Source organism: Gobio gobio, assembly GCF_949357685.1.
Source record: "Gobio gobio genome assembly, chromosome: 19".
Taxonomy (NCBI): Eukaryota; Metazoa; Chordata; class Actinopteri; order Cypriniformes; family Gobionidae; genus Gobio; species Gobio gobio.
Genome location: NC_137112.1, coordinates 36,332,732 through 36,404,820, shown reverse-complemented (window position 1 = coordinate 36,404,820; position 72,089 = coordinate 36,332,732). Strand labels below are relative to the sequence as shown.

The window sequence follows — 72,089 nt, the reverse complement described above, 5'->3', positions numbered from 1 at the left end:
CTTGCTATAAATGGATAGGAGAAAGAATTAAAACCTTGACCTTCATTTTAGCAAGTCAGGGTATGCTATAACTCAAGTCATTTATCTTATTTTCCTTGGCAGTAAGATAACCACAGTTTGAATATAGGTCACAAGAAAGTCCTAAAGGTACAATTTTAATACAACAGCAAGTTAAAAAACTCATCTGTAAATCAGCAATTAAGTGATGGTGTCACAGTTTAAAACCACTTTTAAGCAACTCTTTTAGGGTTACCAAATCACAAATCTAAAGTTTAAAATGGGACAATGAAGCTGGCAACAGAAAAGTAAAAGGTTGAGTTTCAAAACCAAGACCAAACTTATTGCCCTACATGCATGATTGAAAAGCTAGATGAAGGAACCACACTTTCAGCTCAACCTGTGAAGGCAGAACTCCATGTAATACCAGCCAACACATAAATCAACTACAACTGGGTTCTACAACACTAATGGCAAATAAAACAGCAAGAGAGCTCAACTTCTCCACTCACATCTTGACTGATGTCTTGCAAAGTTCACACTTTATAATGTCAGGACAATCTGTCTTCCGCAATCACTTAACTTAAACCTCAAAGGCAAAGGCACTTCCTGTGAATTCTAATAAAAAAGTAATAAACATTTAATTATTATAAAATTCTATAACTTTTTTTACCTACTTTCATGCATTTGTTTCATGCATTGTTACGTGTTTCTTGTGATATTCATTATGTCACTTTGAAAAAAAGCGTCTGCTAAATGATAAAATGTGTGACTCACAGGCTTTTGCAAAATTATATGTTCATTTTTATTTCTATGAAGAGAGCAAGATTTTAAATTCACACACGTCATCCAAAAACAATTTTTCAGCAGCTGTATGGTCATGCTTTTCGAGTCCCTCACACCTCATAAAATGTTTTTTTTTTTTTTCTTCTTCAATTTCTTTAATCACAAACACAGTCCTGAGCCCCAGGGTTCAGTATTTGTCAATAAACGCCTGCTTACTTCAGAAACATGAGTTTCATTTGCAGTGTCACTATTAACTCACTTCTCTGTGTAAGCCAACTCCTCATCTCATTATCTCCCGGCCAACACCCTCCATTACTGTCCCGGGCGTGACATAATGGTACGGTCTACTTATTCAATCAAAAGACTCCTGCTGGTGCTGTCTGTGCAAAGTGCCAGATAACTGAGGCCCCCCGACTCCTGAAGCATCCAGTGACTGACTGTCTCCTCTCTGTCTTAACCCAGGGCAATATCTGTCTCCATCACCATATGGTCAAACAGACTCTCACCTGGAATCGACAACCTTTTAATATCGTGTCACAGACGGTGCTTTAATGATGTGCCTGCTGTAAGAAGCTCCTCAGGGCTCATTTGTTCTCTTTAGAGGAGAGACATTTGGTAATTTTACTGATAAATGAATAATTTTATACTAGTTCATCTGAAGGATCCAAGTCCATGCAATCCCTGCACTCTCCCAGCTGATTTAAGGCCAAAATGTCTGCACTCTTTTTTGAGATGTTTATTTAGTCATAGTCTCTTGGATAAAACAAGACATTTCAACTAACAGCCTTCTAGATTTGATCTCCTGTTATGACTTAATAAATATCTCAAAAAGGACACTTTTTTAAAGTGAAGACCTCCTTTTTTTATCTAAATAAAAAATAAAACACAAAAAATAACATAAATGGATTTAAAGGCAACTAGTAAATAAGTGTCACAACGTTATAATATACAGAATGAAACATTTACAATTTGCTAAAGACTGCCTTTAACAGTGCTATTAAATTATTAGGGCCCTATTTTAACGATCTGAAATGCAAGTGTCAAAGCGCGAAGCGCAAGTAACTTTGTGGGTGGGTCTCGGCGCTGTTGCTATTTTCCCGGCGGGATAAATGGCTCTTGCGCCCGGCGCAAATCTAAAATGGGTTGGTCTGAAGTAGCTTCATTATTCATAGGTGTGGTTTGGGCGTAACGTGAATAAACCAATCCGAGCGTCATCCAACATTCCCTTTAAAAGCAGGTGCGCAAGTTCCATTATGGATTGCTATTATTATGGCGTATTTACCAGGCGCACGCCAGGAGCGGTTCACAGCCGAGGAGACTGATGTTCTTGTAAGAGCAGTGAAAGACAGAGAAGTGAAGTTGACATGTTGTACATTATGGTAAAGGTGATTTCAGTTTTTTCAGTTTTTCAGTCGATTTTTTTTCCTGGTTCTTGACGGACAAACCAATTTGTCAGATGTCCTTATATACATATATGTCTTGCCACTATTGGGCAAACAGGTCTTATCCTTAATTATTACAATTAGCCTGAATCATTTGTAAGCTAGATTTATGCCTATTTTTTCACATCTTCGTGGCACACCACAATGATTTCCGTCATCTCATGTGTTAATATTTTTTTAGTGTAACAATTTATGATTTGCAAAAATAACTGTTGCATCTGTGTAGATTACATGAGCAAAGTGTATGCGCATTGTGCACGCTATACATTATGGTCAAGCATGCGCCCTTAAAATAGCATACATGAACAACGCGCAACGCGCCACTGACTTTAGACTAGGTTTTTTCTGGTCAGTGGCGCAATTGTTTAATGGAACAGCAAAATAGCACCAGGGATTGTTTGCGCCGGAACACGCCTCCTTTTTTGCGCTGAACCGCCCAGGGAGCGCAAGTTCATTCACTAGTTTAGCGACGTGCTTCTGTGGAGGGAAAAGCGCGCTTTGCGCGGGTGCAAAATAGGAATGACACATGCGTCGGTGTACAAAGTCAATTGCGCTGGGTGCAAGATAGGGCCCTTAGTGTTTTTAATTATTCACTTTTAACTGAGTGCTAAATGATGGATAATGTACTATGTACAATTTTTTACTAATATATGTAGTTAACAAGTTAATTAAAGTTCAGGAGCAGGACCACCCCTCAACTAATCAGCTCTCTCTCCCCGTCTGTATATATACACGGTACCCACCTTCACCACACCGTTCGTCTCAGTTTTTCGAAATGGATTCCGAGCTGCAGATCAACCCCTCTGACTCCGAAGACGATTTATTCAGAATCTCTCCTCCGTCACAGACCGTCAGGTCTTCACAACAATCCCCAGGCAGCCAAAATTCACACCGGCTGCGTTCCGTCGTAGAAATTCTCCTCAGTCCAGCGGGCATTCACGTCACAGTTCATCATCGAAGATTTCTCCAACCCCGACTCGACAGTATCACTCTCCTCTGCAAACGAGAACTACCATCAACGATCGACACAGGCACGAAAGCCGGCGCGATCGCTCTCCTCGTCAACCGCGTCATCATTCAACAAACCGTAGCAATTCTCAGCACACTCACGCCACGTCTTCCAGACCAGAGAATACCATCAAGAATTGGACCGTGGCTTGCCTTCAGCGTGCTCTTAAGGACAAAGGTATCCACTTCAGCCGATCCGACAATAAATCAAGACTTTTTCAGCTTTACACAGCATCTACACACACTTCAAATTCCGAGCCTCCAACGCTTCCGGCATTGACACGCGATCCTCTCATCGTCACTCATGACGTCACCACACTGCCTCCACAACGGCCTCAGCCAGCAGTGTCCGCGCCACCTAGTGGAGACCAAGTAATACTTCCTCCAACATCTGCACCTTCTAACTCAGACTTATCACAATTCATGACATCTTTCTTTGCTTACTTAAGCTCACAAACAGCTACAAATCCTCACGGACATTCATCCCTCCATCCCAGCATCCATTCTTCTACCCTTCCTTCTGGCATTAACAGCCACACGGCCCCTGTTATTTCTGATTCTTCCCTACAAATTCACCCAATTCAAGTCCCCCATGCAGCAAACCCAGGACTTCTACCTCTCAGTGGACCTTTTCAACCCCCTCCTCTTTCTTCCTTTTACGCATCTAATATACCTCTTTTCCCCTCCCTCCCCCACCCCTTCCCCTCCCTTTCCCAACACCCTCACATCCTGCCAATAAATACTAGCCCATATACCCTGGCCACAGCTGCACCGCCTCCTCGTCCAGCTTCATCAATCCACCGACCTTCCCCAGTCTCTTCAGCCTTACATCTTCAGATTTTATCAGGTAACTACACAGATTTAGCCCAGCCCCTCCATCCATCCCTCTTAAATATCAGCCAGCCCAGAGAGCTGCAAACCATTCAAGGCCTAATGCAGTTCAGCCATCCTTTAAACTCTCGTTCAAAGGACCTCACTCCCACCGAATTTGCTTTGGCTTTCTCGATCTACAGAGATATAATTTGCTCTGTTTATCCTGATCGGAGAACCGAGCTAGATGATTACCTATCAATCATTTTAGACATGGCTGTGCGTTTCGGAGGAACAGGCTTCTACAACTACCACGTTCTTTTCGCCGCACAAGTAGCAGGTCGGTTACAGCAGTTCAATCAGGGGACATACTGGGGCACTCTCGATGCAGAACTCTATTGTCGGATCTACGCAGCACGCACTTCTATGTCCTGTGAACTATGCGGAGCACCATCACATCCAGCCTCAGCTTGCACCATCACACCCTCTCAATCTCAACCCTCCTCACGCAAAACATCTGTATTCAATAGATTATCCACAGCAGCCCCACCTCCTCCTCTAATTCCGAAACCTCTAAACACACAGCCCACAGCCAACGTTCCACTTCCCAAAGGCATTGACAAAAGAGGACGACCGATCCTCTACCAAGGAGGAAGAATGGTATGCAACAACTTCAACCATCTTGGCTGCTCTCTTTCCAACTGTAGATTCCTACACACCTGCTCCTTCTGTGGAGGCGCCCACTCAAGAGCCTCTTGCCCCCACAACCCAACTGCTCTACCCGACTGACTATTACAGTATCTCGGCACACCAGTCAAGGTAGAAGCATTAGCTACTGCCTTACTAGACCACCCCGACAGAGAGTTTGTTGATTTTCTTATCAATGGATTTAAAAACGGCTTTCTTCCAGGCATAGAAATAATCCCAGACACTTCTCATCTTTCCCATAACCTCCAGTCTGCTCTCTCCGAACCAAACACCGTTGACACTTTAATAGCTAAAGAAGTTCAAGAGGGATTTATGATAGGCCCATTTAAAGAACCTCCTTTCACTCTTTTTCGCATCAGCCCTATTGGAATCGCCACCAGGAAGTATTCCGGGAAGAAGAGATTAATCATCGACCTGTCCTCCCCACACGGCTCACACATTCCCAGCATTAATAGCATCATTCCAGCCCCAGACTTCTCCATGAAATACGCTTCCATCGACCAAGCCATCACTCTCATCCGCAAGGCAGGCCACGGAGCATGGCTTTCAAAAGCAGACATCACCAGTGCTTTCAAAGTCTTGCCCATTCACCCAGAATTCTGGCGTTTCTTCGGAATATTTTGGAAAGGAGCTTATTATTTTTCAGTACGCCTCACTTTCGGCTGCAGAAGCAGCCCCAAGATATTTGGTTGAGAAAGTGTTTTCCGAACTAGGCGTACCCCTTTCAAAAGAAAAGACCTTAGGGCCCTGCACCTCCATCGAGTTTCTAGGCATCACCCTAGACTCCATCTCCTTCCAAGCATCTCTACCTCCTAAGAAAACGCTACGCATTTCATTGCTCCTATCAAACTATCTCCTAGCAGACAGGTGCACAAAGCAACAGCTGCTAGCCCTCCTCGGCCACCTTAACTACGCCATCAGAATAATTCCCCAGGGAAAATCTTTCCTTTCCAACCTACTATCAAAAGCAGCATCAATACCCTCTCTACACGACAAAGTCACCTTGGATGAAGCATGCAAAATGGAAATGCGGCTCTGGCAGAAATTCCTGTCTTCATGGAACGGCATATCCTTCTTTTATAATGACTATGTCACACAGCCAGAAGACATCCAGCTGTACACAGATGCAGCGCCTTCCATAAGATTCGGGGGCTACTACAGTGGCCGCTGGTTCGCTTCCGAGTGGCCACCAGAGTTCAGCCATCTAATTCAGCAGCCAGACTTTCCCTCATCCGCACTTTATGAGATGTATCCTGTCATTATAGCAGCCCTCCTTTGGGGGCACGAATGGTCCCGACATTCCATACTCATCCACTCAGACAACTCGGCAGTAGTTGAAATCATAAATAAAGGCAGATCCAGTTCCCTGACGATCATGCAATTAGTTTGCAGACTGACACTCATATCGGCGCAACGTCAGTTCATCATCCGAGCAGCACACGTTCCAGGATACCACAATAGAATAGCCGACTCATTGTCTCGTTTCTCTTTTCAGAAGTTCAGAATCTTAGCTCCAGAATCAGACATCCATCCCACGCCAGTTCCACCGTTTTCAGCCACCATCTTCAACTAAATCCACAGCTGGAAGAACTTTCACATGCTTCGCGAGAAGCTATTCTCAACGGCCTCGCCCAGAGTACCCTCTCTGCTTACTTGACCGGTTGGAACTGTTTCAAGGCTTACCACTCCTTTTACCAACTCTCATTTCCTCTAATGAACGTTTTGTCCATCTGTAACTTCATTACTCACGCCCATTCCTACCAAAATATCAGGGCATCCTCCATTCAGACTTACCTATTTACTTTATTTAAATAACTTTATCTACAAACTTGCCACCGGCGACCAATGCCAAACCATTTCTCACTCCCACGTATCTATGCTTATCAGAGGTCTACGGAAACAAGAACCAGTCCTCAACATCAAACGCTTACCCTTAACTTCTGACCTCCTGAGCCAATGCATCCACACATTACGTTCCGGCTACCTGAGCCCATCGATTGACCAAACATTAGAATGCATGTTCTTTCTCGCATTCTTCGGCTTCCTGAGATGCTCAGAATTCGCCCCGTCGACTTCAGCCTTCAACCCAGCCATTCATCCCAGCCTCTCAGATATCACCGCTCATACACCAGATTCTCTGATATATAATCTAAAGAGAAGTAAAACCGACCAATTCGGAGAGGCGTTTCCAATATACATCTTTCGCCTCCACTCCTTCCTCAGTCCTTATGAGCCACTTTCGGAATACGTTTCTTCCAGATACACCAACCATTCATCTCCTCAAGAACCACTCTTCCTCACGGAAAACAGGAAAATGGCCACGAGATTCTGGTTTAGCAAACACTTCCAAAGTATTCTCAGGACCTCCGGCATATCTCCCGAACATTACTCTATACATTCATTCCGTATCGGAGCAGCCACCACGGCCGCCAGCATGGGCATCTCGGACGAGACAATCAGAGTCTTAGGTCGATGGTCATCCGAAGCGTACCGCTTGTACATCCGCAATAATCTAAACGATCTACGTCAAGCTCAAGCCCGCATCGTCTCATCCAAACCTTTGGGGGTCTTCAAGTAACTCAGCTTACTGCCTACCGAGATGAAGCCCCCACTCTGAGTCTCCCGGGTCAGACTCCCCGATCAGCCTGACGGAGATCTGTCGTTTACGTCTTTCCCCATTCCCCTCGACCCTTATTCATTCGGAGATCTGTCGTTTACGTCTTTCCCCATTCCCCTTGACCCTTATTCATTCATAAAGCTTAGCTAATTCTGTGCAGTTGTGGTGTGGTCCTTGCTAGTGAATGACCAATAACAAATGTGATGTGATCTACGAAAACCCATCACATGGTGAAATTGTACCTTTTACAGCTTTTGATACCATATGCAAGCTGGGGTCAAGCCCTTTTCAAATATATTTTTTATTTCTTTCATGGCCTGTCTGAAACAAAAGTTATGGTTGTCTAAAGTCGGCTGATCGCTATGATTTTTAGGAACGGAATCTTGAGAAAAACAGGTTTAAATAACATCACCCCCTTTTTTCGCATAGACATGAAAATGCACAATCCAAACTTAAATGGCTTTAATTCAAGCATGCGTTGGAATATAGACCTAAGGTTGGTCTTGTTTTGATGAAGACACTTGGCAGATTATTGTAGATGTCAAATAAACTATGAAAGTGAAATAGGAAAAAGTTATACAAGTTTAAGTTTATGAAAATGTAAAAATATATATTTATAGTAATATTTTATAGCATATTTTAATAATATGTATTTTACAAAACATGTTTTACTCTAAAACTACAAGACAATCAAAGCCAGAAATATGAACAAGTTGTGTTCAAAGTTTTAGGTTGATATATCAAAAAATGAGCTTTCAGTAAGATTTTGTTTGGGCGCAGTACCAAACTTTTTCACTAGATGACATCCAAGCTCAATTTCTGACCATATAAGGGCGTTAAGAGTTATCTGATAAGAGTTATCTGAACGATATATTTTCCAAATTTTTATGAAGTAGACATCCTATTCAGAAATAGTATAGTCAGTTTAGCAGTATTTGATTTGAATTCAACCTCAAATAAACATAAAAATAATGTGCATTATAGCTCACTGCTGCATCACAAATAGCAAATCTATATATATTTTTTCCTTTATATTTAAAACATTCCCAGAACGTTTTATCTAGAAAATTTGACTGGATGTTATTGAACTCTTGGCATGAAAACAAATTGGTTGTCTTCCAATCTTTCATTTTTTTTCTGTGTTTATCGCTATTTCAAAATAAAGGTCTGAACTGAATATGAAAATTTGAAAACTTGAATATATAAGCTGCATCTCTACACAAGGGGACTAGCTAACGTTACTCTGAAGAGAACAGCAATTTAGTAAGTAGTGAAATACGTTTTCTATTGATTATCATGTGCAGTCTCTGAACTTGTGATCACCCGTTGTATGTTTAGATCGCACAGCTAGTGTACAAGAATAGCAAGCATAACTAAACGAATTCCTCTTCAATAACTTCTCCATCATCCGATCCTTCATCTCTGGATGTGAAATAATCCATTATATGATCGTTTAGGGCACTGACATCACCAGGATTAAGCAGATTGAGGCGAGCAAGATCATAAAAGCGATCAGACACCGTTGTTCTCTTGTGCTCTGAGTCCGCCATCTCACGATACGATAACGTTGTGTTAAATAAAAACGTGAATTTTGCCAAGATATTTATTTTTTAGAAAATATGTTATAGAATAATCATTTAACGAAATTTGACAAAATTTTGACAAAAAATGGACATTCAACCTATTGTTCGACGTTGCTGAAAATGTTCCGGCGCGACATCCGACGGGTTTTCCCAGATGGCATCACAAATATATTTTGCATTACTAGGTATCCCAAGAAGACAAAATGCTAATGTCATGCTGTGGAAAACACAGCCCTTGAAAATGTGAAATACTAAAACCTTCATCCAAAAGGTTGTAAATGAATTCTCAAGCTGTTTTCCCAGCGTTCTCAATTCAGAGAAGTTCTATCATAACATGTTTGCATTAGAGGGTCCTGAGGGGCTCCCTTCCAGGTCTCACGGCCTCCACGACGAGCCCCTTCCACCATGCGTCGTTCCTCCAGTCAGCCAGGGAAAGACCTGAACTTGAGATGACCCTGCTGAGCGAAGTCCTCGTTGGGTTCATCTACAGGCCACTGCACCGTTCCCTCCCGTCTTTCCCCCAGCCCCACTATCATTCCTTGAATTTCCTCTTTCCTTTGGTCTTGGAGTTGAATTCAATAGACATCTGCATAGAGAACAGCCCCCTCCGCCCCATCGCTATCACTCCAACCCCCACCCATCTAAACGCTGTCACTCAATTTGCAGCCACTCCGTCTGACAGAAGGATGAGATCTAACGTGTTTACCACACCCCCATGACACCACCGATTCTCTTCCCTGACAGCATGTCTCCTGAACTGACACATGTATGGTGTTTGTTATTGTCAGTGCAGGCATGCATGCATACATGCACTCCTGTCAGCAAAAAGCTCTGAGTCAGTGCTGTGAATGAGGGCGAGCATTTGCACCTCATTAAAAAAAGGGCAAAGGCTGCTGGAAAATCAAGAGTCAACGGAGAGGAACTTCTCTCTTTCTGCGCTCTTTACATGTGGTTCAAGTTACCAGTTTCCAAAGCATTTTTTTCGTCATCACTCTCTTTCAAAGAGAGACATCAGAGGGTTTACTAAAGAACTATAAATATTTCTCAGAAGCAAAGTAGCAGAAAAGGAATATTTGATGTTGTTTTGGGTTTAATTAAAGCTTTTTCATTGCATTTGTGTTATAATATTCAGTAATATTTCAAATCTGACCATTTAAAAATATTGTTCAAAAGGTGTTTTGTTTGTTTGCTTTTGAAAAAAGTCCCCTGTGTTCACCAAGGCTACATTTACTGTTTGGAGTTACTGTTACATGTACTGTAAAAATACCGTAACAACAGTAATATTGTGACATATTATTACATTTTTAATACAATAATAATATTTTAAAATTGTAACTTATTCCTATGCTGACAAAACTGAATTGGAGTATATCATATATAAATATATTGGTAATATATATACATATATGAATATTATTTAGGCAGTTTATTTACTGTAATTGTGGTTACAGTATTGCAGCGTTCTGGAGGGTTTACTGTAAATGTAATGAAAATGGCCAAGTTAATTACGTTTTGTGTTGATGACACTATAAAGTTAAAAGATTGGATATAACATTGCACAGAAAAGCTATCACACAATTGCTATTACACTGTAAAAAAAATATTTTCATGATTTGTTATCACAACTTTTTATCTTTTGTCAATTCAACTTAGATAATTAATGGGGTTCAGATTTAATGAGTTTCTACTTATTAAACCATTTTCCTTCATTGTTTTTAAATCTATTTTTTATTTTCAAACTCAAATTTTTAAGGCAACCAGGTAGGGCTGCGCAATATATCGAAATGATCGAAATATTGCAAATTTACATATCGCAATATGCATATCGCAAGGGAACGCAATATCTGAATTATTTTAATAGGCTACTTCAACATTGTGAAAAGTGTACGTTTTAGGTCGACACATATAGCAGAGAATAGACTGGGCACACGACTGTTACTTATGTGACTTGCTTGACGTCAAAAAGAGTTATTAAACGCAATAACTTGCGAAAAACAACTTCTTGCAGTCTCGCGCTGTCTGACACACACACACACCGAAACGTCTTGTTACACACTCGAACTGTCAAATACACACACATTTATGTCAAAATGGCTGTCTTGATGAGTATTCATGTAAACACAGTCGGTTATGCTTTAAGTGAAAGATATCAGTTGAGGAAAGAAATAGATTTGACACACTTAAAGCAATATCGTATCGCATATCGAATATCGCATTATATAACAAGGATAGCGCATATTACATTTTTCTTCAATATCGCACAGCCCTACAACCAGGTAACTTACTTTTAAGTTAAACCATCAATGTTTTTTACAGTGTATGCTTGTATAATGTTCATTTCTTGATTATACTTTTGAAACTGTAGTGATATTATGCCAAAAAAAATTTTTTTTTAAAGTGGAGGTCCTGTAAAGAAATGCTTTCCTTATTCTCTTTTAAATGCTCTGCTTAGATGAGGGTGTGGGCTGAGCGGTGATTAAAGACAGAGCAATGAGTGCCTGTCCGAGACCTGGGAATGCCATTAACGGAGAGTGCCAAGCAAACGGCCAGCATAAGGCTGCAGACTTTTTCAATTAGCTCATAAAAGACCCATCACAAAGCAAAGTCTGGTAGGAATAGTCTCAGAGAATGGACTTTCATGGCAAAGCAAGAACATGCTCCCCAAGAGTCCTTCTAAATCCAAAGCCCTCGGAGAGAAGAATATAGGCAATGAAAAAGATATTTTAGTTACCTTCTCCCAGACTAAATTGCTCCTGGAGAGAAGAGTGAATTAATACATCTTAAAATGGCCCTTATGAAAATTGGATTGCCATTAAGTACCGTAGCAAGGAATTTTAACAAGGTAAAGGGCCGATGTCTTGGCAGCCAATATATGCTTTTTCCTGCCATTAGAAAAGTCTAGTGCTCATAATAGGTGCAAATTAGAGTGTTTTCACAAAATTAACCTTATGGCTGTCGTTAATTTAAAGCAGATAAGCCATTGCTATTAAATGCCACAGTAATGGGAAACGTCTCAGTATAAGAACAGCACAAGACTCACAAAATACATTCATTACATAAGAGAGGATAAATCGATTACAAAGTATGTGATTCTTAAATGTCCACGGACAGAAAAATAGATTTGAATTAACACTTGGATTTCACATAATTTTGTCCTTTGCCATTTATTATAGCCTACTCCAATTCTCTATCAAATGTTTAAACAGGAAAAATAGACATAAACTATCTTCAACACTATCTTGAATCAGCAGATATTCCAATTTCTATTTGCAAGGAAAGTTAATTGAACTTTATTAATGAAAGATGTAGCATGGCAAACATATCTAAGACCAAAAATGAGCAAATTGTCAACATACAAACTGATCTACAAAAACGTATATAAATAGTAGATCCCAAAACAACCTGCCAGCACATGATCTGCCATGAGAAAGACGACCAAATTTCAAACAAAATATATCAAGGGTTCTGCACCAGCTAATCAAGTGAAAATTAGATGAATTTTCTCACCAATGAGCTCTAAAATCGCACTGATAACGTTCTCAGAACTTTCTCAGAGATCTCTTTTTTAAGAGTCCTTTTTTAATGTATGACAGTTCTTGCTCAGACAGGTCATGAACCGAAATCTCTCTTGTGCTTTGCTGTCACCTTGTGGCGACATTGTGTTTCGCATTCTTAGCACTCCACTCCAAACTGAATCGAAGATTCAAAGAAAAGTAATCAAAAGATGATCGCAATACATTTCTATCTGTATACGTGACAGAACCATACATTTCAGGCCGACAGCATCAGTTCAGAACCAACTTCCGGTCTGAGACTGCTAACTTCTTATGGGACATCCTAGGTCTCGTGGACTTAAAGGAACACTCCACTTTGCAGTACGCGGCCGTACTGCAGCCCTGGTACGGCCGCGAAGATCCGCGACTATTACCCAGGAATGAGAAAGTAGTTCCTAGCTATATAGGTGTAGAAAATCGCAACTTTTCATTTTCAGTTTGTCTTAGCACACGATGTAACTGTAGAAGAGTCAAGTTTTAAATAGGGAAAATATTGAAAGTGTCTTTGGTAATTTTTTGAATGAGATGCTAATGGACTGTTTAGAATCAATGATGTATGCTAAGCAATGCTAAAAGTGCTACCACCAGATACAAAGATCGGCTGAATGGATTCAAAAACGGTAAAACTCAACTATTTAACTCTAGGGGACTTGTAAAATGAGCCTATTTTCAAAAAAAGTGGAGTGTTCCTTCAACTCCAGTCATAGGCTCTCTGTGTTTTGGTTTGAACTCTTGCGTGTTAGACTTCGGAATTAGTCAGAATTAGTCATTAGCATCAATTGAGGTTTATGAGGTTTGTATGTAAATGTATTATTGCGTTTAATTTCTTCCAGAATTCTAAAAAGAGATTGTTTATTTGAGTTTAATTGTTTTAATATGACCCAGTAAACCAAGTGATATGCTCTGCAGGTTCACACTAACAGCCTACAACCACAAGGTGTCGTCATATGGTGCAATTCATTTGGTGCATCACACCACACGGGGGCAAACCTAACATGAAAACATTTCATCCAGCTATTTTCAAGATTAAATAATGAAATAAAATGAATGCACAAATGAATGGAAGAATTTCCCTGGCTGATAACCAAAAAGTTTGGACCTCACCTTAATTCAAATCTGAGATATTTGAGATATCAAAGACGTTGTTTACTCAAAACTTAACACATGCACTCTTTTATATCTCTTGTTCCTAATTTATAAATCAAATTTCCAAATGTTCTTAAGCAGCTTTCAGTGCAGACTTTCATCCACACTCATTCTTCTCAGAACCTAAATCTGTAGTCCCTGAATACATTTCCTCAGCACAAGGCCGGTGTGCTGATTTCCAATTGCTACTTACACGGCTGTCTGTAGAAGTGAATGTGATTTTTACCAAGGTTAAGATTGCTGTGGGTTTATAAGACCTCGGGCCCCTATAATGGTGCGTTCTTGCAGATGTGATTAAGCTCTCTGACATACTGTAAGCATAAGTCTGTCTTTCTCTTTCTCTTACACGTACACAATCTCATTTACACTTACATACGCAGTGTTTGGGTATGGATTACACTTGTTTATTTGATCTCTGTATATGCATGCTAAGCATTTATAGGGTAGTCGTAGGGTTTATTTCAGGGAGAAAATAATGGACAGTACGAAAATAAAACGTAAAATACTATGAAATATGAGATTAAATAATGTGAATGAGCCAATTTTTAGTGACAACTCAGTTCAGGTTGAATTAAAGGTGCATTTTAATGAGGTGCCTGTGACCTTCATTACAGTCACTGGTGGTGAAATCCAATAAAGGTGGTTATTAATGACCAAACAAGTTTTGTAAAATATTCCTTTTACGGCACTATACTGTAGTTATAAAATCAGAAGCTATGTAACAAAAAACATAAAATGTTAAAGTGTAAGTCATTCTCCCTCAGTTCTAACAGCTCTGAGGTGCAGTGATCTGTCAGTTTGATTGACAGCTGGGCTGAATCAGGGTTTTTGTCCCCGTAGTACCCATGTGGTGTGACATTCACCTAGCCTGACAACACACAATCTAAGACAAGAGCCAGTAACACGATTTCTCTAGGTTAGATTAGCCTCTAGCATCTTTCTAATTCTTTTAGTGTCAATAAATGGGGAAACAGATTCGGGCACTTTCTGAATTTCTGGGGGAAAAAAGTGATTGGCTCCATCCAAAATTGCATATTTCCCTACTATATAGTAGGCAACAACAAAAAAATGGTAACACTTTATTGTAACGTTCAGTTGTAAGTCATTTATAAGTGGTTAGTTAATGATGAACTAATCATTTACAAAACATTCGTAAATGATAATCAAGTGATTTGCTAACATTTTATTCAATTCAATTCAATTCAAATTTATTTGTATAGCGCTTTTCACAATACACATTGTTTCAAAGCAGCTTTACAGAAAGTGCATTTCATAGATGTACAGTAAAAATGTTAGAAAGACAATGTTAAAGAATAATGTTCGAAAAAGTTAATCAATCGTGTATTAATTTAGGCCATAACAACGCTGGCGTTGAGTCGTCTCTTCACAGGCGTGGAGTCGTCTCATCACAGGTGTCGGGGCATCCGAAGTCTCCATGAGAGGCTGGATACAAACTGGAGCTGATGAACTATTTACCTCAGGACTAGTGTCCCGAGATAACAACAGAAAAGCAGATGGGAAATGATTAGCGTAGCTGCTGTTCAGAATATTATATTAAAGCTTTTGATCCGATTTAACTGTAGTATAAAAAGATAATTATAATGTGAATGCTTGGCTAAAGAGATGCGTCTTTAATCTAGTTTTAAACTGGGACAGCGAGTCTGAACCTCGAACAATATCAGGAAGACTATTCCAGAGTTTAGGAGCTAAATGTGAAAAAGCCCTCCCTCCTTTAGTGGACTTAGATATCCTAGGAATGACCAGAAGCCTCGAGTTTAGTGATCTTAAAGAGCGCGATGGATTGTAGGGCGATAGAAGATCCGTTAGATACACTGGAGCTAAACCATTTAGGGCTTTATAGGTTAGTAGCAATAGTTTGTAATTGATACGGAACTTCACAGGTAACCAGTGTAGAGATGATAAAATTGGTGTTATATGATCATATTTTCTTGACCTAGTAAGAACTCTAGCAGCTGCGTTTTGGACTAACTGTAGTTTGTTTATTGAGGATGCAGGACAACCAGCTAATAAAGCATTACAGTAATCTAATCTCGAGGTCATGAATGCATGAACTAACTTTTCTGCATCAGAAATAGATAGCATGTTACGTAGCTTAGCAATGTTTCTAAGATGGAAAAATGCCGTTCTTGTAACATATGAAATATGATTTTCGAATGTCAGGTTGCGGTCTAATATAACACCCAGGTCTTTTACTGTAGTGGATAAAGTGACAGGACATCCTTCCAAGGTAAAATTGTATTGCGAGAGGTTTTGTGGGCAGTTTTTTGGACCAATAAGTAACACCTCCGTTTTATCTGAATTTAATAGCAGAAAATTACACGTCATCCAGTATTTAATATCTTCAACACACGCTGTCAGTTTAGATAATTTAGCGTTTTCATCCGGTCGTGATGAAATATATAATTGAGTGTCATCAGCATAACAGTGGAAATTAATTCCATGTTTTCTTATAATATTACCAAGTGGCAGCATATATATAGAGAATAGCAGAGGGCCTAACACGGATCCTTGCGGCACCCCATAGTCTACTGACGTCATCTTTGATTTTTCCCCATTTAAACAGACAAAATGGTAGCGGTCTGATAAGTACGATCTAAACCAGTTTAATGCCTGTCCCTGAACACCAGTATAATTTTGAAGTCGATCTAAGAGTAGTTTATGATCTATGGTATCAAACGCAGCACTAAGATCGAGTAGAACTAGTATTGAGATACAGCCTTGGTCAGAAGCTAGAAGTAAATCATTTGTGATTTTAACGAGTGCAGTTTCTGTGCTATGATGCGGCCTGAATCCTGATTGAAATTTTTCATAGATATCATTTTCTTGCAAGAAACCGCACAATTGAGCGGACACAACTTTTTCTAGTATTTTAGACATAAATGGAAGATTTGAAATTGGTCTGTAATTTGCTAGGTTATTATGATCTAATTGTGGCTTCTTAATGAGAGGTTTTATGACTGCCAACTTGAATATTCTTGGAACATGACCTAAAGATAAAGATGAGTTAATAATATTGAGAAGAGGCTCTTCCACTACAGGTAACAATTCTTTCAGTAGTTTAGTGGGTATTGGATCTAATAAACATGTTGTTGGTTTAGATGCAATGATAAGTTTATTTAGCTCTTCCTGTCCTATAGTTGTAAAGCGGTCTAGTAGTTCTTGACGGGCGATAGTTGCGGTTGAATCATAAGACATCATTAAAGATTGTACATTTACAATTTTGTTTCTGATGCTTTCTATTTTCTCAGTGAAGAAATTCATAAAATCATTACTACTAAACTGTAACGGAATATTTTGCTCAGGCGATGTTTGTTTATTTGTTAGTCTAGCCACGGTGTTAAATAAAAACCTTGGGTTATTTTGATTATTTTCTATTATTTTGCGGAGATGCTCAGCCCTGGCTGCTTTTAGGGCCTTTTTATAACGTGACATACTATCTTTCCACGCGATTCTAAAGACCTCTAAATTTGTTTGTTTCCATTTACGCTCTAAGTTACGAGTTTCTCTCTTGATAACATGTGTAGCACTGTTGTACCATGGTGCTTTAGGTTTCTCTCTAACCTTTTTTAATCTAATTGGTGCAACAATTTCTAATGTGCTAGATAAAATCGTGCTCATACTGCTAGCCATTTCCTCTAGTTCATCTGTTTGTTTGGGTTCACTGAGCAGCTGAGACAGATCAGGTAAGCTATTTGAGAATCTATCTATAGTGGTTGGAAGGATTGTTCTGCCTGGCCGATAACGTGGCGCAACATGACAGATTTCAGCAGTACGCAGTATGCAAGTTACCATGTAATGGTCAGTGACATCATCACTTTGCGGTATAATATCTATGTCGGTTGGGTTGGTTCCATGTGATATAATTAAATCTAGTGTGTGATTAAGACGATGAGTGGGACCAGTGACGTTTTGCTTAACCCCAAAGGAGTTTAATAGATCTGTAAATGCAGCCCCTAATGCATCATTTGTGTTATGTTAAAATCTCCAACAATTAATGCTTTATCGACGTTGACCAATAGATCTGAGAGAAAGTCTGCAAACTCTTTTAAGAAATCAGCATAGGGCCCTGGAGGTCTATACACAGTAGCCAAGGCTAGAGATAATACGGATTTCTTTCTTACATTTAAGAGCGTAACATTTAGCACTAGTACTTCAAACGAATTAAACCTGTGACCTGTTTTCTGAGTAACATTAAGAATATCTCTATAGATTGTTGCAACACCCCCGCCACGACCAATCAGACGGGGCTCATGCTTATAACAGTATCCTGGCGGAGTAGACTCATTTAGACCGAAATAATCATTTGGCTTAAGCCAGGTTTCAGTAAGGCAAAGTACATCAAAACTATTATCTGTGACCATTTCATTTACAATAACCGCCTTAGGTGTGAGCGATCTAATGTTTAGAAGACCTAGTTTTAGAAATTGTTTTTGTTCACTAATATTGAGATTTTCTGGTTTAATCGCAATTAGATTTTTCCTAGATCCTACAGTAGATTTAATGTTTGACCTCACTAAACGAGGAATAGACACAGTTTCTATATAATGTTCTACACAGTTATGTTCAGACACAGTTTCTATATAATGTTCTACACAGTTATGTTCAGACACAGTTTCTATATAATGTTCTACATTGGTACTTATGCCAATTAAGTTTGGACAGCATTGTTTTTGTTCACTAATATTGAGATTTTCTGGTTTAATCACAATTAGATTTTTCCTAGATCTTACAGTAGATTTAATGTTTGACCTCACTAAACGAGGAATAGACACAGTTTCTATATAATGTTCTACACAGTTATGTTCAGACACAGTTTCTATATAATGTTCTACATTGGTACTTATGTCAGTTAAGTTAGGACAGCAAATACTGTGATTTGGACTTTGACTTACTAGTCATATGGTGGTGTGCAGCGCTCTGGAGATGTTGTCCGACAGAAGAGCCGCTCCGATTCTGCTGGGGTGAAGGCCATCAGGACGGAAGAGCCTAGGTCGCTCCCAAAACAGATTCCAATTATTTACAAAGAGCAGCTTCTGTTCATTACACCATGACATTAACCATTCATTTAGAGCAAATAATCTACTGAACTTTTCATTTCCTAGTCGGTACGTGGGAAGAGGTCCAGACACGATGATCGTTGCTTCAGGCGATGTTCTGCGCACCGTCTCGATCAGGCTCCTGTAGTCCCTCTTCAGAACCTCCGTCTGCCGCAGCCTGGTGTCGTTCGTTCCCGCGTGCAGCACGACAGCTCCGATGTGCTCGTCACCGTTCAGGATCTCGGGAACCTGCGCAGCGACATCGAGAACACGAGCACCAGGAAAGCAGTGAGTGATTACCTTGCCTTTACCTGAGGTAGCGTGGACATGTCGGACGATGGAAGTACCGATGACCACAGCGTCGCGTTCCGTCTCGCGAAGAGGGGAGAAGCGGTTCCGGGTGGAGATCTCGAAGACCGGGAGGGGCGGAGAGGTCCTCGCTCTGGTCCTGGCTCGCGTCTTCCGCTGTGGAAGCACCCAGGGTCGTGTCGGCGCCGGAGTGAACGAAACCAGGGATGATGATCGCGTCCTGGGTGCTTTGGTCCTGTGCAGAGAAACACACGGAGTAGACGAGGTCGGAGTCAAGAGGTTACTAACCGCATCGGCGCGTGATGTTTCAAGCGCTGATCGTCGCTCTCTCAGCACGGCTCGTCTCTCTAGTAGATCGCTAATCTGCTTCTCCAACGACTCCAGCTCCAACTGCACCGAATGCAGCTCGAACGTGTCCTCGCCTGCACTCAAAGGTAACATTAGACACACATCCGAGTTATTCGTCATTGTAGCAGATGTGCTGCGATGACGAATTGTCGGTTTAAATAAGTTACCACGCGTGCAATGCTAGCGGGCTACCGGTGTAAATAAGTTCCACGCGTGCAATGCTAGCGGGCTACCGGTGTAAATAAGCTACCACGCGTGCAATGCTAGCGGGCTACGGTTAGTAGCGGAAGTTCGGATATAAGTAGTGATATCAAAGCAATCCGATTGTTTTTTATAGAGAATCGTATCGGATATATATTCACACGCTGTAAATAATAGAAAATAATCGTTTGTAAGCGAGTGATAAGGAGAAAATCAAGGATTATGAATCAATTCGACGGAGCTCTAACATCAACAACGCACTCACAACCCGCGCATGCGCATCCCATTTTATGTATGTTTTGTAAATTCCGTTACAAGTAATTTACAAGTGATTAGTAAATGATTAACTAATCATTTACGAAACATGACTATGCGTTCATAAATGATTAATAAGTGAAATGTTAATTATTTTATGTATGTTTTTTAGATTCAGTGATAAGTCATTTACAATTGATTAGTTAATGATGAACTAATAATTTACAAAACATGACTATGCATTTCATAAATGTTTAATAAATGATGTTACATGTTTTGTAGATTCAGTTATAAACTATTTACAAGTTATTAGATAATGATAAACGAATAATTTACAAATCATGACTATACGATCACAAATGATTATTAAGTAATATGCTAACAATTTACAAATCTGTCATAAGTTATCTTTAAAAAAATAGCATATCATAAAATAATCAAACATATCCTTTGGTTATTAAGTTACTAGTTAATATATTATTAATCACTGAAATGTCAACATACCATTATCTCAATAAACAATTGTTAATCATGAACAAATGATGATCAAATCATTAGTAAATGATGAGTATATAATTTATTGATGCATCGTTAAAGTTGTAAGCTGGTCTGTTAAAATCAACACTGTCTCACTCCTATTCGTCACATATTGACGCTTGGTCAGTTCATATTTCTCATTCAAATGATACACCTGACTCTTTAGCATGACGCAATCGGTCACAAGACACACGAGAGCCAATAGCATTTTACAATCAAAGCTGACGTAATGACGCAATTGGTCACGAGACATGCGACAGCCAATGCTGTCAAAGTTGACGCAACGTTTCTTCCGGCGGCAAATTTTAACGGTGGTTCTGCGTTCTACTCGCGTGCTACTCGTAAACAAAGAAGCTGGCGAACAGCGGTCTTTCGAATCGGCTTTGGCCGCGACTCTGGAAGACTTGGGAGTTAAGCTTTTCTTTGAGAAAAGAACAGAGAACGGCACTGAAGTCATTCTTAAGAAAGGAAGATGTGTTCGGAGTTTTGCCGACCGGATACGGCAAAAGTTTAATCCATCAACTAGCTCCGCTTCACGTTGCTCTCCTGTTGGTTGTAGCGCTATCCAATTGCTTGCAGAGGGAATTTGAAAGACAACTGTTTGTCCCGCCTCTCGGATTGAGCCCTGTCAATGGTGAGTTCCCAGACCCAACATCGTGATGTGGGTCTGGCTTGTCAGGTTACAAGCGGGTGTGAAGACCACAAGATTTTCTCAATGGGACACATTGTGTGATTGTGGTGCTTCTTTACAAAATACATATAATCTCTGCAGACTAAAGAGTCTAAAGGGAAAAATTAGATGGGAGAAAAGTTCCATTTCAATGCGTCACTCGCAAAACGCAGTTTCTTGGGAGAGAATGCAAAAGTTGTGCAAAAGCGGACGCAAAAGTATTGAAATCTTTGCATCTCTTTTTTTTCCCATCACCATGTCCCCTTAGCCGCTTTGTACTGCCCACTGTTACTGTGATGAATTTCAAAAGACCCAAACAGAAAGATGATTTCCTGCTTAATGACACTGAGGGTCCGATTTAATTATCATGGTTCAGGAAATGAGCAAAAGAGATCTGGAGTTTTTTTCCACTGTTAATTTGCTACCAAACTATGGTCCACCACCAGATCTATCAGATGAGAAAACAGTAAATAAAATCAAAACAATATAAAACATGTTTGCGCCCTTACTAACTATTCTAGTTAAAGTCTACGCCAAGTCCTACTGTAGTTTGCAGCTCAGCCTATTTCTGTCTCTTCCTACTTTTCTCACACACTCTTATAGATACACTCAGAGGGGACATGTGACTTTGCATCATGTGCTAATTAGCTCAGACAGGCCTCTGAAGAGAGCCAGAGAATGCTAAGTGAGACAGGAGCACAGCCAAAGCCAGGTCACTCGACGGAGTGTAGTTTTCACTCCCAAAATGTTACAAACCTTTTTGCAGAGCAACGTTATCAGCCTAATGCCTTTGTGGCTATTGTTTCCATTCGAATGTTTTCACATTTAAATAAATGCATCTGTTCACATATGCTGTTTGCATCAAGAATACCATGAAGCCATAATGAACCTCACTGGCTCGCTCTTTTTAGAAACAGCAGTTAGCACATTGTCATATTGTGTATTCAGAACTAAATTAGAATGAGGTGCAAATGCATTCAGAATCTTGCCCCATCAAATAGGAGAACCTTGTTCCCAGCAGCAAGCAACTAACTGAGACCCCACAGATTGCATCCACTTAAAACTTCATTAGAGAACATCAAAATAGTAACTTAGTCCTAATATATCCATTTGTACATACATATATGTATTTTGCTTCTCGCCTAAAGGGCTTCCAGGCACGGCACATTAGCTGCCATTATTTCGTTCTCAGTTAATTTGCCTTAGTTTGTTCTCCTCTCGCTTCCAAGCATGCTTGCGCGGCCCGTCCTCTGTTTTTTATTTACATTTATTTTGTATTCACCCATAATTCACTTCTCTTGCTCCGGGCCACTGTAGCAGAGTCCTAATTACATCAGATTCATGTGCACTGAGGTGGGCAAAAATAAAGTTGACCTTTTCAGGTATATGCACTTTGTAACTTATTGTAAGGCTCAGGGGAATAAAATAAAAAGGTGTAGATGATAGATCTTCAATAGAACAGCAAGTACATCATTTGAGTGTCTGTTTACACTTATTGTGTAGTTCAATCTTGGAGACCGTGACATTTATAGTGTAAAAAGATCCCTGCTGAAAAGACCAGTATTTTTTGTGCCGGTTCAGCTAGTTGACCAACACAGCCATGCTGTTCACCTTCAAAACTAGCTGGTTGACCATGGAGACCTTGCTGGTTAAGTGTTACAAGGCCTGGAAGGAGAACAGAACAGATATAACAGTGTTGTCTCTGTTCATATATACAAGGCAAGGTCTTCAAGCTTTTTCAGGCCAAGGGCCACTTGCTGGACAGAGAGATGGAACAGGGACCCACTGTAATATCATATTTGATTTATCACTACTGCTCATAAGATTGGGGTCATTTTTTAATACTTTTATTCAAGGATACATTGAATACAAATTTTTACAATATATATATATATATATATATATATATATATATATATATATATATATATATATATATATATATATATATATATATATATATATATATATGTATATATATATATATATATATATGTATATATATATATATATATATATATATATATATATATATATATATATATATATATGTATGTATGTATATATATATATATATATATATATATATGTATGTATGTATATATATATATATATATATATAGTCTAAATTGCATACTTGGTATTGAAAAATGACCAATGTCCCTGCAATAGCAGACCGCCGTGCATATATAAATTATTAATTCAAGAATGTTGTGCAAGTTTACTGCAACAATGGAGCTGCAAACGTCACATACTTTTGAAAATCCTGTGTTTAGATGATCCTGGTAAGTGCTCATTATAATAGTTGTAAACACATCAGCGTTCTTCTTCCATGAGGGAGTTTGGCGTCACGGCATTTGTTTCTAAGTGGACCATTAAAGAACGCAACACCCACATCTCGCAGGCATCCTGTAGAATTCAACCAATCAGATGAGGACTTCGAAACTCCTGAAGTGTTTCCAAATGTGCCACATGCATCAGATGTTCAGCCAATGGTCCGTGGGCATGATGTCTAAGGCTGAGACTAGCTTTTTTTATTCTTCAAAGAATCCTGAATTTTGTTTGGCAATGTTTCCACAAAAATATTAACCTGCACTGTTTTTAACATTGACATCGACACTGATAAAATGTTTCTTTAGCACCAAATCATCATATTAGAATGATTTCTGAAGGAGCATGCAACACTGAAGATTGGAGTAATGATGCAAAAATTTGATGAATTACATTTTATAATAAATTAAAATAGAAAACAGTTATTTTAAATTTAAATAATACTTCACAATATTACTGTATTTTACTGATCAAATACATGCAGCCTTGGGGAACAGAATTTTTTTTTTAATTGCACAGCACTTTTGACTTATATTCACAAGAGTTTCATTATGGCCCCCAGAATGTTATTTTATGAATATCTAAACATGCAATATGTCAAAAGAAAGAACAGAAACAGAACCCTCTGCTTTTAAACAACAACAAAAAAACGTACATTCTAGCTTCATGCATTCCTTTTTTTATCAACACTTAAAGGGTTACTTCAGCGATTTAACATTAAGCTTTGTATCGGTAGAAACCCGTTAGTATTTTAAAATTATTGTACTTTCCCCCCTCATGTCCCCCTGAGACGAGAGAATTATGCATTTTATTTCTGGAAAAAATCCTCCGATGACACAACTATTGTCATTTTGCGTCATCTGAGGATTTTTTGGCCAGAAGCTAGTTCTGCATGTTTTCAACCCGCCCATAGAGGGTGGGATCTCACTCACATTATGTTAATCCGCATGGCCGCTCAGGGGTGCGTTTCCCAAAAGCATCGTTAGCCAACTATGGTCGCAAGTTCCATCGTTATCAACATAGTTCAACCAGTCGGTGTTTCCCAAAACCGTTGTTCGAACGAACGTTCGCAAACAGCGTCGCAAACTTGCGTGGTTGGAACGACAGCTCTCGACCTGTGGTTAGAAGCCAAATTTCTTGTTTGCATGACATGTGGACTTAATAAATCCTTATCTTGAGCAAAATAAGCAAGCTGACATTCAGTACAACCTATATCTTTTATTTAGAATACATACACATGTCATTAATGTCTTTTAGTTTGTCAAGAGATTTAAAGCACCGTTTTTGAAGAGTGCGCATGTGCGGACGTGCTCTAGTACTGAATCTGGAAATAAAGCAAAATTACTGAGAAAAATTTGAATTATTCCTCAGGTGCCATGTCCATAATGTATAGCAAAAAATCTAGCATGAATTCGATCTCAAAATAATTAATTAAAAGCATTTATTACTCCACCACCTGCATGACATCATTAACCAACGTGGTTGAACGACAAATTTGGGACAATACGTTCCGGGAAACAGTCGTGACTAGCTAGTTGATTTCTTCAACGATGCATCGTACTATGGTAGTTAAGCAGTGAGTTACGTCGTTGTACGGGAAACGCACCCCAGCTCGGGTATTCATAATGGAGCGGTGCGGAGCAAAGTGAGTGTTTCAACTTTTCAATGAATTCCTATGAAAGTTAAGCTTCTATAGGCATGATCTGAAAACGTGCTAGACTGGACACTAGTCGTGAATGACTGCCGCGCTTACCTCAGCTCTGCTCAGCTCTTCGCTCTCGTGATGAATGAAATCTGACTCCTGCTGCGTTTGCGCCATGACTTTCGTTCGGCTCACTCATGGTGGGGAAGTGATAACCAGTAGCTGTGGATTTGGGAGTGGCCTCGTTGAGCAGCGAAGCAAGTGCAAAAGCAAAAACACATTCATCTTCCCAGCACTGAAGTACCCCTTTAAATATGTGTAACATTCATTAAAAAAAGAAACATTTAGAGCAAAAAGCTGAGAGAATTTGTTTTTGTCAAAGACTGAGGGCCCTATTTTAACGATCTGAAACGCAAGTGTCAAAGCACGAAGCGCAAGTAACTTTGTGGGCGGGTCTCGGCGCTGTTGCTATTTTCCCGGCGGGATAAATGGCTCTTGCGCCCGGCGCAAATCTAAAATGGGTTGGTCTGAAGTAGCTTCATTATTCATAGGTGTGGTTTGGGCGTAACGTGAATAAACCAATCCGAGCGTCATCCAACATTCCCTTTAAAAGCAGGTGCGCAAGTTCCATTATGGATTGCTATTATTATGGCGTATTTACCAGGCGCACGCCAGGAGCGGTTCACAGCCGAGGAGACTGATGTTCTTGTAAGAGCAGTGAAAGACAGAGAAGTGAAGTTGTAATGTTGTACATTATGGTAAAGGTGATTTCACAGTCTTTTTTTTTTTCAGTCTTTCAGTTTTTTCAGTTTTTCAGTCGATTTTTTTTCCTGGTTCTTGACGGACAAACCAATTTGTCAGATGTCCTTATATACATATATGTCTTGCCACTATTGGGCAAACAGGTCTTATCCTTAATTATTACAATTAGCCTGAATCATTTGTAAGCTAGATTTATGCCTATTTTTTCACATCTTCGTGGCACACCACAATGATTTCCGTCATCTCATGTGTTAATATTTTTTTAGTGTAACAATTTATGATTTGCAAAAATAACTGTTGCATCTGTGTAGATTACATGAGCAAAGTGTATGCGCGTTGTGCACGCTATACATTATGGTCAAGCATGCGCCCTTAAAATAGCATAATGAACAACGCGCAACGCGCCACTGACTTTAGACTAGGTTTTTTCTGGTCAGTGGCGCAATTGTTTAATGGAACAGCAAAATAGCACCAGGGATTGTTTGCGCCGGAACACGCCTCCTTTTTTGCGCTGAACCGCCCAGGTAGCGCAAGTTCATTCACTAGTTTAGCGACGTGCTTCTGTGGAGGGAAAAGCACGCTTTGCGCGGGTGCAAAATAGGAATGACACATGCGTCGGTGTACAAAGTCAATTGCGCTGGGTGCAAGATAGGGCCCTTAGTCCAGAAAGGATTCAGATCGATGATCAAAACACAGATGGAGTAGATTGAGTCCATCAACACCCCAAAGCTTGCTCAGTCCTATAGCTCGTCCTGGGTTGACATTTCAATTAGTAACATTAGGCAGTTTCTATTTATATGCTGTTTAATATTGATTATCTCGTTATTGTTCATATGCTTCTGCTTACATTTGATATATCACTTGTTTCTGCTTATCCCAGTGTTTTGATCAAGAGTTTCAGTACCCTAATAGCGCTCCCTACCTTATAACAGTGAAAACACGGAAAGCCGGAAATTTCCGTCTAATGGCGGGGAAAGTGTTAAAAACATTAAGATTTAAACTTCAATGGTGGCGTATTTATATGCTTTATGATGTCAAAAAAAGCATAATTCATTTTACTTTTATTGTATTCAAATGGGGGAGGAATTGTAGCTTCTTAACTTTAGCTTTGGTTGACTGAAGTTAACTTCATATTCTATTCTTGTTTAATTAGTTTACAATCAAAATTATTGCAGTACGTCCCTGGACCCCCTGCTGTACAGTTTGCGCACTGTAAATTCAACACCTGTCTTCATTATGCAGTTACTCTGCTTAATTTCAAATGACAACCTCTGTAAGTCTATATACACACATTTAAGACTTTTTAATAGCACATAATTACAGTGCTAAATGATTAAATCACAGATTGCTGAAACGCATTCAAATTTATAGTGGCGATTAGTCTCATAGCTCATTGAGTGAGGGTAAATTCTGAAAGAAAAATCATTAGACAGTATGTAAGAACAAGAGCTTCTGACCAGTTCGCAATGTTCCATTTACCTGTACTTTAATGCAGACTCAACACATCTTAACTGAGTATAAATAGGCCATATGGATCTATGCTCTATTTTCAAAAGCTTTGGGAATCAAAGCTGTTTGCTTGCACACTCCAAAGTTTGCTTCTACTAGTTAGTGAGGTGATATACTTTTCAGATATGCAAAGACAGCTATAACCAATTACATCTTGGGGCCTATTTTAACGATCTAAACGCATTGTTTTAAGCACATGGTGCAAGTGCACTTGGGGCGTGTCCGAATCCTCTTTTGCTAGTTTAACAATGGGAAAAATGGTTGGCGCGCCAGGCGCATGGTCCAAAAGGGCTGTTCCTAGTCTCTTAATGAGTCATGGGTGTGTTTTGGGCGTAACGTGCAATAAACCAATTAGTCTCATCTCTCATTCCCTTTAAAAGCCAGTGGCACTTGCACCATGGCGGATGCGTTATTTACATCTCGGAATTTGTGAGCGGAAAGACTGAACGCTTCTCCGGAGAGGAATCCTTTTATTTTTCATATTTAAACATTTTTGTTTTTTGCTGCGCGTCCCTGTGTGTTTGTAATAAGCAAAGTGTAGGCGCATATTACTAACGCGCTCTTTAAATAACAAAAAAAATATTGCCTCAAAATAGCAATGCTCCAACGAGGCACCTGAACACACCTTGTTTTCAGACCAGCACACCCATGGGTGCACAAATGGGCGCAAATGCATTTGCTATTTAAACAACATGGCGCAGGACGTGAAAATGATAACATGAGTCGGGCTGAAACAAACAAAAAACACTTGCGTAGCGCCTGGCGTCGCATTACGCCGGATGTATGATAGTGCCCTTAATTTCAACGGTTAGGGTTAGGTGTTAGGATTCTGGTTAGCAATAGGTTGACATGATACTCATAGTCAGTAGAATGTCTGTTAGGGGGCAATCAAAATAAAGTGTTAGCAGATATTAAGCAGACAGTCTACTAAAACTCTAATGAGAGTTGGTTGACATGTAGTTGCAAAGTTACTATCAGTTAGTAGAATGTCTAAAGTGCTACACAGCTATTTGTGTATTCCCTAAAAAATGTGTAAACTTTCAAAACATTTCTGTTTGTTTGAGCCCAGCCCAGCAACAGCAACATACTCAACCAATGGTGTGAGTTTGGGGCGTGACTTTCTTTTGGTTCTGACCAATAGCAGATAGTGTTCAGTTGTAGCACTTGTTTTATATGGGACATAAACAAATAGACCACATTCAGAGCAGAGCAATGACAAGTATGAAAGCGAGGGTATCAATGGCATATGCTGTAAAAAGCTCCTAGAGCGCTTTTTTTTCCACAGCTCATATGGGATTTTTTTTGTCTACTGAAAAATCCAAAAGCACTGCACTTCAGTACAACCCACTGAAGAGATGTACTGTATGTATATCCCAAAATCAAGACCTTTAAAAATCAAAGAAAGCGCTGCTTTGAATACGGTCTATAGGCAACAATCACATTTTTAAAAGTCACCCCCAGTTTATCTGAATCCACTGACCATAGCATCCTTTTATTCAATATGTTCTTTGTGATTGAGCAGAAGGCTTGTGAAAGGACATGCTTTTGATGAATGGCTAATAGATCGACCTCATTAAGAATGACAATACTGATTGTGAAATGTGGTTAGCCTCCCTCTCTCTTCCTGTCCGTCTCAATCCCTGTTTTCCTCTGTCCAATCAGTTTTGCCACGCTGAATTAATCTGAGAAAGACGAGCAGACATCAATCACATTAGAGGGATGTGGCCTTGGAGGAACATCCTATTAAAGCTCATTCACGTTGTACAAGGCCACATCCACCATTTCCAAGCCAGACAAAATAGTGTCAAAGCTTGATAGATGATTACAGCGAAAACCAGACGCGAAAATTAAAATCTGATGATTACCCGCAATCTGCCTGTTGTTGTTTGTACAGGCTTTGTTTCCTAAACCCGTGTGATGTATGCATTGATTGATTCTTTTTCTCCCTTCAAATGTCAGGTTTGTCAGGGGGTCAAAATGTCAGGTTGCTGAAAGGTATGCGCCAACTTCTACCCACACGCATGATTCAGGTCACATGCGCTTTTTGCATCATAATAACAAAGCTGTCCATAGCGCCCTCAATCTGTCAGGAGCGAACAGGAGGTCTGCTCTCTGGTGCTGCTAGACATCTGTAATCAATCTTCTCCGTGCAAATGTGAGAATATCATACAATAAATGTTATGAAAGTAGACTTTAAGTTATTATTCACAAGTCACTGTATATGCACGTCTGCTGTCGTTTAAGAAACTGTCAGTGTGTGGTATTTGTACAGATGGCGACTGTGGAGAGCATGTGCTCATGTGCAATGTATGTATTATATACACGTGTGGTGGGTGTTTTGATGGCATTAGTGTATGCTATGCTGTGTGTGATCAGGTTTAGGTCAATTAAATTTGTCCTTTTTCACTCACTTGCACATCTCTGGTGGTTTGTAGATCTAGACCCTCTGGACACACTCAACACACACTGCTCTTGAACTACCAGACCTATTGATCCACTTGTTTGTGTATAATTCTCTGTCTTATTTTTTCTCTTTTTCCCCCTACCACTGTCTTCCCAGCGGTCTCCCGCTTCTGTGCGTGTTATCTAATGAAACACCCCATCAGCCTAATGCACTGCCAAGAGTTCATGATCAATATTCATTAATTCATAGCGTTCCTCTGCAATATTTGCTTTAAAGGAGCTGTAATATCTTTTGGTACACCATTTTTGTATTTTAAAAGAATAAAGTTTGGATTGGTAAGATTTTTTGGTAACAATTTACAATAAGGTCTCCTTTATTAGATTTAGTTAATCTATTAATTAACGTGAAGTAAGAATGATAAATTGCAGGATTTATTCATCTTTTTAACATCAGTTAAAAAATACAGCTGATCGTTGTTTGTTCATGTTAGTTCACACAGTGCATTAAAGGTCCCATGGCATGAAATTTTCATTTTATGAGGTTTTTCAACATTAATATGAGTTCCCCTAGCCTGAATATTGTCCCCAAGTGGCTAGAAATTTTGATCGGTGTAAACCAAGTTCTGGTTGTTTTTCTCTGCCTTTGAGAAAATGACAGCCCAGACGAGCTGATCTTCAATTATCCTGTTATGACGTCATAACAGGAACGGTTACCTCCCTTTCCTCCGCCCAGAGAATTTGCGCATGCGAGCGCCATATTTGTTTGTCCTTGAGAGATCATGGCTTGTGAACGAGTGAATCAGAGCCACATCTTTAGAGATAAACTTCACGCACGCCGAAGCTCGGGCTGCACTGACCGGTCGGCCTTCAACATCACCGACCCCCAGTACTGCATCTGGCCCACAGCGGAGGCACCAAACGCGGCGCGAGATTAAGCAGAAGGGGGGTAAGCGTGAGGGTCTCCGGGCTAGGCTAGCCAGCTATCCCCACAATAAACTGGATTACATTCGATTACTGCTGTTGTGTCTTTGTTTGCGCTGTGTACTCAATGCGTGTCACTGACGCTTTTCATATGATGGGAAAATATCTAAAAATAATGCTACAATCAACACTCACTCGTAACTCGTTCATCTCCTGTAATGGTACATTACATGTGTTACAAAGTTAGTAATAAGGAGGAAGGCGGGCTCGGCGTGACTGGGACTCAGACTGTCTGACTGTTTATTCAGAACTCTCAGATACAAACAAACAAAAACTCGCGCTCACAGCGCTCTCACAACTCAGTAGGAACAATATAACTTTGTTAGCAATCGCTCCGTCTCTGGTCCATTGATGTCCGGTTCACGAATAAATCGTTCTTTTGAATCGGTTCTTTTTAGTGAACCGGTCGAACCAGTTCACCAAATCGGACTGAATCGTTCTAAACGTTTCGCGTCTAGAGTCAGCGCTGATCCATCATTTACTAAAGTTACTAACTTTCTGACATGAGTGACAGTCCCTCCGACTAGAAATAAACTAATAATCTGAAGTATATGCTAGTAACTACAACAGTTCACTGAACTGAGACGTGCTGAGAGAACTGATGAGAAGTGACATCCGTCTCTCTGGCAGGCCGCAGGCTTGTGCCTCGTAGACCTTGTTAAACCACGCACCCTCCGCTCATTTCAAATGCAAAGATATCAGCCAATCACAACAGTGGGCATTTTTACTGAAGTCTCACAGCAGACACACCCCTTGAAACAGGGCATTCATCCACAGGGCAAACATCAGTATAGAAAAAATGCCTTTTATTTCTAAATTATGACATTTTATTATGTAAAAATCATACTAACAATATAAGTACACTCAGAAAACATTATGAAATAAAATAAAAATCCATGGCTTGAGGGTGTAAATCATGGGCTAATTTTCATTTTTGGATGAACTAACCCTTTAAAACAGACATCTTTGTAACATTATAAATGTCTTTACTGTCACTTTTGATCTAATGTGTTCTTGCTAAATACAAGTATTCCTTTCTTGGGAACACTTTACAATAAGGTTTCATTAGTTAACAGTTAACTACATTAGTTAGCATGAACTAATAATGAACTGCACTTCTACATCATTTATTCATCTTTGTTAATGTTAATTTGAACGTTTAGCCTACGAATACATTAAAAACAAAAGTTGTATTTGTTAACATTAGTTAATGCACTGTGAAGTAACATGAACAAACAATAAACAGCTGTATTTTTATTAACAAAGATGAACAAATACAGTAACAAATGTACTGCTCATGGTTAGTTCATGTTGGTTAATATATTACAAATGAAACCTTATTGTAAAGTGTTGCCATTATCTTAAAAAAGAACTTACTGACCCCAAACTTTGTAAAGGTAGAGTAAAAAGATGACAATTGGTAAAAAGAAAAAAATGGTAACATTTTCAAGCATTCTGACCTGTAAATGAGGATGGAGGTGCAAGTTTAGGCCTCAGAGGCTGCAGTGCGGTAACTTGAGAAACCTACTTTACCTCAAGTTTAAGCTCAGACCATCAAGCTTTTGCACAAAGATCTCTCTAGAGGTGTCCGCTTCTTTCTTCAGCATTTCTCACTGTTTCTCTCTCAGAGGTTTCTAGGTCATCTTACTTCTAATTCACTTCACATTGTTTGCTGGGGGAAACATTTATAATGCACATATACACATACTGTATTTCAAATTTTATAATATAAACTAATGTAATAATATTTATAGATTAAACTATATAAACGATAGTTAGTTTCTGTTCTTACGCATTGCTCGGTTTTCTGTCTATATTGCCATGGTTCTTGTGCTACACTAAATATTGTAACTAAATAATAGTCAGTATTATTGCTAGACACCTATTGTTGCTCTACTATTTATGGACTTTTTTTCTCATTGGTGTTCTGGCAAATCCAGAAGGCATATTCATATTCATAGGTGTATTAGTTGTTATGAAAACTCACTGTGCACAGAGAGAATGGGATTTAATTTGCATCTCATGTCACTGGCTACTCGTGCACATAAAATCCTGAAGTATTAGGCCTATACATTCGAGATGGTGTGAATGGAGGTCACGCCATCTTAATCGGAAAAGACTTCTCTGTAGTGCGTTATGTGAACCACAACTAATAAGAAGAGACTGAGCTCTAAGCTGAAAGTGACCCTGAGAACATCCAACCTGCTCTTTAGCACTGAATATAGAATCAGGGGATGGGACATAATCAGACATGGATCTCCCGAAAATGGCACTTCCTCTTAGTGTGAGCAGGACAGACAAGGAAGCAAGTGACTGTTCCCGCCTCTCCCTCCTTGCTCACGCTTCGCCATCCCACCGTGCAAGCCTCTGGCCCTGTAGCCATGGTAACCAAATGAAGTAAATGCTTGCAGGAGGGCTCTCTTTTTCCACCCTTCATTGCCTAAGTGTTCTCACCATAGATTTTCTAACACCAAGTTTATGGAGAGCAGCATTACCATTTCTCTTGAAAGGGCAATCACACTCGCGTCACTGTATTACTTTATGGTGCTTTTTGGAGTCATTAAATAGTCATGTGGATAAAATCCAAACAGTGAAATCAGGGGTTGACCATCTGCTCCATTATAAAACAGCAATGTGGGCAAACACCTGTGTCACATGACCCAGATACATGCCACTTCCTCTCCACAGCTGTAATCTACATCAAAAAACATTTTGTGAATGCAAACACTGACCTGGAGATGACTAATCCATTTGTGCATATAAACTTATACATGACAAGTGGTTGTGAACTGCTCAGTTTACATACTGACTAAATGAAGGTTTCACAAGTTTTTATATCCGGTTTATATGATAGATAATTAAAGGAATAGTTCACCCACAAATTTAAATGTACTCACCTTCATGTTGTTTCAAATCTGTCTGTCTTGCCTTCTGATGCAATTGTTTTCATCATATTTGATTTGAGAGCAGCAAAAAACAATAAAAGGGATTATTTTCAGCCAGTTGTGACTTTCATTTCAGTCTGTTCAGATTCATTGGCTTAGAAGACTTGCAATACACTCAAAAAAATGAACTTTCACTGTTGTTAGTTGCACTCAAATCATCCTTGTTCACATTACTTAAAAAACTAATGTAACTAAATTTACTTAGATTTTCTGAGTTGTTTCTACTAAAAATGAGTATTGTCAGCTTTACTTAATAATTGTTTGTTCGGTCAACTTAACATTGCTGAGTGAAACGAACAAACTGGGCAGTGGATCTGTAGTTCCAAGGCATGCTTTGCAAGGGACTGCATTAGGAGAGTAAATGTAGGGATTAAAGTGTTATTTGATCATTTTCAGTAAAGGGAAAGATGTTGTTAGTTTATGTTAGTGTTATGTGCATTTATGTTGGACATTTAGAGGAGTTTCTGTAATTTTTACCATTATGCAGAATAGTGGTGCCATGTGTTTAGGCTGTGGCCACTCATACACTCATTTATTGGATGGACTTCCTGTTCTCAATTAAGTTATTTTTGAATTTTGTTTCTAAAAAATATGCTTTTTGTTATATGTAATAGTTACTTAAACTTGTAGAGCAAGTAGTTAATTTAAAAAGGTAAATTAAATCAATAAATGTGTTCACCTAACAATAAACTTTTATCAATTTAACATAACATTAATAAGTAAACTGCACATATGAATATTATGTAACAGTGACAAATTCAAATGGTTTGTATTTACTTAAAGACATTCTGTCAGCTTTACTTGACTTTCTTTTGTTCATATAACTAAATTGTTATTTGTAAAAATGACTCATTATAGTTGTGTGGAACCACTTGACGCAGCTTTTTTAAGTAAATTCAACAAATTAATAGGCATTAGTCATATAGGCTACTTTCACTGTGTATTTTTGTTATGGTTGTTTTTTTATTATTTTAGTCCTTTTTGGAGCTTGATAGACGTGGTCACTATGGACCAGAGTCCTGCACGGGTCCGATTTTAAAAACCCGCACCCGCCCGTACCCGCAGTGCTTAAACCCGCATCCGACCCGTTTTCCGACAGCAGCACTAAATAAAATCCGCACCCGACCCGACCCGCTTGAAATAGAACCGACACCCGACCCGCACCCGCAATAAAATCAGTTTAGCATATCACATTATAGACACACTTACAAAAATGTTTATTGCCAGCATACAGAAGTTATTACACGACCATTAACACAAGGACAACTTCTGCCGGGAGCTTAACGTGGCTTAATGTACTGTTATTAAGAGACCAAACTAAACATAATAATAACGTATACTATGTACAAAAAATCAGATGAGCCCAGAATATGAACGCAACGCGTTACACGTTAAACGTTTTCCTACCATAGAAAACCATTATTAAAAAACACTTAACGTGGCTTAATGTACTAAGACAGTGTTATTAAGAGACCAAACTCTGGAAACATAACACTGTTCGATAGAACTGCTTGTGCTTGGTTTGTTACCACAGTTATCTGCGTGCTTCCTCAGCGATGAAGTTCCACATTTGCGTCTTTTTTTTTAAACTTCTCATGATCCATCTCGACGAGTGCAGGCAGAGCGCCCGCCCCACAGATAAACTGATATGGATTTGAAATGTTTATCAACTTGGAATAAAGGCAAGGCATATTTTTGTATATGCATATTTTTAGGAACACATCTACAATATACATGCATATATTGTTTATATATAGGCCTATATTCGTTTGCACGTGACTGTTTAAAACCCGTGTTAAGACCCGTTTTCCCCCTTGTCCGTCCTGACCCGCACCCGTATCCGACACACTAGGATGTTTTTCACCCGTTTCAGCAATATTCCCAATAAACCCGCGGGTACCCGCACTCGTGCAGGACTCTGCTATGGACTGCTGTTATATGGAAGGGCTGCATGAAGATGATTCTGAATGAAAAATAACAGGTTTAAAAAGACATGAGGGTAAGTACAAGATGCAAATGATATACATATATATATATATATATATATATATATATATATATATATATATATATATATATATATATATATATATATATATATATATATATATATATATATATATATATATATATATATATATATTTATATTTGATTATAAACATTCTTAAAAATATCTATTTTTATGGTCTTCAAAAGAAAGAAATGCATACAGATTTGGAACGACGTGAGGGTGAGTAAATGAAGACAGACTTTTCATTTTGGGTGAACTATCTCTTTAATACACAAAGTTCTGAATCAATATTAATTTCAACACCTATTAAGTGACAGGTGACTTTTTGACAGTTTGAGAGTTTTTAACTTCACTATATATATTGCTTTCATCATTTGATTCTGCAGAACAAGCTGTTATTGATTACAGAGACCATGCAGTTACTGCGGACATGACCAGACAGTTCATTTTCACCCGTGGAATGATGACACAAGTGTTAATACTGGGCTGTGAAATTATGTTGTGGCTGAGCCCTTAGTGTTTAGTACCCAATTTGACATTCATTGTCACTAAAATGACAAAAAATCCATTAGAGCTATGGCAAATCAAACTTTATCACCCAAACACGTCTGTTTCACAGAGATACATTGCTATTTAAAGCTGCTGTCCGTAAGTTTTTTTGTGTTCAAGATTTACAAAAATTATATAATGAGATTGTACAACATGAATCCATTTTCCAAACCGTGTTTTTGTCTTACCCTGAATCATTATGGTACACTTATAATAAGTGTTTATATTGGGAGTAGGCCTACTTTAGACCGGTCTGGTAGGAACAGCACAGTCCCTGCGTGACTCGCCATCAGTGGCGGTTCTAGGGGGGTGGCCAGGGGGGCCGGTGCCCCTGTGTCAACAAGCTTGGCCCCCCTTCTGGCCCCCGTAAATTTGGAATCATATGGCACCAAACAATTTTGTGAAACTGGTTGCAATGTGCGGTTTTTGCTGTGGGGGTGTGTGATGAAAAGAGCACTTTATTGTGTCATAACCAATAACCAATGCAGAGAAGCAATGAGGAGGCTGCGCGCTGTGGGACGTATGTAGTCTGTTTATGAATGATATGTCACTCAGTCTGCATTCGCTCAAATAGTTGTAAAACACGGGCTATAATGGTTGCTATGCACTTGATTATAGATAAAATAAGCTCTCTTTATACACGTTGTGTTGTGTGTAACTTCACCCATACGCAGCAGTGATAGGCTACTGTAGATTCATTTTACTGACTTGACGACTTTGAATTCAGTGAATTTCGTCCTATCAGTCATTTCGTTCATTTAGCCTACTTGTAGGCTAGTTAAAATATATTTTTTCAATGGCTAATTTCTCTGAACACGTCCACATATGTAATCTTTGATCATATTCCGAATTAGGAAGATGCAGCCAAAGATAAATTATGACCAACGCAATGAAAGAACCATTCATGTGCGAAAATGACAGATAGGCATACAGAAAAGATACAGAAAATAATATAATTTCAGTCTTGTTCACATATAGCGAGAAATAATATTATTTTATCCAATTGTCCAGTGTTGCTTATAGAGTATTAGATGTTTGTTTTTATGTCTATGCTAACTTTGCGAAGAGTCCGCTAACAGAGCAGGAAGGCTACAAAACATGTAAAATAAATGGTTTAGTTTTACTTTTATAAATTGAGCATGCATGATCATATTACAGATACATTACTTTTCAAATAAATAAATGAACTTGAAATTATTTTACTTCACGTGTAGAGACTGCAGAGTGATACAGTATATGGCCAAATAAAAAAGACTTTCAATAATCCGGGAATAAGTTAAAGGGTTAGGTCCCCCAAAAAGAAAATAAAAACACCTAATGTAACTCACCCTCGTGTTGTTCCAAAACCTGTATTAGTTAGAATGTCGTTAACCAAACCATTTCAGTGCTTCTTAGTTAGAATGTCCATAAAATTCAAGATATGCGGCAAAAATGCCCCTGTTTGAGTTTTAGTCTCAGATCGTTTTTACACTGGGCACGTTTGTTGTGGTCCGCGTCAGAGCGCGTTCTAAACCGCGAATACACCACAGGCTCCCTCTCGCTCGTATCCAAGGTAAATCATCAACACTATCATCCCTTAGCCTACATGTGTTTTATTGAACTAAATACATCGTCATCTGATAAAATGCATGCGCAGGTTACTTTTCTTGCGCACCCGAGCTTGTTACGCATTTGTGTTGCCTCTATCCAATAAAATACATATACAATGGTTATTAGCAGATGTGTATTTTGTTTTTGATTCATTATTGCATAAAATAATATTATATTGAATCTAACTATAATTACCCAGTTGTGAATCATGACCCGTGGATTGTCCGTGGGCGGCCAGAAAACATGTCATATAAACCAGCGGCTCGGTAGCGGAGCACTGTCGGAAAAGTGGTGGCTGCCGCTGGTGGTCCGCTAGGAAAACAATGAGCAAAATGCCAGCGGGCCGCCAACTTTGCCTCCAGTGGTCCGCCACTGGCCCTCTGGTTTTATGTTAGCTGTTGCTTTCATATTCCCATGAATCGCGGCACAGCTCGAGCGCAATTTGAGCTTCAAGCTCAGAGCACCTCCTTCAGGCAGTCTCAAATTCAGTTCCCCTGAGCTCAGCTCACCCGAGTCATGATAACTTTCACATTACACATCACATTCGAACTAAACTGCCAGTGTGAAAAAGCCCTCACATTTACATCATGATAGACTAAGCAATATAACATGAGTAACGAGTGCAATATCACACAAGTTCTGTTTTTCTACCCAGAATAGCATGACTGCAAATGCGATATCCTACTGATCATATACAACAGTTTAATAAAATAAATAAGTTAATACTGTGTTCAACAAAAGAAAGTCATATTTGGAACAACATGGGGGTGAGTAAATGGTGATAGAATTTTCATTTTTAGGTGAACTACCTAATTAACTACTGATTAAGATAAATGTTAACGTGTGCCCCCTAAAAGCACAAGTGGCCCCTCCCTGGCCCCCCTAGTTACCGTGGTCTAGAACCGCCACTGCTCGCCATAGACATAAACAGAGAGAAGTAGCTCCGGCTGCAATGTTCTTCCGCAAGACGCATGCAGTTCTGTTTATTAACCGCTTGAGCGCAAAGTTACGGACTGCAGCTTTAAAGAAATGTTAAAAAAATCAATGTAAAGAAAGAAAAGATCAGTCAAAAATAGTTTACTGTTTAATATGATATTGTATTTCATCAACAGTGCACTGCCATGGAGTAAAAAACAAAGTACTGGATGATGTCGCCATTGGGTCATGCAGGAAAAACTCTCGTTTTATTTCTTCCCTCTTTCTTTGTAACTACATAGTAGTTGGTTTTCTAGGTGCATGTGGTGTTCAGTTAAGACTGAGAACAAATATACTTCACGTTATGATGCAACACACATCTTCACTACATCGCTCAGTGCGACAGTTGTGACAGGAAATGACTGATCCTTTTCAAACGACACACATACTGAATTCATAGACAGATGGTAGAGCAATGAATGAGTATGTTACTTGCAATTGTAGACAATGAAGCAAAGTATTGATTATGTAAATCTGATGCATTTTGTCATTGCAAATATGAAATGATCCATGTCAAATCAGCTGCTGTTCTGTTTGTAAAAACTTTTAAGTCATGGGTCCCTTCAGGAATTTCAAATGAATTAGCAGTTTTCAATTTATGATTTTAAAGATTTTAAATGCTAGAACTTTTCAGTTTCTATTTATTGATAAATCACAGAACAGTGTTGACAATACATTTCTGCGCTACTAAATGTTTAGGTAAAACGGCAATTAACTTGCGTGTACAATAAGCTGTTTAAAATATTCACCCGATCAATTTTGAGCATTCAGATGGTAAAAACAAAAATATCTTGTGTAGTGCTCTCGGAGTGTGCACTTTTTTTTTTTTGTGACATTTTAAAGTGATAGTGTATCCAAAAATGAAAATTCTGTCATTAACCACTCACCCTCATTTCCAAAATCGGAAGGCCTTCGTTCGTCTTCGGAACACAAATGAAGATATTTTTGATGAAATCCGAGAGCTCCCATGCCCCTCCAGACAACAATTTAATTAACATTTTGACCCCTCCATAGACAGTTATTAATAAACAGAGCTCTCGGATTTCATCAAAAATATCTTCATTTGTGTTCTGAAGATGAATGAAGGTCTTACGGGTTGGGAACGACATGAGGGTGAGTAATTAATGACAGAATTAAAATTTTGGGGTGAACTATCCCTTTAACTTTTTGGAAACGGAGCATAAAAGTGGACTTCAAAGATTTATTATCCTGTTGCACCCTCTGTAGGCCATGATCAGCCACTAGTCGACATCAAGCTTAAAGCGTCATGGCAGAATATTGGCAGTCGACTAGTCAACTAGTCTGTGCAACCTCTAGTAGTGTGTTGAAACTCACGGTTATGGTCGGTGTAACATTATCAAAACACTCACAAAGTAGTTGACCCAGAGTCCTGCACAGGTCCGATTTTGTAAACCCGCACCCGCAGTGCTTAAAACCGCATCCGACCCCTTTTCCGACAACAGCACTAATTAAAATCCGCACCCGACCCGACCCGCTTAAAATAGAACCGACACCCGACCCGCAATAAAATCAGTTTAGCATATCACATTATAGACACACTTACAAAAATGTTTATTGCCTGCATACAGAAGTTATTACACGACCATTAACACAAGGATAACTTCAGCCGAAGCTGTCAAACATGGTTATGTGTCCTTATCATCTCTACGAGGCACATTCAGTTCTGTCCCCTTTTGAAAAATACTGTTCGATAGAACTGCGTGTGCTTGGTTTGTTACCACAGTTATCTGCGTGCTTCCTCAGCGATGAAGTTCCACATTTGCGGCTATCCAATATACAATCTTTTCTTCAACTCCATCTCGACGACTGTAGTGCAGGCATATCGTGCACAAGCGGTTGTGATTCGCGGCCACAACTAAACTGATATGGATTTTAAATTATTTTATCAACTTGAAATACAGGCAAGGCATATTTTTGTAGATGTGTTCCTAAAAATATGCATATATTTTTTTCGGAACACATCTACAATATACATGCATATATTTTTATAGGCCTATTCGTTTGCACGTGACTGTTTAAAACCATAGACTGTAAAAAAATATGGACGACGCAACTTCATTGACTTCCGCTTACCAGTGTTGAAGCTTTCGTAGGCCCGCACACGGCGCAGACATCTTGGGACCGAGTCTGCGCAGTAGCAATCTCGGGACCGGAGTTGCGCAGTAGAGAACAGGAAGTAGAGGCACGATTATCAAAAGCCCACCCACACTCTCACAGATGCAGAACAATTCATTATGTTGGTGTGAAATAAACAGTTATAGAAATGTGGAAATTAAAGCTAAAACTCTCCCCAAAAAACAAAATCAAAAAACAATCTCCCAAAAATCCAGAAAAAAGTCTGTTAGTGCCTTAGTGACAACTTCACTCAGAGAAGCCGTCAATCTCAGCTGTCAATCATGACGTCACCCCCCCCCCCCCCCCCCATTTTTATAGTATCAAATAACTAACTAAAACTAAACTTATTTAAAAAACGAACACTTGAAATGAAATCATCTTGGTAAAAACTGCCTAAAATGACTGAAACCATCTTTAGTAAACAATTATTTGAAGTGTAATTTAATTGTTTAGTGTGTCTCGCGTCCATTCTAATCATGGAGAGGTGGGGTTTAGGAGCTATACTGGGACCAACCACTGGGGGGGGCGATCGAGGCGCGTGGGCTTCAGTGTCTGAGAGGAGTGCTGCAGACTTGTTTAAAACCCGTGTTTCTCCCTTACCCGACCCGCACCCGTATCCGACACAGTTAGGATGTTTTTCACCCGTTTAAGCAATATTCGCGGGTCATCCGTCGGGTACCCACCCGTGCAGGACTCTGGGTTGACCAATCACAATACACTGGTCCAACCAACCAATCGGAGCACATTACACTTTTCAGAAGGAGGGGCTTTATAGAGACCAGAACTAAACAGCGTTACTGATGGACTGAGAAGAGAGGAGCTGATTTTTTTTTTTTGTTATTTTATAATATGTTTTTTGAACATTCAAGGCGTGAAAATGACATATTCTAGCAGACCCCAAAAACAAATTCAAGACTTCTTAATCTAACAACTGATTGTCTTTATATAACAACTTCATAGCAAATTTCAGGTTTGACTGTGTATAATTTATGTTGCAGAACAAAACATGAATGTCTATGTTTTTACTCTTATTGTATTTATTTTTTTGTTTGTTTGTTTTTTATTATTATTATTTCAGATTTTATCCATAAAGCAGAACCTGCTATTCAAAAACATGTTCGAAATTCCAACAGGAAACCATGCAGAGGTCGGCCTACAAACTGCTCCATTGTCATGGCATATAAAGTGTCTATAACATTTGTTTATAAACTGAATTTTTATTGATAATACCTCATTTTACTTGCAAATACATACAGCTATAAATATTTGGGTATATATGTGAAAAAACAATCATTCAATATGACAAATATTATAGCTGCAGGTTTGATTTCTGCTGATGATACCATGCTACAGTCTTGCTTTGAAAGATTGTGCATATGGTCAACCGTGTCCTGACACTGGAACATTTACACTACATTAATATGCATTCGTGCTTCTTACATCCAACACAATATGATGGCTGGGGTTGTGTGACTGGAATAAAATTCATTTAAAATAAGACAGCTATTGAATCACAATGATTTCTTTTTCCATCCCCAACATTTTTGAAGACTAGCACACCGCCTGCCTCATTTCACAGATCCAATTAATTATTCATCCACTGCAAAAATGAAGTTGTGATACCTGTCTGGGAAAAAGCTATATATTCTCAAAATAGCACATCCAGAGCATCTGCAAATGGACAGCAAAAGTGGAACAGAGGATGGTGAAAGATATTGGGATATTAATGAATGTGATTAATTGTGCAAAAGACATTAATAAACTAATTCTTGAGACACATGAAGCCCTTTCAAATAAGGATATGAATGAAGCACGATGTAGAATTAGTAATAAATGAAAACAAAAACAATCAAATGTCTTTTTCTGACATTCGAAAATCGTTTACCCCATACGGTCTACTGACAAAATAATATTCATGGAATAGACGGTATTGATGGAATTGACACCATGAACAGAAATCTATGTCATTTAGTTATACACTGTATTATTATTATTAGTTGACAGACACTAGACAGCAATCTGAAGACACATGAATGTACAGTGGCCTCAAAACATATACGTGGACACTTACAAATTCAGCAATCAAAGGATGCTATACTTAGAACATACTTCCCTTTTCTGCACTTTTTTGCAATTGCTTTTTTGCACAAAACAGTCTCAAAGCATTTTTTAAAATTCAGAATAAATTTAATTGAATTCTCCATTAATAAACAAATACGTCATTTTTTTAATTAATCATTGTTTTTCATTCCTCATCCTTCCCTCGGGTCATTTTGACCCGAACAATTTTTTTAAAAATGTAGTGTTCATCAGAGTGGTCCAAGACCTTAGGACTTTTGTCGCACTTGAACCACAAATACGCATTTTTTTTTTTTTTTTTACTTGATTCAAGGAGTTTATGTGGTTGTAATAAAAAAAGTAACAAATCCTTCCCTCGTGGGTCAATTTGACCCCCTTAGGAATGAATTGAATGGGAGGAATGCTTCAGTATACATAGAAAAACTTAAATAATGCTCAAAATTATAACTAATCTTTATTGGAGATTATAACTAATCTCCAAAAAAAAAAGATTTTACAATTTCTACATGCGTATCTGAAAGCATACTGAAGAGATAAACTCAAGAACTGACTTTAGAACCCAGCGGAAAAGCTCATTTGTTATATTAATCTCATGTTATATTGTTATAGGTCGGCAGAGGCAGCCAAATTGACCAATGTGAGTTATTTTGAATTTAAGTTGAAATAATGTGCTATGTAAGTATAATTTTAGGGCTTTGGGTCATTTTGACCCACAAGAGAAGGATTTGTTGCAGGATTCGAAGAGAGGATGAGGGTTAAACCAAACACATCTTTTTGCGACATTTTGTGCTTTGCTTGGTTTAATCTTTTGTTATGTATTACAATGACACTATATAAGTTTTGACTTAAATGTCCAAATACTGTTTAGGCCCACTGTATTCCTTTTTCAAATATACCTTTAAGACATGAATAATACAATGACAATTGTAGTATGTACTTATCTCTATCCCATAAATATTGTCTTTAGTCACATTAAGGGTAAATATGTGATTAGTACCATAATTACGTTAAATAAATGTGATCTTGCTAAGATCACAGATTTTCTTTAAAGAAAAATAAATCTATATTTCAAAACACATTAACCTCAGTCCCTCAGTCGAAGCGTTCTTTGGCAGATCTGGGCTGAACCAGTATACCTGGTGGTTTGAGGGCAAGTATAACTTAGGTAGGACCATTTTAAAGTGCGGCATTTGACACGGCTATTCACACTAAGCTCTATTCTAAACTTTCAATATTAGGTTATCCTTTCTAAAATCTCTCTAAGCTCATGTTATATTTTCCCATCCTTTCAAAATTGAAAGAAAATGGCTTCCATCGCGTATACTTGGCTGTATAAATCTGAACCATATGACTTCTGACTCACCTCGCATTACTTTGTATAGCTATTATTCCTCATCATCATCAGTGCTTGTCTGAACCATTGCTGCCTACCTGTGCTAATTTGGCACAATCAACAAGTATAGCACAGTTGTATTTTGCTAACTTTATATTGACTACATGAAGGGAAACTCTACGGACAATAGTATTCAACAACACTGAGAACTCTACAGCGGGACAGGATCTCAAAGAATTTCCTTCAACAAGTAATTCCCTGGAAGTTTGCATACTAAGGCTTACTTTCAAACCAAATATCCTTGGATTCTGAGGTTACTGCATCCGTACTAGTCACTTTATTAGCGCTGCCACTATCAATCGGGCAATTTCTGCTCAAGTTCTACCTGGTGTCTGTTCAGTCACGCTGTTAGTTTGAACTCTGTCAACAACTGGCAGCTCTGAATCATACTGAAGGTCGTTGGGCTCCCTCCTCATTCTTCGCTCTCCTCTTCGTCTCCTTTAGCGCCCTTGCTCCAGCGCTGAAAACAGTGGACGGTGGATGCCAGGAAGAAGCTGGCCATGATGGCGGCCACCGAGACGGAGATGCCCGAGAAGATGATGATGAAGAAATCGGTGAGGGTGAGGGTGATCTGGCACTCCCGAAAACTGTCCTGGGAGAGCTGGCTGAGAGGCACACGGCGTCCATCGGTGGGCAAAGAGCACTCCATACCTTCTATACCTGTTCAAGAAGCACAAAAACATAATACAGTTCTTAGTTAGTATTGTATAGGCTCCAGATCAGTGTACATAGTTTACATAAAACAAACTTTTATGAAAAGCAGTTGCTTAAACAGATTTAGGCCTAAAAGCCCAAGTGCAGGTCTTCCTCTAACTGTACACACTCCTGCATGAGCTGTTGGGTAATAGTCTGGAGTGTAAGATTGGTAAAAGGGCACATTGAGCCTCAAAAGGGGTGCTAGTGAGCACCTTTCTGAATCATAAAATGCTAAAATGGCCTATGCGATCTAGGGTTGTGTGTTGTGAATGTCTTTTTGAATTCCTATTTAATTCATGTAAAATTGCAAATCAAATTTGAATGTAAGAAAGTAGTTCATTAAAATAATTTCTCATTCATTTGTCTAAAATTTTCGAGAAAGCAAGACAAAGTTTGAATGTGGCTTAACGGTTTCTTGAGCATGTCAGAATGATTTCTGAATGATCATGTGACACTGAAGACTGGAGTAATGACGCTGAAAATTCAGCTTTGCATCACAGAAATAAATTACATTTTAAAATATATTAAAATATATATTTTTTTTAATTGTAACAATATTGCACAGTATTACTGTTTCTACTGTATTATTTTTAAATAAATGCAGCCTTGGTGAGAATAAGAAACTTTATTCAAAGACAAAACTTTTGAACAGTCTTCAAAATGGTGCCCATGCTGACCCCTGTCCACTGCCGAAAGAGCCAACAGTGGGCATGTGAGCATCAGAACTGGACAATGGAACAATGGAAGAAGGTGGCATGGTCTGATAAATCACGTTTTCTTTTACATCACATGGGAACATGGGAAGAAGGCAAGTTGGCGGAGGCAGTGTGATAATAAAGTGCGTATCATATGCATGCGAAAAACGGCGTACCATATGCACGCCAAAACTCATTTTGGCGTATACATTGCACTAGATTGCATTTTATTTGCAATTTTATTTTATATAATATCATTGGTCCAAAATAAGAATGACCATAATAGTACAGCTCTATTAGTTTACATCCAAGGACTGAACGATTGCACTGTATAGCCATTCAGATCAGATTCATCCAACGCAAATGGAATCCCTGGACTCGTTTCAAGAACTTTTAGAATTTTACACATGGAAATGAAATGGCAGGGGGCTTGAGAAGGCCTAAAATAGCTCTCATGTTTATTTATGCCACTATTTGACCAGGACAGGAGTCAGACTGTCAGCCCTTACTCATTTAAAACAGAAGTAAAAGACGCACACATGCACACACTCTCAGTGTGACCCTGTTGATTCACTGCTGTGTGTTAATGAGACTGAATCAAGGGCATAGGAGACATCTACCGCACATAATCATAAGCTCCACAGAGAGGAATATCCGACAACAGCTTTCAGCTGCGCTGAGAAATATAATCAACTCACATTATATAAATGTAAATGATATATTTGTGTATGCGAGTAGATGTTAATAAGAGTGTGATTAGGGTTTACACAGAGGAATCTAACCGAAAAGAACGCATCTTCATCTAAATGAGCGGAAAATAAAAAGAAATAAGAAAGAAAATAAATGATATCAAGGCTGGCTTGTTTTCTTCCATGGCTGAATGCTTAAATGCAAGACATAAAACAGCAGGAGCATGTCATGAGATCCAAAGATGATAAAAGATGCTTTTTCACTCATTTCTCTCTCTCGCAGTCAGAACGTGCAGTCTCACAGAATAATGGGAGTGATGACATGTTCGCTCTCATTGCTTTTAACTGCCAGGTCATCTGATGCACTGGAGCGTGAGGCTCTGTGTGGGAGATGTAACTATATCCAGAGCGAACTCACAGTTTGTGTGGGATAGCTGCACAACGGCAGAAGACGACAGAAGTGTGAATCTCGCTTCTCTCATTTTCACTTGCTCGGAGTCTGTACTGTAAAACACTGCAAGCATTATACATGCTTCAACTTATAGTTTACAGTAAATTACTCAATTCTGCATTTTACTGTTATATACATAGAAGATTAGGGGGATACCAATAAGCTCAAAATGGTGATGAATATGTAAAAAAGAAAAGATGCATAATGTGTAACAATTAATCATGGGTAAACATATTTTTACAGTAAAATATTCTGAACACTACTACAGTGAAATCAATTCATGCATTTGAGGGAATACCCATAAATAAATTAATCAAGTGCAAGGGCTTATGGGTATTCCTCTATGTATGGGGTTTCACCATGCAACAAGATCCGGTTATTTTACGGTTTATTTACTTTGTTTAACCATATTGTGTTATTAAGGGGGGAAAACAAGCTACTATGCATTCATTTCACTGTATAGTATTTTATTGTAAAACAGCATGTTAAATTCCACATTATTAAGTATCATTCATTATTTTAAAATCATTCATGTAACAATGAATAAACAATGAAGATTTACCAGTGATATTTTACAATAAAATACTATATCCAGGCCTATACAGGAAAATCAGTGCACGGTAGGTCATTTTCACTCATTACACAACAGGATCATGTTGCATGCTGGGTTGCCAAAAATGTATAAAAGATTTGCTGTGATGAAAAAGTGATGAAAGATTTGCTAGCTGTCATGGGAGTTCAATAGTAATTTACCACAATAGTACTGAAGTTCATTCCAATTCAATGAGATACTGTTATTTTACAGTATATATAAGCATGATAAGTAGTAGCCAGTAGTATGCTGTCACATTCACAGTCAGATGTTTTACAGTGTGTATTAAACTGACGTGTAATTTCATTTAAAAGGATTTGATGTAACAATTAAAGCCTGTGAAGACATTTTAAATATGGGTTGTCACAGTCATGGCCTCAGCCTCAGTCCTGACACCAGCCAGCCGTGTGCTTCTATTATGCAACTGAAACTCATGTGGTTTCTAGCAACTCAGTGCAGAGGAGATGTTCACAAATTATCATTCGAAAAAGGAAAATCAAGGACAGTTGTGGATTGATACACTCCGCAGGCCTCGAGGTTGTCAGGATATTATATCCTGGATGATATTAGTCTGATACCATGTTCTCGTGGCTGCAAAGTTAGCTCATATATAGTCTTCAACAAAAGGGATTTGTTCGATCAAACAGAGAAAACTGCTCCAGACCTGCCTAAAAGTCTAGGGGCTCTATCATACACCCGGCGCAATGCGACGTCAAGCCTGACGCAGTTATCATTTTCACATCCAGTGCCACATTGTTTAAATAGCAAATGCACTCGCGCCCATCTGTTCCCCATTGTCGTGCTGGTCTGAAAACGAGGTGTGTCCAGGCGCATTGTTGGCACGTTGCTATTTTGACTGTGCCACTGACCAACAAAACGCAGTATTTTTGGTGTTATTTAAAGGGCGTCTTAGTAATATGCTCCTATAGGCGGGTGCACAACGTGAGTACACTCTTCTTATTACACACACAGGGACACGCAGCAGCACACAAACATTTTCAAATATTAAAAATAAAAGGATTCCTCTCTGGAAATTAACTCGCAAATTCCGCCATGTAAATAGCGAATCCGCCATGGTGCAAGCGCAACTTTGTCTGGCTATCACCAGACCAAGCTAAATCTTTTTAAGATTGAACATTAGTTTGGGGAGTCTGCTCTGTATTTTCTACTGCACAAGAGGCGTGATCAACGGGAATAGTTCAAATGACTCTGTACGCAATTGGATAGTCCTTCAACCAATCAGACCATATCAGAACCAAAACTCCAGGCAGGAAACGTGTCAACAAACGTGTCGCAGAAGCAGCAATGGCATCGAGTGATTTTTGCAGGTTGTGCAAAGAAAACATGAAAGTGAGTGGTATTTACACCCACTCAAGCGATTTGTTTGCTAAACTAAAAAAGTCATTGAGCATCGTCGAGAGGTTAAAAGGAATTGGATTGACGGTTGTGCGAGAGACGCTTCTCTTTCGTCATCGTGTTAAACCCGCCAATAGCGGATTTCATGTAATAGCCAGGTGGATAAGCCAGTTTGTGATTAGTCCCCGCAGATTTGTAATGGAAGCAGGATAGAAAAATGTACAGGTTTCCAGCCTGAGCTGCAGGGCGAAATCAAATCACCGGCAGATCGGGCTGGGTTTGCCCAGTCTAAGTGCAACTGGCTTTTAAAGGGAATGGGAGATGAGACTCTAATTGGTTTATTGCACGTTACACCCAAAACACACCCATGACTCATTAAGAGACTAGGGACAACCCTTTTGGACCATTTTTTCCGTCGTTAAACTAGCAAAAGTGGATTCGGACATGCCCTAAGTGCACCTGCGCCATGCACTTCAGACCATGCGTTAAAGGGCCCTAGTTACTTCCGCAAATGTTTATGTAATATCAAATATTAGCATAATGCCCGCACAAAGCAATACGCAAAGAAAGAAGGTGAGGTTTCAGTAAATTGTAGTGTTGTTAACATGTCGCGAATGTAGTAAGTACATTTCTGAAACGCGCTTGAGGTGTCTGGCCAATCACAACACACTGGATCTGATCAGCTGGGGCTTTTCAGATGGGCAGATTGTTTCAGACAGACTGGGAATGAGACTGAGGTGCTGCAATAATGTACAATATGTGAAAAAATAATGTTTTTTGAACATTTTGAACATTAAAGAATTAACCTCTAGCACACCCAATAAACAAAATAGCATCATATGGCCCCTTTAACAGCTTTGTCATGGCTGTTGACAGATATTTATCAAGGAACATAACATTGTTAATATTTCCACCGAAACTGGTATGTGTTTTTGTGTTAAATGACTAGCTTCCAAGATAAACACGTTCAGTGGGCTTAATTCCCTGCAGGTATCAGGCATGAAATGTTGAAATGATTAACTCACAGGTGGAAGTACCGGGGGAAGTCGAGCTCAGAGCAGGTGGGTGGATGATATGGAGCCAAATGTAATGGAAAACCTCAAACACTGGAGTGGTGCATGGTTGGAGTTTAGCTTGGGTTAAAAAAAAATCATTTTCACATAGTTTTAAGTCTCAAAATATCCTATTTTTTGGGTCAGTTAATAATCTAAAATAAATTAAAATGATTATTTGACAGCCTTGATTGTTTTTAAAATATGTTTCAAATTATATTCCATAAGTTTTTTTGGAATTAAACAAGATTATTTGTATTAATGCATTGTTATTATTATTATTTTCCACTTTTATTGATAGGGATAATTGATGGACTCAACTGCTGCTCAGACTGTTCATTGTTTCTACATGATTTGGAAACTTGCTGAATTTCAATAACTATAATATATATTTATTTATTTATTTATACAGTACATTTCAGCAAAAAAATACATCCAGTGACCTCACAGCATTTACATATGACTTTCTCTTTCATCTCTAAGTAAGAGTCTATGTATCAACACATATTGATTTTCACATCTGACTCAAGAACAAGTCTGAAGTGTGAGCTTGGACAGTCCATGTGTTTTAGTGTCAGAATAACTCACTGGAGGATGAAGGAGATAAATGGACAGCATTTATATTCACATAGTTTTCTCACGCATTCACCGCTCTGCTAATGTCAGACAGTGGCCTTTAGCACTTTAAGAGGCTATTGTCTTTGATCATGTGATCCTCACCTGTCTCTCCATGTTGATTAATGTTTTCCGAACACTTCACATATACCTGCTCAGTATCATTTTTTTTCTATTATTTTCACTCTTAGGAGATGGAGAGCATAGGCTGTGTTCGGAGAGAGATGAATTAATCAATACTCTGTGTTGACCTCAGAGCATCGTGACCTGGTTACGTTTGGTAAATGATTTATTTCCGTCACAGGTTACTGTACTTGCTTGGGGAGCCTGCTATATGGGAGCTATATTTTGCAAACATGAGGTTTCTGAAATTTCAATCATATTTATATGTCCTCGGGTGCACTCCATGTGCCACGGTTCAAGGAGATGTTTGAACACGGTGCGAGATTTATATGTTGTGTTCATGGAGGGCATTAACCAGGCAAAAACAACCTGTCCTAAAGAGCCTGTGGAAATTTCCAATATGTTTTCCGAATACAAAGTTCAAGTTTATTTAAAGGAACTGTTCTACTAAGAATGTTCTGATTGATACTAAGGTGTCAGTATGTTCCCCTACCATAAAAAAGTAAGCTGAAAAGTGGAGCAGCTAATATTATGCAGAGCCCTTAAAGGGGAGCGTTTGATTTTATTTAGAACATATAAAGGGGAAGAATGAGTCAGAACAGTTTAAAGGCAGAGGGTTTCAAATGTGGATAATGACTGTTTTTACAGAATTTTATATTTTTTTATTAATAGTATTTGTTAGTATTTTGTGATTATTAAATTGCATTTTTTTATACAATTCTCTTAACATAAATCTACTCACTTAGCTTGTTGACGCGATGTTGCATTTAAAGGAACACTCCACTTTTCTCCCCTAGAGTTAAACAGTTAAGTTTTCTAATCCATTTAGCTGATCTCTGGGTCTGGCGGTAGCACTTTTAGCATAGCTTAGCATAGATCATTGAATCTGATTAGACTGTTAGCATCTCGCTCAAAAATGACCAAAGACTTTGATATTTTTCCTATTTAAAACTTAACTCTTCTGTAGTTACATCTTGTACTAAGACCAACGGAAAATGAAAAGTTGCAATTTTCTAGACCGATATGGCTAGGAACTATACTCTGTAATTCCTACGTAATAATCTAGGAACTTTGCTGCGGTACCATGGGTACAGCGGCACAATGATATTACGCAGCGCCTGAAAATAGTCTCCAGCACGCTCCCTGTGCAAGCAGGTTGACACGTTGGTTATGTTGACGGAAGTTAGCCTATTTTCAGGCGCTGTGTAATATCATTGCGCCTTCTGCACCCATGGTACGGCACAAAGTTCCTTGATTATTACGCAGAAATGAGAAAATCGCAACTTTTAATTTTCCATTGGTCTTAGTACACAATGTAACTACAGAAGAGTCAAGTTTTAAATAGGAAAAATATAGAAAGTCTTAGGTCATTTTTGAGCGAAATGCTAACGGTCTAATCAGATTCAGTGATCTATGCTAAGCTAACTAAAAGTTCCGGAGATCGGCTGAATGGATTCAAAAACGGTAAAACTCAACTGTTTAATCTAGGGGAGTTAGAAAATGAGTGTTCCTTTAATAATTTTGTATGTTAGCCTTCAAAAGTATGGGGTTGGTAAGATTTTTTAAAGTTATTGAAAGATTTATCTTATGTTTAACAAGACTGCATTTATTTGAACAAAAATACAGAAACAAGTAATATTTTGACATATTATTACAATTTAAAAGAACTCTTTTCAATTTAAAAATATTTTAAAATGTAATTTTTTCTGTGATGGAAAAGCTGAATTTTCAGCAAAATTTCTATAGCCTTCAGTGTCACATGATCCTTCAGAAATCTATATTATGCTGTTTCGGTGTTTAAGAAATGTATCAACTGTAATATTTTTGTGGAAACCGTGATAATGTTTTTCAGGATTTTTTTCCAGGATTCTTTGAGGAATAGTAAGCTCAAAAGAACAAACTTTTGTAACATTGTCTTACTGTCACCTTTGATACTGCCACCTTGCTAAATAAAAGTACTATTCTTTAATAAAAAATATAAATATATCTTTTTATTTTTAGAAAATCTTATAAAAATCTAACTGACCTCAAACTTTTGAACAGTAGCTTACATAATTATGACACCAGAGGGGAAGCGTTTCATATTTTAAAATATAAAATATTCATATTAAAATACATTAAAGCTGCACTATGTAACTTTTTCCGTCCACTAGAGGTCGCCTATTCAAAACAAAGGCGTAGTTTGATGACGCCAAGTTCGAGCGCAGAATCTTGGGACACGTGGTTTTCACCTCACAGCCGGTGGAAAAGAATCGGGATAGGACTCGTGCAGAAATCATGTTCATGGATGTGATTATTAACGCTACTGTAGTCTGAAGCAGAAGCAGGAGCGATTGTTAATAAGAAGAGCGCAACACAAGCCTCGCGAGCAGTGGGACCTTTATTATGGCATAGTCGCCGGCAGGACTTTTATTATGCCACAGTAGCTGGCGCCATTTCCGCTTTTCCGGCCATGAGTATGAGGTAACGCAGCTCTGTTTATCATATTAGATACATCTGAGTGTGTTGAAAATGCTGTTATGACGTTACTCTGTGCGTTCGCTCGGCGGCTGCTATGACACTTGTTGCACACTGCAGTGAGAGTAAAGCGTTTCTACAAAATAAAACCGGAAACCGAGGGGAATGCAGATATGACACTATTGACAGGCGACTTCCTCACACGTCCCGGTTCCTTGGTTGAAATAGCAATTGTCTCACGATTTACAAATAGTTGGAAACGTTTGGGATATTGTAAGTATTCAACTGAACAACATATATAACACTGGCCTAGTGGTTTTTGGATATTTTACTGAAAAAAATGTTACATAGTGCACCTTTAATATTCAAATAAATATGTCCCATAAAACTTGCTAAATTTAATTTTTACTTTGTTCATCCTACCACAAAGTCTTGTTAGAGGATCTACAAAAATAAATGAATCAGTGTATATTTAGGCTGAATGACTTTTGCATTTTACTTCAGGTGCATGTTAACACTGTAACTGCTGTAAAAGAGACTAGGCCTTTTCACACCCTCGGCTGTAAAGGCAGAGCTGTGAACACTCAAAGTGGTCAGATTCCAGGATAGCGCTAAGAGGCCCAGAGGAAAACTATCACACTAGCTTGCTTCTAATGAGAAGTTCTGAGACAAGCTGTGCCTAGACAGTGTCAGGCTCCTTCTCTCTCATGAGTGTCAAAAGATAGTCTTCTGTCAAACATGCGCTCAGGATGGCTAAGATTAATCACGCCGATTTTCTCTGACCTTTCAACCTATATAAGTTTTGCTACAGGGAGTCAGTCTGATTCTGTCAGAAAGAAATCAGTTTTAACATTTAATCTGACCCTGTTATATTCCTGCGTTTCCTGAGAGAAGGGTCTGTCTGCGTCCGGCAGAACTACAAACCACTAGTGATGACGTCAGCGATTTCAGAGGGAGGGGCTCTGACTATCATTGTAGGGGGCGTAATTAGTAGGGGCATGGTTTTGATGTACTGCGGGACACAGTCGGACACACTTGTTTCCTGGAAACAGGAAAGCCAAATATAGTTAGCCAAATATAGCTGAAACAGTATATACACACATTTGAATCTATGTATTTTAACATGTCAACAATCAGCACCGTTTTTAAACAGTGTGCATGTCTGTAAAATGCGCAAGGGAACTCCGGATATGGCGTATGACGGAGGTAAACCGTGATGAATCAAACATAAAATTAAGCAAAGTGAATTGAAACAAAAACAGTGAAGTAATCATTAGTTGCCATGTTCATTACAGCAGGTCAGAGATCTCGAATCGATATATTAGCAAATTTTTTACTATTCCACCTGCTCATGACGTCATTAACGTCAATCCTATATTTTTGATCCAACGTGGTTCAAACAACAGAGGTGCGACCATAGCTGCGTCCCAATTCAGAGGCTGTATCCTTCGAAGGACGCTGACCTCAAAGGCCACACATTTGATGAGTGGCTGTAACGTTTGTATAATGGACTTTTTTGAAAGTCTAAATATGTTGACCATGGTCCATTTCTATATGTAATAAAGAATATAAACTATATTTCACGATTTCACACTTACGAATGATCAGATAAAACGTATGCGTATTTGGCGTACTGTCTAAAGGGAGGGCTCTGAGCTCGAAATTTTGGCCTGGAATTTGAGTACTCCCTTGTATCTCTGGTTAGGATAATTAACCAGGCAAGTGTGAGGAGACGGGTGGTGAGATGCAGGACACTGTCATGGAACATAGGTGAGTCAGTAAATAAATATATATATATATATATATATATATATATATATATATATATATATATATATATATATATATATATATATATATATATATATATATATATATATATATATATATATATATATATATATATATATATATATATATATATAAATATATATAGGCCTCCTCTCGTTCTGATTGGATAGGTAATTTGAACGTGTTCCTCCCGAACTTTGTTTATAAAACATCATATAATCTTAGTAAGCTATAAGTCAACATTTGAACCTTTTTGAACATTTATGTTTATGTTTTTATTTATCATGTTACACAAGATTTCAGTTTTAAATAAATGCTGTTCTTTTGAATTTTCAGGTCATCAAAGAATTGTGAAATAATGTATCACGGTTTCAGCACACTGATAAGAAGAAATGTTTCTTAAAAGGGTAGTTCAGACTGAATTTTTTTAATCACCCTCATGTCGATCCAAACCCGTAAGACTTTCATTCATCTTCGAAACACATATGAAGATATTTTAAATTATGTTTTATTAACAAAGTTCAGGAGAAACTATTTCAAGTGATCTATCCAATCAAACGAGAGGAGGCCTAAACGTAGTTGATTCTCTTATGTCCCTCGACAGTTTTCTGCATCCCTCCACCACCCCAACTCCTCACTCTTGGCTAGTTTCCTATCCCAGACAGGGATGGGGGGAGGGGGGGGTACTCTGGGTTCAGGCCAAAATACAGAGCTCGGAGCCATCTCCTTGGACAGCGTGCCAAATATGTATACTCTTTACTGTCCCTCCATTCAAAGTTCACACAACTACCACTTTGTCACTTCAAAAAGTTCATAAAGAGATCGTAAAACGAGTTTGTATGAATTGAGTGGTTAAGTCAATTATCTGAAGAGAAAATATGATGAACAGATAAACAATGGTTAACACTCTAGTGCATAGCGTTGTCTGAAGCCCTATTTCCAATACATGTTTCTTTAAATAAAGCAAACAAAACAAAAAGGTCAAATAATTATTATGGAGCAGTCCAGTAAGGTGGGAGTCACTATCAAGCATCATTTGAAGGCCTTTTCAAAACTCACATGGTGTGAAAAGAAGGTAAAATTTTTTGCTTTAGTAATCTCATTTAACATGACATTAACTGTAAATAAAGAACTGTAAGCATTTTGTCAGGTTTTATTAACTTTTTTTATTTAGCGTGTCCAGAAATTAAGTTTTTCTTTTTGTTGCCTCAGGGCAATGTTGTGCGATAAGGGGTCTTTTCAAGGAGATCTTCGCTGACAATGTGTTTGGATGTTATCACATACAGTATCATTACATGTATTTGCGCACAATATAATAATACATTAAATTTTTTTACTTTTACAGGCTATTTTCAGCACAATATCATGCTAATGATAGACGTGACTTTCTTGAAGGCCAAAATCAGTTATTATTTTATTTTGCTTTGTTTCCTTCACTGATGTTTACAGGAAAATGGGCGCGGGGACAATTTATGGTAGAAAGAACAGAAATTAACTATTTGTCAGAGTAACGGAGTTCGTTTGTATGGGAAGAAGGTGGCAAACGTTCAACAACTTTAATCCAAAATAAACACAAACTGAAAGTAAAAGCGTCAGCCCCTCACAGACGACTGCCGCGCACACACATAACTAAACGTAAACAAAACACAACGTAAAGTCCAGGCCTGGTCCTCTCTCGTCTTGCACTGTCATCGCTCCTCCTTTTATGCTCCTGTCAATCTGCCGTGAGACTGGGTGCTGGAGGAGGGGGTGGGGGGGGAGTAGAGCGCAGTCTCGAAGGACCGGTTGAAGGACCGCGATCACGGCGGCCGTGGTACCTGGGGGTAAGGACAGAGAAGCGAGAGAAACGGAGCCAGGAGCATGAGGAGGCCCAGAACGAGAGAGGGGAGAGAGGAGAAAAGAAAGGGAGAAAAAAAAAATTTGGTCCAGTTTCCGGACACACTGCCGCTCGGTCCTCAACCAGCTGAGAGGCTCTTCCTCACGGTGCCATGTGATGGCACTGGATGCTTGGTGGACGGCTCGAACCTCCTCCGCCCCCTGGCGGCCGGCAGTGGCTCCTCCTAGTGAGGGAGCCGGCAGCAAGTCCCGCGTTCCCTGCTCCTCCCCTACATGGTGGACGGCAGCAGGCTCCGGCTCACGGGAAGTGCCGGCGACTCCTCCGCTCCCTCTCGGACAGCAGCCACCCCACCTCGACCCAGGGGCATGGCAGCGAGCTCTCCGTCCCACTGGGTCTTCACTTGCTTCAGCACCACCACCTCGGGCAGCCCCTCGCGGTCTTCATCCATCCGCGCTGCCCGACCTCCTCAGCACCGCGATCTCCCTCAGCAGCAAGGGCTCTTCGACAGCATGTCCCTCCTTCCTCCCGGGCTTCGGCACCAATGTAACTCCTCCGGTTCGAACCGCCCACTCCAAGCGGGACTCAAACCCGGGTATGTCGGCATGACAGTCTGATGCTCTAACAAGGAGGCTAAAAGCTGCAACCTCTAGCGTCAGTCACTTGAGCGTCTCTTGAGATCAGAGTGCTGCACCTCGCTGCTTGCCACAGTCAGAATCATAATCAACAATTGATTTTGTAGTAAGGACAGTGAGCTTGAGGGAAGTGACACTGATGAAGAATGGACCAGAGAAAGAGGTTTGAGAGGCAGAAATCTTATATGCAAGTAAATTATGTAAATTATAGTAAATTATGAATAAAAGGCATTTTTAAATCGTATACAGTAATTCCTGAAGAAAATAGGATTTCAGTAAGTGATGATGCTGGAGGAAAGGAGGGCAATTCTATCAATGTCACAATTTCAATAGCTACATACCTCCACACTTTGTGTGGCCGTCAGATTAGCTCAAGAACAGTGCGTAGAGAGCTTCATGGAATGGGTTTCCATGGTCGAGCAGCTGCATCCAAGCCTTACATCACCAAGAGCAATGCAAAGCGTCAGATGCAGTGATGTAAAGCACGCCACCACTGGACTCTAGAGCAGTGGAGACGTGTTCTCTGGAGTGACGAATCATGCTTCTCTGTCTGGCAATCCGATGGACGAGTCTGGGTTTGGCGGTTGCCAGGAGAAGTGTAAAGTTTGGTGGAGGGGGATTATGGTGTGTGTGTGTGGGGGGGGGGGGGGTTGTTTTTCAGGGTTTGGCCTTGATCCCTTAGTTCCAGTGAAAGGAACTCTTAATGCGTCAGCATACCAAGACATTTTGGACAATTTCATGCTCCCAAATTTTTGGGAAAAGTTTGGGGATGGCCCCTTCCTGTTCAACATGACTGTGCACCAGTGCACAAAGCAAGGTCCATAAAGACATGGAGGAGCGAGTTTGATGCGGAGGAACTTGACTGGCCTGCACAGAGTCCTGACCTCAACCTGATACAAGACCTTTGGGATGAATTAGAGCGGAGACTGAGGCAGGCCTTCTTGTCCAACATCAGTGCCTGACCTCACAAATGCGCTAGAAGTATGGTAAAAAATACCCATAAACACACAAAACCTTGTGGAAAGCCTTCCCAGAAGACTTAAGCTGTTATAACTGCAAAGGGTGGGCCAACTCCATAGTAAAGATTATGCGTATTTGGTGTTCTGTCCAGGGGAGGGCTCCAGGCTCAGAATTTTGCCCCGAACCCAGAGTATCCCCCCGTGATAGAGATACTAGATCTAAACTGTATTGTATTATGGATTGTGTTGACGTCTAATAAGAGTTTATTAAATCAAAGGGAGGAGATGGGGTGGTGGAGGGATGCTAAAATAAAAACTCAACAAAAGGAGGTAAATCTGCTGTATATATACACCTCTTATCGTTGATTAAATTGATTAGTTTAATATGTTCCACTTGTGTTTAATTAGGTTTAATTATCTGAACGTGCTTCACTTGTGTTTAATGAGGTTTACTTATCTAATAATAAAACATCTCGTAAAGGCAGGCGTCCCAAAACTTTTGGCACTATAGTGTATTTGAAGTGACCAAATGCCATTATGAAATACTTGAAAAACATTTTCCACTGAAAGGAGTACCAGTTCCCTCTTGATTTTCCTATTAAATGTTAAGACAATATTAGATTTTTCTCTGGGATTTCCTACCAATACTGCATATCATATGCATTGATGAATGTTTATATGTGAATAAAAGCCTAAATTAAATCTGTTCATCATATAAAGCACACGTGTCTCTCAGATTTCATTAAAAATATCTTAATTTGTGTTTTGAAGATGAAAAAAAGTCTTACGGGTTTGTAACGGAACATGAGGGTGAGTAAATGGTTAAAGATTTTTCATTTTTGGGTGAACTGTCGCTTTAAGCACCAAATCAGCATATTAGAATGATTTTTGAAGGATCATGTGACACTGAAGACTGCAGTAATGGCTACTGAAAATATTTTCATAATTTAAAATGTTTTCTATTTTAATATTTCACAATATTACTGTTTTTACTGTATTTTCAATCAATTCAGTCATTTTATTTTTATTTGCTAAAACAGGATTGGTGGCGTGGGTAGGTTTAAGGGTGGGTTAAGATGTAAGAGAATGGTGAACTGTAATTATAGATGTAGTTACAGAAATTCAGGTATTTTAATATATATATATATATATATATATATATATATATATATATATATATATATATATATATATATATATATATATATATATATATATATATATATATATATAAATACAATGTAAAACATATGTGCACTTTATAAAATGATTAATTTAAATGGTAATACACAGTTGTTAAAGACACTCAATATAAAGTGGGACCAAATTCCCTAAGTCATTGTCATTCACTTCTTCCCCATATAGTGAACCATGCGACATTAACTATACAAGGGAGTGAACGAGATAGGGATTCAAATGTCATCAAGCGAACGGCCAGGTGATTGCCGGCACTTGATGGATTACATTCAAAATTAGCGTCTGGTAAGAGGAATGAATGCTCCGGTGTAACGCACTCTCTTGCCAGTGATTGATTTACTTGCCCGACGTGAGCCTGATATTGGAGTCTGGCACCGTCCCCATCTCTAACTCCATTCAGGCCGTTGACTGTAGACGTATGAATAGGCGGGTGTGCATTTCAGCGTATTGACAACCTTGCCTGACCTCAGCTTAACTCTAGCTTTGCTCTCTACCTTGTAATACACTGCTCAAGTACTCAAGGGCTCTCTTTGGAGGTACAAGTAAGAGCTGTTTGATTGAGCTCTAAAAATTGTACTGTTTCGCATGTATTAGCATTTAAACAGAAAATCACTGGAAAAGATGAAGCTCACAGAAAGGTCAAGGGGAGGTAGAGAATTAGCAAGCGAGATATTCTAGCAAAGAAGCTTTCGGTCCTGTGTCAGCAACAGCCGTGCGTGACTCATTCTAATGAGGAGGGGTTTCCCTCAAACAAGGGACTCACATGGGATTGCTAACAGTGGTGCAGTTAGACATACTCTGCATACCATTTGCGGCACAAAGCGTACGGTGGGTTTATTTTAGCATGCAAAAATACACACTATCGCACTTACGGAAAAATGCCAGCAGCCACACAGCAGACATGACCCAGAGTTTTATTACAACCGCAGTGGGGGCAGAACATACCGCATGTATTTAAAAACAAACTATGTGCTGAGGATTTATTTGATCTCTGTTACATAATAAGGATATATGCAGAAAGTACAGCATGCCAGTCGATATGTAGCCTAGGACATGCCAGATGGTGGAAATTAATTTAATTATAATTTTTTTTTTTTTGTGCCATTTCTGTCCACCTGTTTAGTTTATTAACAGGTTATATTTTGATCATGTGATTAAAGGCTAGACAGTAGGCGGTTCAACTCCCAGGAAATATGCTAATAAAATGTTTACCATGAATAAACTGTGTTTGAAAAGACATATTTACACTTAAAGCGTGAAAATTGAAAATTACCCCATGATTTACTCACCCTCCAAGCCATCCTAGGTGTAGGGGAGAGCGGGGCACAACCTAACGCTTTTTGACTTTCTCAGTTTGTGTAAATCCACTTGGGGTTCAGAGTATTTTATTGTTTCCCACATTCATTGCACACATGTCTAGTACAATTATGTGGTTTTGTTTCATTAATACAGTGTATACTTTTTTCTTGATTTACCCCGAAAGAATGGAAGTGAAATGTGACAATGCCCCATAGGTGGGATACATTGTACCATGTGGTGGGGCACAATGTAACACGAGCAAATAACAGCTTAAAATGTAAACTGATATATTCAAAAAAATATACAAGACAAACTAAAATATTTTGTCAACAAAATACAATTATTAACTTTTTTAAATAAAATAATGGCATTTTTTAATGATTAAAAATATATCATTTTTGAGTTCGACTACAAACACATCGCTAAATACAGCATAGTTCAAAACATAATAATAATTAATAATTTCTAAACATTAACTCTCAGTCATTATTTACCTTTTCTCATGGTTTCTCAAAAGAATTCATATATCAATAAAGAGTATAGAATATAATGGCATATTTCTAATAGGGGCTCATTGTAACGCAGTGCTACAACGCACCCCACCTGCACAACTGGGATTTAAATCGTGGCTCGTGTCTTCTGCCGGTAAGATCAGCATTAAAGAACAATCTCAACTGTTAAATAATAGATATAAGATTAAAATGATATCGGATTTATCTTATTTTAAATAAACACAAAAAATAGAGATGAAAACTAAACTTAAGTAAGAAATTTACTTTTGCTATGGTTAAATACATGTTCAATAATATCTTCCAGAGATTTTTAAATTTTGGTGCTATTTTTCTCTAAATAAATGCTGTTTCACTAAACGAGGTTCGGGAGGAACATGTCAGATAATTGACACAGGTGGAGAGTACTCAGCTAATCAACAAAGAGGTATATATACGCAGCCGTCCTACCTCCATTTTGTTGACAGTTTTTCAGCATCCCTCCTCCACCCCTTCTCCACATCTTGCCCTATCTTTTAGTTCTAAACCACTTACATACGGGGGGTACTCTGGGTTCGGGCCGAAGTCCAAGCTCGAAGCCCTCCCCCCCGGACAGCACGCCAAATACGCAATTCAATTAACTCTCTACAAATTATATGTAAGTGTGAACTCGTGAATGTTGATATGGCAACTAGTAAATACACTAAGTTTCGTCATTCTGGCATGTGTGGAAAGGGTTAAAACATGCGTGTTACAACTAACCCGCGTTAGGTTGTGCCCCGCGCTCCCCTATATGAAATTCTACATTCAGAAGAATGCATTACTCTTCCAAGCTTTATAATTGCAGTGAATGGCAGCTCAAAAACCAATCAATTTGCTTCAGAAGGCCTTTATTAACCTCCTGGAGTCGTATAGATTACTTTTATAATGGATGGATGCACATTTTTGGGATTTAAATTTCGGGCTGCCATTCACTGCCATTATAAAGCTTGGATGAGCAGGACATTTTTTAATATAACTCCGATTGTATTGGTCTGAAAGAAGAATGTCATATACACCTAGGATGCTTGAGGGTGAGTAAATTATGGGGTAATTTTCATTTTTGGGTGAACTATCCCTTTAATGGTACAGCAGCGATGTTCATCTCAATCTGAGGTGGGTTTATAAGGTTTCTGTTAACATCTCTTGGGTGGAAAGAGCTGGTTGTAAATCAGTTAAAATGAGTCCATTCAGGGGGGTTTTTTCACTGGTCAGGGCAGTCTGAGGTCACAGGTGATGTTAATTATAGATGCGCTTTGTTTTGTCTCAACCATGAGCAGTGATGACAGCAGTGGATCATGTTTACACTTGTTTCCCTCGTAAAAGATTCATAGCGGAGACTGCTGGTAGACTGAGAAAGTTCCCTGAGCACATTCTCCCCTGAGGACACTTTGTGAGCAAAGAGTAAATTTTCACATGGATTTCATGTGGTAAAAGGGGTCATGGGCAACACTTCTTACCCCACTCTCCCATATACAATTCATACATTGCACTTATTAAAGGTAATGGTTGATACTTTTATGTTGATTTTATTAAAAAGGCACTTTTTTTCTTATTTGTATTATACAAGGCTGAGTGGATAACGTCTGCTCACTTTCTGATCGCATTTAACTTCACCATATTTATCCATCTGTTAAATGACACCCCTAGCGACTAGCTCTTTGCCTTCATCCACCAGACATAGTTCAAAGGTCACACAGTAAAGGGCCCATTCATCCATTAAATCATTACATCACCCATTATCCAATGCAGCCCACTCTGCCAGGCTGCCTAGTCTGTGTTCAGGGGCGTATGATCACATGTGCACATGGGAAATCAAAATGTGTGAAAGAGTACCAGCACAAACAAGCGCAGAACAAGTCTGCACAAGCTACACACCAGCTACGATAAGCGTAGAATCAAAGGTGTCAATAAAAGCAGAGCCATATATGTCTCTGTCTGTCTGTCTATCTATGTTTGTGTGTATGTGTGTGTGACACACATACATACATTTTATAAATATATACAGACTTTAAAAACCATTTCCTCTGACCATTAGCTCAAGTGATTTGGTCTGGATATAAACCAGGCTTGGCAGTGATCGACTGTAATGGGCTCTCATCTATTCTGATTGCTGATGCTCACAGAGGATTATCTAGACACTCCATTCTCCAAACGAGTCTCCATCTGTCAAACATAGTGATGCCACGTACTTATGTATTGAACACACGAATACAGATCACATATATGCTATTGAACTGAAGTGCGTACTTAACATTTCAGCTGAACATCAGTTTGTATTATATGGTAGATAATTGCATCTGAAATGTGAATTGCAATAGCAGAGAGGTTGAGAATAAAATTGTCATTCTGGGATTCAACAATGTTTCTAATGAAAATGACTATTTGAATATCTAGGGAAGACAAAGTCCAAAGCGCATTACAAAAATCCATTTTAAACATATGCATATGAATAGCTCTTCGAAGGAATATAATGTCCATTTTCCGAAGCTATAAGAAGATTGGATTGGACCTGACCCAAGAAATCTTCTTTCAACCAGGCAATGCAGGATGACTCTAAATGAAAACGACAACAACCCCCGAAAGAGAATTAATGGTCCGTTCAAGTCGTCCTGGGATGTTGGTATTTACGAGGTGAGAAGTCGTGTTTACGACATCATGTGCGTTCAAGTCTCTTTGGTCGGAGCAAGATGGCGGTGTACCTTCTTTTAATGAATTTCACGAAAATACAGCAAGGTTTGTTAACTCTGCTTATAGAAAATGAAGAACAAAGAAAGCACATCAGGTGAGTTTAAATATTTAACGTTTTTAATTCATCTATGAAGCCACTGTAAACTGTATCGTTATATATTAGGCTAATTGTTATATTAAAATGCTAGCTTATTTGTTGTAAATGACAAAGCCTGACAGTGTCACTGCTAAATACCCGTTATATTCAACTACAGACGTTGCATCCATTGATTCCGCCATGTTTCTCACTGACCCCAACTCGTACAGATCGGGGCTTAAAGAAAATCACGAACTTCCCACTGGTATTTACGACTTCATGGTGGTCATAAGTGCACAGTCACCAAAAAAAATTACATTTTAGAAATTATAAAATGTACAGTACAAATTGCCCTCGCAAAAAAATGGCCCTTTCTCAAAGATTTGGAAATAAAACAAACAATATTGACATCTAAAGGCACTTTTTGGAATTTAATCAATCCATGAAATGCTTATAAATGCCACTAATGATAATGACTTTGAATAATCAATAATATTATCAATATCATTATACATTTTTCACCAAATATTGATTTATGAGTTTTATTACGAGATATAATGCATTTTCCAAACCAGCAGATGACTTAAGGAAAAATGCTAGTGAATAACTCAACTTTGGGAATGATTTAGTGCTGAAGCTCTAGGATCAGATCAAAAGTGAATTGCAGGATGTAACAGAGCCTAGAGAAACGGTGAGAGGATAATCCACAGTAATATTTTCCGTTTCTAATCCAACGGTTTCTTTCCCTTATCATTTTTCTCATGCAGCTAGAAATAGAAGGACTGATCGTTCCTGCTGCTGGGAAATCCATCTTCTCATTAAGAGGATAATCCACGGTGAGCTCTGATAATGCAGATATGCATTGGCGAATTGTGTCTGACCAACGCAAAGCATCTCGGGCGAGATCAGCGGTTCAACGGAAGGGTTCAAGAGGGTAATAAACCATTCCTCTGACAGCTACAACGTTTATTTGATTTAAAATTCCATTTCCTAAACCTTGAGGCAGAATATACCATTTCTCTATACGCTACTCGTTTTCTCCAGAGAATTTATTATCTCATATCTTAGATTAGAAATGCAATGCACCAAGCATAATCTACAGTATTCGAATCAATAATTGCAGCAGTTGTTGATTAGATCACAACACATCAGTCACTAAATCTAAATGAATAAGCGTGATACTCTCATTCATCATATCATCGTAAGTGAAGTCCATCTCTAGATAGATAAATTGCCTGTTAGGACTTGCTGTCCATGCACAGTCCAGGCGGCTGTTTATGTCCGCTCCAAAGGTCATTCTAGGCTGTTTGTAGTTAAAACCAGCTGCTCTCTGACTTCCTCAAGTCATAAGAGCCTAGTGATGCGGAAATAAGTGGAAAACATGAGGTGAGATGTGCGCTCCTAACTCAATTTCAGAGTGCATCTACGGTGGGCCTGTTGGCGGGTACGCCGGAGGCTTGGCTCCACTTTTGGCTCCCCGTGTGCTGCTGACGCTGATGCTGATGTGGGTTTGGCTCCCTTTTCTCGTACAATTCATTATTACCCTCTAATGACTGCTTTGAAAGCCCATGATAAATGTATTTGCCGGAGCCACTGAGGGATGTCATATTTCACCCAGTGCACAAACTTCTTTTCAATGACCAAACTGAAGTTGACATTAGCATAGCAAATGCGAACGTAATGACAATCGCACAGTGAAATGATAGTCAAGATGATTTTCTGTTCACTGCGGTTGCATCATCAGAAACGTTTAGCAAAGATTAGGGCCTGGTTTCACAGACAGGGCTTAGATTAAGCCAGGACAATGGCCATAGCCAGCTATGAGGTCACCAAGGTCCAGACCTCTGTATTTTGCAGAGGTGTGTAGTGTACACTGATCAGGCATAACATTATGTCCACCTTCCTAATATTGTGTTGGTCCCCCTTTTGCTGCCAAAACAGCCCTGATTTGCCAAGGCATGGACCCCTGAAGGTGTGCTGGGGTATCTGACACCAAGATGTTAGCAGCAGATCCTGTAAGTTGCAAGGTGGGGCCTCCATTGATCGGACTTGTTTGTTCAGCACATCCCACAGATGCTCAAATGTATTGAGATCTGGGGAATTTGGAGACACAACTCGTTGTGCTCCTCAAACCATTCCTGTACTATTTTTGCTTTGTGGCAGAGCGCATTATCCTGATGAAAAAGGCCACAGCCACCAGGGAATAACGTTTCCATGAAAGTATGTACATGTTCTGCAACAATGCTTAGGTAGGTGGTTCGTGCCAAAGTAACATTCACATGGATGGCAGGACCCAAGGTTTCCCAGAAGAACATTGCCCAAAGCATCACTCTGCCTCCGCTGGCTTGCCTTCTTCCCATAGTGCATCTTGGTGCCATGTGTTCCCCAGGTAAGCAACACACACGCACCCGGCCATCCATGTGATGTTAAAAGAAAAGGTGATTCATCAGACCAGGCCACCTTCTTCCATTGCTTTGTGATCCAGTTCTGATGCTCAGGAATTGGACCTCTGATGCTCTGATGTGGTGGACAGTGGTCAGCATGTGCACTCTGACTGTGAAAAAATTGACTAATAGAGTATCATCACTACTAAGGATATTGACAGCACCAAGATCTTCTCATCTGAGCTGCCTGCGGTCTGTCACCGCTCATCAATGTCAAAATATTTGAGATGACCAATCAAATTAAAGTAGGCAGGTTTTATGTTCACAGAAGCTGCTAAGCGCGAATTAGCATTTTGCAGCCAAACAGTGCGAGATGTAAGTACTAGCTAAACTAAACATTTGTATTTGATAGCTGTTCTAGGATAGACATGTTAAACAACCGACAGGCAAACGAATAAAATTAGGCATAAGATAGTGAATGTGTAACATTGCATATTGTGAATGAATTGAATAAACTTATTAGCGTTCGTAACCTTCAGTGAATTAACTTGTCTAAGAAAATGCTTAATAAAATATAGGCTGAATATCAGTTGACCCTTTGTTTACTTTCTTCATGACGCAGACGAAAATGAAATTGAAAATTAATTGACTATCAGTCAAAGCTCAGCTTTAGGAGGGGAAGAGACAGGGCAAGAGAAGGAGACAGAGAGAAAAAGAAAGCCTGAAAGATTGATGGAAATGATGAGATAGTAATGGAAATGAGAGAGTGATGAAATGAGGAGAGAGCAGGTATGACAAATAATGGTTACATGGTTTTGAAAGATATTTATTATTCCGTTTTGGCATTCAAACATCTTAAAATGCACATATGTTGATCAGAGAAATCAAAATTTTCTAGGGGCTGGAGCATTTCCCCGAACCCCCCTAAATATCTTAAAACTCTGCCTACAGCCCTGGCCATGACTGGGCTTTAGTTAAAACCGGGCATATATATTTCACTGTACTCATGAGAACTGCATTTTATTCGCCATTGTGTGGTTACTTTGCAAGGGCAGCTCTTAATTTCTCCTTGCGCTAAAGTAAGGTCATGTATACATGTAAACAAACAGCACAAGCATCTCAGCTAAATGACACATAATGGAGCTCTGGGGCTGTGTGGTGTTTGCCCATTAGATATTATGTTTGTTCAGAGTTATCTATTTTCCATTTTATCCACAGGGAAATGATGAGTAGGATTGTATATACAATTTCAAGTTGTAAATCTCCCTGTCCTCTTGCGGTATAATCTAGCATGTAGATAGATAGAGGGAGATAGGATCATTTTATTCACCATCTGATTTATGGGTTTATGCTGCTTGTGAGTTTGCTAGGTTACATGTATTGATGTATGTAATATTTATTTAAACAGAATGCAACAAATTTCAGATGAAATGGTGTATATGTATCAAAGCAATTAATAAAACAGATGATGACTGTGTTTTTTATTTTACTTCAGCTAATTATTTGCAAGAAATACACTAATATCTATTTGCTATTCAGTGTCTAGAGCAATTTATGTTTTGCTTTCTAATATTTATGTCGATGAATATCAAATAAAGTGTCCAGTGGAAAATCTTGATTTATTTCACAGAGCTTTATTTATCAGACAATGAACCGTATGAGCCACCTTTTCTCTCCCTTTTTCCTTCATATCGTGACCCTTCTCCTGAGAATGATGCTTGCTCTTTAACTTTCTCTCTCTCTCTCTCAGTCTCACAAAATATATTTTATGACTATGTCTGAGTCTGGAGATTATACCTGAACATTTATCCTAAAACAAGCATCTTTTAATACTGAACTATGCTTATAAAACAGTACTATGGCTATACCATGGTACATTGAGGGTGTTAATGTCTTACTTTCATATACTGTATGTAAACGATTACCATATTACTGCATCATGATATTGTCATTATGGATTATTATAGTTAAAAATGGCATTGCCACAGTACAGTACAAAGTTATGGATCATCATACATTAAATACTTTAAATGGACAGTTCACCCAAAAAAAATTCTTCCAATGAACATAAAAGAAGATATTTTGAAGAATGTTTCAACAATGTTTTTGTACATTAAGTAAAAGTCAATGGGTCCAAAACAACACAGGACCCCAGTGACTTTCCATGTATGGACAACAACACAGAGACAGTCATCAAAATTCTTATTCTAATGTTCCACAGAAGAAAGAATGCCATACAGTACATGTTTCGAACAACATGTAGGTGAGTAAATTATATTAATACTTTTGAAGAAACTATCACTTTAACCTAGAACACTCCCACAAACTAATCACAGATCAGCATGAACAGGTTATTTCCCTCACTGTAACCCTAATGAAAAGCAGAACAATATCACAGCAAGAAGCAATTGATGAAACTTCCCATATAAATAGTATGTTCATAACCAACTGATATATATATCACGCTGGTCTGGTGGGAATAAGCAGGTGTTCGGCATGCGTAGCATGTCTAATGATCACAAACCACATCCCCATACGGAATGCAAAATGTGAGCTCTGTAGAGGATAAGGGCATCACTGCATACTTAAACATCGCACAATGTTTTGGCACTGTCCTCATTTATCTGTCATTACTGTGGAAATCCCTTGTAGTCATTGTAGGGGTGGGAGAGAGAGCTAAATTTAGATCAGAGGAAGAGGTCCCTTGTTTAATCTGGAGTAATATAAATAGCAAAGAATCTTGTCATACAGTAACGTTAATGCAACAGTAAGACAATGCTCAACAAGCTACAATAGTTGATGTCAAATTCAAGGACTTACCATTGGGAAGCTTGAGACTGTTTTCCACCAGCCAGGTAAATAGGTTGGCAAAGTTGCAGTTGCACACCCAAGGGTTGCCCTCTAACCTAACTACCCGAAGGGAGGGCAGCTGGCTCAGGGCACTCACCTGTAGCCCAGAGAGGGCATTGCGTTCTAGTTCTAGTTCACGCAAGGAGGTAAGCCCCATAAAAGCATCTTCATTGACCATGCTCAGGTATGGGTTGTTGCCCAAGCGCAACTTAATTAGGCTCCTCGACTCTCCAAAAGTCCCTTTGGGGATCTCGGTCAGGTTGTTGCAGCCGAGATCCAGGAAAACCAGCCTGGAAGAAGTGCTAAGGGTGCCCGGCTCGATGTGTGAGAGCGAGTTGTTGCGGAGGTCCAGGTAGACCAGGTCGCTGTAGAGCACGAGGAAGTCCGAAGGAATTCGTGGGATCCAGTTGTCCGCCAACAGCAGCCTCCGCACGTCCAAGGGGATCTCGTCCGGAAGACGGGTAAGTCCACGGCCGCTACAGTCCACAGTGTGAGGGTCTGGGCAAAGGCAGGTGGCTGGACAATTTTCCCCTTGAGTCAACAAAGTGAAGGTGAGCAAGGCAAGGACAGGCTGGAGCCGGTAGACACATGGCAACATGGTCAAGAAAGAAGGGGAAAAGAGAGGGAATAGGGTTCTGGGGTGAAGGGGATCAGGGTCAGAGGGCAGGAGATTAGGAAAGGGGAGGGGAAGGGGAAATCGAGAAGAGAAATAGAGAAATCAGTGCCAGCGCAGGAGCATCCTGCCGTCCTGGGCAAGAAATCTTAAGGCTTGCACATGGAGCAGCTCGAGCAAGACACGGACGCTGTTTTCCAAGAGATCATGTAGCAAGCAGCCCTGGAGTGATGAGCAGACTGCTGGCTTTGAAGGCACGAGGGGAGGAGAGAGAGCGCGAGCTGTGGGAGGGAGCACGAAAGCATGAGAGACTGAGAGAAAGGGGTGGAGAATTCAATAGACAGAGGTAAACAGAGACCAGAGAGGCAGAATGAGTGGAAAATCAGAGGCACGGACAGATTGGCAACGTGGAAGAGGAGGGAGGGGGGGTCTTCCAGCCGCTTTCTCGCAATTAACCCGCGCTTGATCGAAGTCTGACACAAAAGGATTCAGCATAGAGAGGCTCTGTCATGGTGAGCAAAGAGTGTAATGTTTGCATCCCTCCATTTGTCTCTCAGCTGAGCGCAGGAATTAATGCTCGACCGCCGGCTGTTAACATGACCCTTGGCACTTTGGAGCCGTTGTAACTGAGCTGTCATGGTCCTAATGAGGAGAATTCCCACAGAGAATTAGGTGCGGGGCAGCGGTGTGCTCTTCCCTTCTCTCTCCTCTTCTTATCTCCCTTTCGTCTGGCTCCCGCGTGCCGTGCGATGCCCAGGCACGACTGTGTCTGATGAGAGGTTGTACAGCACGGTTTTGCAGCTCTGTTGCTATGGTGAGGAAATCCGAATATCCACAAAGAAGTTGTCTGCATGCAGATTAGAGACCGGCGTGGGGAACGGGGGAAGTCTATCAGCATGCTGGCTCACGGATTCCACTGCTTTTGTCCCGTGTTGTCTTTGCCGTTTAATATGGAGGGATGAGGAGACCATGCACTCAACACGTGATGTCACTTCCTAGTAAGATAAATGGTCACACAACTGCAACAGATTTTACATGCGTTCATGTTCTGGTGCTCTTCCACATTATAAAAAATATATTCTGTAGATCTGTCAATAAATCAGAAAAAACATTTGGACCCACAGAACAGATTCTAGTAATTCCCTAGGCTTGACCTTCATATGACATAAATCGATTTCAAACCAATCCCAGAGTTTTTCAAAAGCGAGGCACACATAGATTCAGCCCTGTTTTATTGTGTTTTACTAAACAGACATCAAAGTTAATTAGGAAATTTTCTGGACGTAAAGGGCACGTCTTCATTCATTTAGCTCTCGTCGGGCAGTTCACGCAATCATTGCTGCTTAAAGTAAAGGACAGCTAGAGAGCATAAGGCTCTCACACAGCTCCTTCAGCATCTCCAGACAGGTAAATGGAATTAGGAAAGCAGAATTTGCTCGCAACACAAAGAAAACCAGGACATTACATGAATTGTACAGGTGAAACATGGCATAATAGGGTCACAAACATGTCAGTCTGCAATCTAATAATGTTTTTAAAGTTGTGAACTAGAGTGTCAAATTGAAAAAAAGTCTATTGTATGTGAACACATGTATGTATGTGTATGCGAGTATGTATATATGTACAGTATATGAATTTCCATTACACACAATTAACTGTAGAATTTACTGTTCAAACTGCAAACTTTTTAGATATAAAATTGAAAAACCTATTTTTTGTTTTCAATATTTACTACCCTAATATTTTTTTACCGTTTTGAACTTACTTCAGTGAAATATATCTGGTAAAAAAAAAAAAAAGTAATAAATAGTTAGTCAAAATTAATGATTGAATTGATGTCATTATTTATGTTTTGGACTTACTGAAAATACCGAAATACTTATTTTGTGTGACAGCGGAATTTCTTAGACCTTCCCGTCCTTTTTTAGCATCCCGTGACAATTTCAATTCAATATTCACATTCAATAGGGACATACAGTAATCCCTTTTTAACAGTAAATTAAAAGTGTCTGCAAAATGAATTAATATTATATAGCATTCAGTAGCTTTCTTACCTATAACACCCTTTCTGTGCCTTCCTGGAAATACAGGCAGGATGTCCCAAAGGCCCTGTCCCAAATGGCACACTTCTATGCACTATCGGTCTAAGACCATAGGGTGTCCCATTTGTCA

General features: G+C 39.2%; 1 protein-coding gene across 1 annotated transcript; it reads right to left on the bottom strand.

Annotated features, from left to right (window-relative positions):
- Positions 1–42,067: 42,067 nt before the first annotated feature.
- lrrc38b (leucine rich repeat containing 38b) lies at positions 42,068–70,882 on the bottom strand. Its single transcript, XM_079844080.1, has 2 exons — positions 69,275–70,882; positions 42,068–44,995 (listed from the first exon to the last, which is right to left on the bottom strand). Exons 1-2 carry the CDS (start codon positions 69,900–69,902, stop codon positions 44,748–44,750), a joined length of 876 nt encoding a protein of 291 aa, XP_079700206.1. The 5' UTR covers positions 69,903–70,882; the 3' UTR covers positions 42,068–44,747.
- Positions 70,883–72,089: the final 1,207 nt, after the last annotated feature.

Excerpts from the sequence above, each read along its gene's own strand:
- lrrc38b (XM_079844080.1), bottom strand. The coding sequence starts at position 69,902 with ATGTTGCCATGTGTCTACCGGCTCCAGCCTGTCCTTGCCTTGCTCACC. Across the intron at positions 44,996-69,274 it reads CAGTCTCAAGCTTCCCAATG|GTATAGAAGGTATGGAGTGC; the intron begins GTAAGTCCTTGA and ends CTTCTTGAACAG.